This window comes from Manis javanica, chromosome 6 (genome assembly GCF_040802235.1).
Source record: "Manis javanica isolate MJ-LG chromosome 6, MJ_LKY, whole genome shotgun sequence".
Taxonomy (NCBI): domain Eukaryota; kingdom Metazoa; phylum Chordata; class Mammalia; order Pholidota; family Manidae; genus Manis; species Manis javanica.
Genome location: NC_133161.1, coordinates 147,414,258 through 147,484,766, shown reverse-complemented (window position 1 = coordinate 147,484,766; position 70,509 = coordinate 147,414,258). Strand labels below are relative to the sequence as shown.

Genomic DNA, 70,509 nt, shown 5'->3' with positions numbered 1-70,509 from the left:
GCTCTGCCTGAGAAGTGGTGACCTTTCCTGGACTGTCAGCCTCTGGGTGAGGATGGTTCGGTGGGGAGGAACTTCCAGAGCGCTCTAGAAAAAAAGATGATTTCAGCAAGAGCGATTCGCTCTCCCCTCTCTGAGCTTGAGTCTCCCCATCCGCAGGGTTAGGGGGCTGGGTCGGGGTCACCCAGTCCCTTCCTTCCCAGACACTGTGGGGTTCTCGGGACTTCAGGCCCAGCTTCTCTGCCCCCATGTGGCCTGCTGTCAGGAAAGGAGGTCAGGTAAGGAAAAGGGTTCGGGGCCCCCTACACGTCACTCACACAGAGCCTGTCACCTCCATCCAGTCTTGTTCTCCCACTTGGTCTCTTTCTCTTTCCATTAGACAGAGAGAGTCTTGAAGCAGCTCACCGTGTCCTCTGCCTCACAAAGCCCAAGAAAATGATCTCTGGGCTGTTTGGGATCTCTGGCTCATTTTCCGCTTTCTTCCCAGACTGGAGAATTTCTTCTGGCTCCCTACTCCATATCTGACCCCGAGGTGACCTGTCTCAATTTATCGAATATAAATTATGCTCTCAGAGGCAAACGTTTCTTCCTTTCTTTCTCCTTATGATCTTACTGCCCACAGATCAAAGCACAGGACCCTGTCTCTTACTGGAATCTTATATAGCCAAGCCCTCAGCCACCTCAGGTTGTCAGGAAGCATTCACTGGCAAGTTGCTCCTTCTTTTAGGCTGGTTCACCGGCGCCTGTGGAACTTAAGAATTATGTCCTAGGGGAATGCCAAGGATGACTCCAGGCGATTTGGTTTTAAACAACAAACTTGCTATTTACGAATAACCGTCAACTGACATGTGCTGTAGCCTAATGAAGCATGGTCTTCGGGAGAAAACCTGGAACTCTGGACATGACTACGTTGAATTCAAGAGGCCACCATGTTCCCACCATTGTGCTGGGAGATGCCAAGAGGAAGCAGACACAGCCGCTTCCGGAGAAGCTCACCCTGAACACGAGCACAACCTAGCGCGTCGGTCCGTGGGGGTGGGTTGGAAGGCAGTTGTGCCTGCATCATGCTGAGGGGGAAAGCATGGTGGAGTGACCTCCAGAAGTCACAACACTCTGAAATGTAACCCTGCCCTGTGGCTAAGTTAGGTTCCAAGTGTGCGGTGTCTGGTTTGAACTCAGTATGTTGGACTGTATCTCCTTCCCTTCCTTTAAAAATCTTGTTCTGCTACCTCGTACTTCTGCACAGACGGTGGGGGTCTTTCCCATATTTTTATGCGGATGTAGCTGGATACAGGCCTTTGATGGTGATAAAACTCCACGTGTATTTGTTTTTTGAGGATATCGACCTTGTCAAAGGACAAAGATGAGGAGGTTTGTGTTTGGGAGCCAGAGGTTAAGAAATCTGAGTCTGTGCCAGATTCACTGATTCCCTAATTCATTCTCTGATTCAAGTATTAGTTCTTTGATATAGTGGCTGATGGGCTAATGATTCATTCACTTATTTATTCAATAAACACCAATGGATTTCGTGATCTAAGTTCTTATCCAAGAAAATCAAGCTGAATGTTTTTCTTTTAGCTTCTTTTTTCTTGGTTTCCTTCCAAAGCAATTAAGAGGAGGCAGAGAGCAGCAAGGGTGAGAGAGGCTGAACCGGAGTCCTCTGGGGTGCGTCCCCTTCGCAGCGCCGGTCCCTGGAGGAGGAGAGGCCCTTGAACGTGGAGAGAGAGAAGCAGCACCTTCCTGGAATCTGACTCCCTCTCCTTTCCTCTGTCCTCCTCTGCAGGCCCCTGGGCCCCTTGGTCCTTTGTTCCCTGAGATTTCCCGCCTTGGGGTGGGCGTCCTGCTGGGATCAGCTGCTCAGGGGGCCCTGTGGGCTCCCCAGACCTCTGGTCTAACCAGATGCCCGGGGGGCCGGGGCATCTGGTGCTCTTGCCTCCTGAGAGCCTTTTTAATATTATTTCATTTCTTTTAACCTTTATTAAGACAAACATTGAGCAGAGAACAGTCTATACTCTCACTAGAGACACTCTCTATTTCGATATTAAAAAACAAAACAAAACAAAACCTAAACCCATCCAACCTGAGGCCCAGAGGACAGAGAGAGGAGATGGGGGGGAAAAAAAAGAAAAGAAGAGAAAAAGAATATCCTAGAGATATTTTTACCTTCAAAGATCCATCACTCATTACTGCGTATCACAGACACGTCTACAATCTCATTTTCTTACAATTCTCCGTGAAATAAGTGTAAATGGAAAATAATACCCCATTTTGAAAGTTCAACGAAATGTCTTTATCCACCAAATGTAGCCCCAGCTGTCTCATTTTCAGAAACAAAGCCTGATTTTAAATAGCAGCTCCCACCCAAATAAACACCGGCGGCTCTCTCTGGCTCCCCGCGGCAGAGGCTGCCGCACCCTGTGTCATTGCCCACCTCCCAGTCCACATGGGACAGACTTCTGTGGAGGGAGACGTGGCTGGCTCTCACCACCCGGGGAGAGCGTCACCTGGGTTACCCGTCCCCACTTCCTCTGGCCCCTGATTTCCACGTCCATGAACAGCACACCTGCTTCCCCCCCTTGTGAATGGAGAGGCGCCCAGGAGCCCCAAGAAGGGGGAAGCTCCAGTGTGGAGGGCGTGACCCCTGCTCGCTGACCAGCCCTACGACCCTGGGCGAGGACTGGAGACCCGCATGTCCCCCGTTCCCTCCAGCTCTTACCTCTTACCACTGAGATGTCCACTAGGGTGTCCACACGGCATGTCCCAGGCTTCTGCTCTTTCCTCCGTGTCCTCCGCCCCAGCCAAAAGCCACTCCAGCTGTCCCTGTTGCTCAAGTTAAAAAGAAAAAAACAGGAGCATGACTCCCCTCTTTCCCTTCTCCCCTACACCGGATCTGACAGCCAGATCCATGGGCTCCACCTGCAGGTACAGCCAGAGCCGGCCGCCTCCAGCACCACCACTGGGCGCCCAGCCCCAGCCGCCTCCGGGCCTGCCGGCTGCCTCCCCTCGCGCTGAGGCCACGGGGCCTGGAGCCACGTCCTGCTCAGGTAGGTCCACGGCCCTCACTCGCTGTGTGACCCAAGCCAGTCACTCGTGGCCACTGCCTTCGTTTCCTCACCTGCAAGGTGGGAGCCTCACACTCTAGGCACAGGGCTGATGCGAGATGCAGGAAGCAGAGACACAGGAAGCATGCGGACACGGACTGGTGCCTGGCTCTTGATTCCTGCTGAGCAATCGTTAGCTGTTATTATTATTTATATTATTCTCAATCTGGCACCAGGATGATCCTGCGCTGGGAGATTTCCAGTATCCCTCCTCTGTTCAAAGCCTTCCAGTATCCCCTTCAGGACCAGACCCAAAGTCCATCCCACGCGGCCCTCCAGGAGGGGAGGCCCTGGGCCTCTCTCGTCCGTGCTCTGTCTCCAGCCCCATTGCACTTGCGTTTCCTGGGGGTCCCACCTGCCTTGGGCTCTTTCCACTTGTTTCTTCTGCCTGGAACACACTTTCCCCAGAGAGCCTCATGCTTTGCTCCTTTATTTCATTCAAATATCACTTTCTCAGTGGCCAAATATCACCTTTTCCACAGGGTCACCTCTGACCACCCTATTTAAAATTAAACCTGAGTACTTGGCATTCCTTTTCTTCTGCTTTGGTTTCCTCCCTAGCACTTACCACTACCAACACTCTAGATTACACTTATTGGGTCGTTTACTGTCTCTTTCCCCAGGAGGGTAGGATGTTTTGCTATGGTCGCTGGTATTCCCCAATACGAGCATAGCTGCTTGGCACATAACGGACACTCAACAGGCATTTGTTCAAAAGACGAATATAAATACAGTTCAACCCGACAGTCTTGAAGATCTCCCCTTTTATGTTAACTTCCGTGACTGCTGTATGTACCACCTCACCCGTGGAGCAGAGATGTCTGCAGTTTGTCCACCCAAAAGAGGTTAGCTGCTATTTTAAGGGCCACAGGGAAATTGGTGGACAGCCTGCATTGGGACCCAGATTTGTGACACTGACTTCAGGCCTCTTCTGAGCCTCCTGCTACCACTGGATTTGACCTGGACATATTTGCTAAACACCTGGATGGATGGGGAGCAAAAAATCACCCTCTTCCTTGAGAAGTCAGCCATAGATGGCAAAACTAGCCTGGTCCCTGGGAAAGCCTGGAGTTGGCTTTGACAGTGAGGTCGACCTGGAGCCCAGCCAGGTGGGGAGGGACCCCCACCGCTCACGCCTGGCCAGGACTCAGCCCTGGCGATTCAGGACCTGGGGGGCCTGTCAGGGCAAGCTCAGATGGAATCGATGCACCGAGGTGTCACATCTCCAAGTCGTTTCGTAGAAGCAACACAGAGGGAGACTGACAGGTAGTCGCTGGACAAAGAGGCAAACCAGAGGCCTGCAGGGATGCCTGGCTGCCCCTGTGCATGAAAGGCTTGAAGCTTCTGGAGAGGCCGTGGCGAGCTTGGCCAGGAGCCCCGCGGAGATGGCGGCGGGGGCGCCATGAGGGGTGTTGCGGTGGAATAGTGGTGACCCGGCCTGGGGTACTTGGGTCACACAGGGCGTGGGGTGTTATCATTTTTTTTCTTCAGCTTTATTTCCTTTTGCTTTTTTGCCTTCTCAGAGAGCCAGCCAGACCACCCATCAAGCCTCATGAGGTCTCCAAGAAAGGGGCCCACAGGTGTGCGGAGAGTGTGGGCAGGCCAGAGCCTCCCAGGGCCGAGGATGTGGAACCATCACATATTCTCAGACCTGCACCAAGCTGCTCTCCACCTCCTTTCAACACAGGAATGATGGCTGGTGGTCACGGAGCACGTACTTCACGCTAAGCCTCTAACATCTTAGCTTCTTTTACCTTCACAACAGCCAAATGAGGTGGCGATTATAGTCCCTGTACTATAGTTGAAGAAATGAGACTCTCAAAGTTAAATCGCTTGTGGGGGTCCTATGGCTGGACGGTGGCTGGACCAGGATTGCGGTCCAGGTACTTGTGATGCAGGGCCTCATACTCAACCCCTGAGCATCACTCCATGGCCTGTCAGAACCAGGCCCTTGTCCTGCTGCTCAGCTGGGCTGTCAGTGCCCACCACTGTTAGGCACGTCTCTAGTACTTTCCATTCTCCATCACCAATGTTCTGTGTAATGCAGACCTGTAGCCCTTCTAAGTCCATTCTTGGGGGGTTTCTGAAAGGTCTTTTTGTCTTTGTACCTCAGAGCGGAGCGCAGTGCCTGGCGCAGTCGGTGTTAAATAAGTGTTGGTTGAATCAAGGAATGAATTGTTCAGACCCCACCTCTATGCTCTCTACCTGCTTTCCTTGGTTCCAGATTGGGCCCTGTGCCTCTCGCACAGTCCACATTTCTCCCTGCCTCCAGAGCCCAATTTAAAATTTTATATTCTCTTCTTGGTTGTGAGTGTGCCTTGGTGCATAAATTAAGGGGGATTAGACAGAGCATAATAAACACCTTAGGAATATGTTAACCCTTTGACTTAATAATTTTGTTTCTAGAAATTGATCCTAAAGAAACAGTTGCACGTATACATGAAGAGGTAAGTGCCAGGATGTTCAGTGCAGCGTTGTTTAAGACTGCACAAACCTGGAAATCCCTGGGGGGTCCAGTAATAGAGGACTGGCGAAAAAAATTACATGTTATTTTTTATATTCATACAATAGAATACTTAGTAGTCATTAAAAATAATGAAGATATATATATCTATTGACATAGGAAATTAAGTGAAAAAAGTAGGTTATAAAATAGTACACCCAGAATAATTGGATTTTTATTAAAATTGTATGAATATAAATATATGCATCAAAAAATGTCTAGAAGGACATACATCAACCTGTAAGCAGTGTTTATCCTCAGGTAGGGATTATGGGTGATTTTTTTCTTCCTTTTACTTATCTGTTTTCTAATTTTTGGCAAAGCCTGTGTTGAAAAAGAAGGAAAAATGCATGTTCCCTAAGTAGTATTCCTATTACTCTTACCCCCCTTAGGCCTCCTCAACAGTGACGGCCCCCCAGACTGGTACTGGACTGATTGTAAGGGTCTAGCACTGTCCCCGTAGGCGATGATTTTCATTCCCCTTGTAAGGCCCTTGGGCCCTTGTTTATAACTGCAGATTTTAGAACAGGACCTAGTACATGGGCATGCTTACATTTTTTTTTTGTCCCTCCCCATCATTTATTCCTATGAAGGAGAACATGAAGCGTGGCATTGTCCTTGAGGAAGGAAGGGGGGTGAAACCATTTCCCCAGGGCTGGGCAGAGGCCCAAATTAGCCCATGAAGCCAAAGGCGATAAATAATCCAGGGCCCTCTGAGGTCAGGGCCCTGGCCTCCTCTGGCGGCCACCCTGACCTGCATAATGGGCCACAGGCGGTTATGATTCATGCAGACGCCAGTTGGGCTCCTGCCAGCCTGGCCCGAGGAGACTCCACAGCTGGAACTGGATAGGCCTGAAAGTATGGCCCCCCAGGGACAGCCTGCGCCACGCACTGGGGAGCTGGGCAGGCCAGAGGCCTGGAGGGGCTTCTGAGAATGGGGACTGGAGACACATGGCTGCCTCAGCCCTCTGCTGTCTGTGCAGCTAGAGCCCCAGGGAGAAATCTACAGCCATTACCCAGCCAGACAGAGCAGGAAGAAATGAGTTTAAAGCCACCAGAAGGAGGGCTTAGATAATAATAATGTAGCAAGTGGCTTGGACAGCAACTGTTGCAATAATATTCCCTCCCATTTGTATAGGACTTCACTGTGCACAAAATGCATTCACATATATTATCACATTTGACCCTCACAATAACCCTGTGAAACAGACGGTCTTCACCTGGAATTCCAAGAGAGAAAGCTAGCAACTCAGAGCACGATTCATTTGCTGAAAGTCACACAGCTCGTAAGAAGCCAGCCTTCTAACTTGTCTCTGCTGAAGGAGGTCTGCCTGCAGGAACCAGATGACAGTGTAGCTCAGTGCTAGAGGAATGGCATAGGTTTGCTTCAAGAACAGAGGCCTCCTTACTAAGTGTGGATGAAATTCAGGCAGAAGGGAAATGAACTGACCCCTGAAAGCCCCAGGTTGGTGCCAGGGCAGCCAGGGGGGCAGAGTGGCCGTGGCTGTGGACCCAGGAGCCTGGTGTCTGAGCCGTCGTCAGACACCTGCCTGGGATGAATGATGATGGAGACTTTGCTCCTACTTTAGACACCAGTGGAAGAGGATGATGGGCCAGAGTGGGTGGGCATGGGACTCTCTGCCCAGGCTTCAGACGGGCCCCCGTGGGCAGTGTGTGAGGGCGTGAGTGTATGAAGCCAGGGTATTGGAGCTGGGAGAGTCGGTCTGGGGCCTGAGAGGTCTCTGGAAATTAGACAGAAAAACATCTCTGAGTTTGTCCTTGCGAGCTCCACAGAGGGATGGCAGGAGGCTCAGGTGGGGACAGCCGGCCCGGAGAACAGCTGCTGAGCCGTTCTACACACAAACCAGACATGCCCTGGCCTGTGCCCGCCTTCCGGCAGGAAGGGCCCCAAAGCACAGGACTGGGCGGGTTTCCCCCGCCTCACCGCACAGGGCAGCCCCTCCTCAGCCCCTTCCTGGTGGTGCTGAGGGTTCTGACCACAGGCGGCTGAGCCATCCTCAGAAGTATTCTCCACGGGCCTCTCCTCTGCGGTTCTGTGAGCCTCAGGTTGTGGCCCAGCCACGCCCAAGCCCTGGTCTGCATCATCGTTGCCTCGGGCACCAGGGAGAACGCGACCCGGAGTGCTCAGGACACGTGTGTTTCAAGGTGCTTGTGTGGCTGGGGTCCCGTCAGAAACCATGCTAGGCCTTTCTACAGAAATGGTTTTACACCGGGGATTGGTTCAACGGAGGCAAGCAGGTATTGCCTAGGTCTGGGTGAACAAAGAGGAGAGCTGGGGGCTATCAGAACATCAAAGTTCCCAGGGGGAACCCTGCAGAGCTGAGTTGAGGCCTTCAAGGAGGGAGTGCAATTGATGCACCTGCTCCAACGAAGGGCCCAAGGCTCGGAGCGCAGGGTGACCCACTGCTGCCAGTGTCTTAGGAGTTCAGAGAGGGGGCTCAGCAGAGCTGGACGTGGACTTCCAAGGAAGAGCTCCTCCTAGCTGGCACTGGGGCCTCCGAGGGGGTGCAGGGAGGCTGGTGCTGGGAGAGCCAAATGAGGCTGGAGGCTGGAAACAACTCCTGCCGCTGGGCAAAGGGGCCGCGTGCTGGGCTGACACTGGGCCGAAACGAAATAGGAGGCAGCAAATCTTTCCGGTCTCGGTCTAGCTCCCCCTACTGGCAGCCAACAGGAGCCAGCTGTCCAAGGGGACACGCAGTTGGCAGAGTCCCAGCCCGGCATCCCGAAGCCAAATATAGAAAGGTGTGCTTGCAGCTTAATAACCAGCAAGCAGCCCCATTCCCAGAGGATGTATTAGTGGGGGAATATTTTCCAGACAGGCACAGGGAACTTCAGAAAGTAGTTTGGGCGCTTTTATAGCCCAGGCCCATGGCCAAGTCCTTGAGTCACCATGTCTGGTCTCCGAGTTCTTAGCTCTCTCTGATAGGTCCCAGAGCTTTTATGAATTGCATGAAAAAAGATGTGGCATGGGCATGTCTGCATCTCATCCCTTTTGGGACCATCCTGAGCCTCTGCCCCTTGCCCCAGACTGAACAAAGCACCCTTCCAACTCATAGGAAAAAGGGAGATTCAAGTGTCAAACAATAATAGCAAGATTTTATCAATGTAGGCCTGTGATTGTGTCATATAAAAAAGAAAATACACACCAGTTAATCAAAGCACTACAGACACTTTTAAGTAATCCCACTTCGGCTTTGCATAACTCCATATACCGCCGGCAGCGCTCTTGTCTACCACCAGAGACTGTAATATACATAAAAAATTCTCCTTTAAATTTATTTTCAGTAAAGATTGGTCTTTTGAACTGCGGCAGTGGAGGCTTAAGGGTACAAAATCTCTCTCTCACCTCTTTCTTTCTTTTTCTGCCTCCCCTGCCTTTCTCTTCGGTGGGGAGGTGAGTCCGGGCTGGGGGATGAGAGCCGCAGCGGGCTCCGCACATCTTGTCGAACCTTCTGTCCTTTGCATGGATCAGTTCCTCTCATCTGCCACTTGATTAAGACATTAAAGCAGGAAGGTGAAGGAAGGTTGAGCTGCAGCAAGAGGGAGTGAGAAACAATTCCCCCCTTTCCCTTTGGAGGAAGGCCCCCACTGCTGGGCCCAGGGTGGTGTGGGGATAGCCCAGCTGTGATCGTGCAGCCCCCGTGCTTTCTCAGAACCCCAGATTTTGTGGGGTGCACCTAGGGGTACTGATGACAGCCCCGCACCAGTGGTGAACTCGGCCTTGCTGCTGCCACAGTGGGACAGCAAGGAGGGCAGCTTTCCCAGCTCACAGAGGGACGGTGGCAGGTCCCTGGGCTGCAGTACATGTTACTAGGCTTGTTCTTAGACCTAAGTTTGAATCGGATTCATTACTTAATAGTCGTGTAACTCAGTGCCAGTTTTTGTGTGTGCTTTTACTGTGGTGAAGTATATGGAACACAGACTTTTTAAAGTGTCCAGTTGCATGGCACCGAGGATATCCACACTGCTGTTCTCCCCTCACCCCCATCCATCCTCAGAATCTGCTCATGGTCCCAAAGTAAAACTGGACCCACTGAACATTGACTCCCTACACCTCTCACCCCGAGCCCTGGGCACCCAGCGTTCTTTTTTCTGTCCCTATGAAGCTGACTACCCTAGGGACCTCACATCAGTGGAAGCACGCTGTATTTCTCTTTTGTGACCAGTGATTTCACTTAGCACGATGTCCTCAAGGCTCATGCGTGCTGTAGCATGTGTCCCTAATGCCAGTCTTCCTTCTCAGTATACGGACAGTTGCCAGTTCTTATACTCTGCTACCTTGCCCTGCTGCAAACGAAGGGTGGGTCAGGGGAAACCTACAGGGGGACAGATGAGTGTATGTCCATAGACTCTTAGAGCTGGAAGGGACCTCAAATATCATCTCACTCTACCACCCCAGCACCTCTATTCTACCTCTGGTTAGAAAGTTGGGCTAATAAGAGTATTAATGCCCCATATTTTTAAAAGTTATTAACCTCTTTTCCCCCAAGATGTTTGTATTTGTCATCTCACTTGTTCATAACAACAATTCTAAATGTGGAGCTGGGCAGCTCTTACTTTCCCCATTTAAGTGAGGGTGACTTGAAAGCCTAGAGGGTGGAGATGAATTTGCTCCTGCCCCATTGTGTGGAGGCTCTTGTTTCCAGCCTCCTAGCCGGTCTATAATACCCCACTATCGCCACGGTAACCCCACTTCTATTTCGTTCCTTATCCAAGGTCCACTTACCTCTTTCTTATCTTCTTGATGTTGTCACCTAAGACCCCCAGCTCTGCTCTTTGAACCCCTTAGATCATGTCCTAGGGAAGGAGAGGGGCGAGTCAGGCGCTGTCAGATGGAAGCTGAGGCCGTGCAAAGGGCTCCGAGTACAGGGACCAGCGGCAGTGGGGAGGTTCCCCGGCCTCATCAAGGCTACCATCTTGTGAGTCGGGAGATTTTCTAGCATCTGCCCTAAGTCCCTTCCACAAACAGCACTTTTCTTCCCTTTTGTTCTGAGGTCAGTGGGAACAGAAAGGAACTGCTACCATCATTTATGCTGTGAAGATAAATTCCCCACTTCTCTTCCTTGGCCCGCGGCCCGGTCTCCCAATCCTGAGCTCCCAAGGGGAGGGGAGGGCTCCACAGATGGATTTCCCCCCACCTCTGCTGGCAGCCGCTGTCTGTGTGGGGGTCCTCAGGTGCCAGGAGGGCTCCCCCCAGGCCTTCCTCTCCAGGGGTCTCCCAAGGGCTGGGTGAAATGTAAGAAGCACAAGCTGCCTTCTGCCTGCGAGCTCCAGGGGTCAGGGGGCCCCAGATGGTGCAGGGCGGTGGGGGCGAAGGGCATGTCGACTGGAACAGCAGAAGAGTACAAATAAGGACCGCTCTGTTTGCTGCCCAGGCCTTTCTTTTGATCTCGTGGAAGGAACATGACCCTGTGATAAACCCTGCAGCCCTCTGTAAGGAGGAATCAGCCTTCAGCCGTCTCTCTAGCCAGCCCCCTGGGTTCCTAGGAATGGAAACACAGGTACTTTCCCTAAAAAGTTGTCACCACTAAGAAAGATGAAAGACACCCCACAGTGAAGGCCGTGAGATGGGGGGGGAGCCACCAAATAGTGTGGGTGTGGGGTGGGAATTGAGGGGTTTGCTATGGAATCTGCTTCTCTGGGCTCAGGGAAGCTTAGGAGAAATACGGATTTCCGAGCCATTGGGGGAACAGGTGTTAGTTGGGCTTTGGCAGCCCAAGAGCCCTCCCCTCCCCTTGGGAGCCCGGGATTGGGAGATCAGGCCATGGGCCAGGGAAGGGGAGTGGGGAATGTGTCCTTACAGCATAAATGACAGTAGCAGTTCCTTTCTGTTACCCCTGACCTCAGGAAAAAAGGGAAGAAAATCACTGTGGCTGTGAGAGGGTCTCAGGCCAGATGCTAGAAAGTGTTTGGACGCCCAGATCTGAGCCCCCAGAACTTTCTTCTCCGCTACTCCTGAGAAGCCAGGCCTGTGTGCAGCACCTCCCAGCTCAGACATGAGTCACGCCAGCTTTTCAACAGGCCTGACCTCTTCCCGGGAAGGGAATCCGGCATGGAAAGCCACGTGCTGGGAGGTGACCCTGGACTGGGGCCAAGGGAAACGGAGGCCCCCCTGCAGCTCCCTGCAGCCTCCTTCCCAGACGCCAGGCGTGAGCGGAGGCTGGAGCGGCTGTCGGCCCTCACGCCCAGCCCCTCACCAGGCAGGCACGGGGCCCCCACAGAGCTTGTGCCCACTGAGGGCCTGCTGGCCGCTGGAGTAGGCGTAGCAGGGTAGGGCAGGAGGCCCTCTTTCTCCCACTTTCTGGGGCTCTGGCCTTGTTTTTAAGTCCGCACCAAATGGTCCTGAGCGGCACCTGCAGCCTTTTGGGGACAGATGAACAGAGGGAGCGCAAGAGCTCATGCTCACGCGGCCAAACGTGCTTGGGCCTTTTGATAATTCATATCCCCATTTCCATACAAGCCCCACTTAAAGGCAGATCCCAGGGAGACCTAAAAGCTTCTCTGGTTGCGCGGGCTCATCCAGCATCCTCATAAAACGTTCTCAAACGGGCCGCTCAGAATCGACAGCATCCACGCTTATAAAGAAAAACTAATAGTTCCAGCAGGTAGTCATTGAAAAGTCACTTAATATTTCTCAGTGCAGGGAGCCACACTTAATGGGACACAATGTTTTTTCCCTAAGCAGTTGGGAAAAAAACCCCTTGACATCATATTAATAATGTCAAGTCTTATTGGCTCTCTCATTTGACATGATATTAAACTTCTCAGACTCTATCTCGACTGAGGTACAGGGTTGTTAACATGCGGGCAGACTGGAGCGCTCGGGAATGTGGCAGGGACAGGATGCTGCTGGGTTGGGTGGGGAGGCGGGCAACAGAGAACCCGGGGCTCAGCTGGCAAATCCTCCTTTGGGGAAAACCTCTGAGCCCCTCACTGCCTGCCCCACGTGGTGGTCTTCTTTCTAACACAGAAGGATGCTGGCACCTCAGGGCAAGATGGGGGTTTAAAACTATGTGGCATCGGGCCCCCCGTCATGTTCTGCAAGTCTAGTTCTCTGGAGAGAACAGAGTGGAGGCATCCACGCTGATACAGAACGGTCCGCGGAGAAAGCACGGCGTTGCCCCATGGCCCTTCCCTTGGGACAGGACACTGCTGGCCTCCTAGTAATGACAACAGGCCTCCCGGGCTGACCCCATTCTAAGGGCTTTGGCAGGTCACCCTTCTTGACTCTTCATACCAAGCCTGAGCTACATGCTACTGTCCCATTATCCTCACTTGTACCCCTCTGAAGGAATGATCTGCCCCCATCTCATGGTCAGGAGGTGGCAAAGCCGGAATCCTGCCCCAGCAGCCTGTAGCTTGACACTTGATCACCACTCTTCCATAGAACGGCACCCACTTTGGAAGTGCCAGGGGTCACATTTCCAAAGGCCAGGGACCCCGTCTCCCTTCCCCTTTCCCCCCTTTCACTAGGGGTGCCCAACATGAGGCCAAGCAGGAGGGTTCCTGCAGGCAGGCAGCGCTGACGTCACCTGTTAGGCGCAAAACTGTCAACAATGTATGTTAAGCAAAGTCACCCCAGCCCCCCGATAATGCATGTCTAAAGTTATTTTGATGTTGGAGAGAGAGACAGTAATACTTTTATGTTTTGTTTAAGGAGATTGTTGCCAGCATATTTGTAGTGAAATCTCTCCAAAGAGTTTATTGTGGATGATTGATTTGTAGGAATCCAGCTCACACGCCCAGAGGATGACACTTAAATCATATCTTCTTTTCATTTATAATAAGGAACAAAATGATCATATTTTGACAAGTCTGATCATTTTGCGGGTTGAGCAGGTTTCCTCGTTGGGCTCAGTCTCCAAAGAAAACTGAGCTGTTGGTGGCTTGTTCTGGAGAAATCTACCTGCTGATTTTAAGGACAGGACAACTGGAAATCTCTTTAGCTGTGTCTGTCCAAGCCCGTCTTCCTTGGGTGTGAAATTAGAGCTCCCCCTTAGAGCAGAACCCCTGCCTCCCCCACCAAGGGGTGACTTGGGACTCACACGTCTTTCTTGTGTCGCCCCTTCTTCTGCCCCACCCTTAATGCAGCTGCTGGCTCTGACCCTCTGACCCCTGACCCTCTGACCCCACAGAGGCCCAGTGGGACCCTAACTGCCCAGGCGGTGGTGAGGGTGACATTTGCCCTTTCAGTGGCATCCACAGCAAGTTGTTTTATAGGCCTCGTCTTTTTCCAGATTCACAGCTGGGCTGGAAGCCGCCTGCGTGTCAGCACTGCATGCCCGCTGCTGTGGCTGTTTGGGCTCAGCACGCAGCTGGGTCTGGGGACCTGCCCAGCACCCCCTGCCCGCCCACTGTGTTTCCCCTCTCTGACGTGGCAGCTTGGGCAGGCCCCCACCTCTGGTCTCCCCTCTGGGAGGTCCTGGGCCTCCCCCACTCCCACTTCTTAGGGAGAAGAGACTTCAGTCTGTGACAGCCACACAGTGAGCATACCGGAAAGTTCTGCAACTAAGCCTCACCAAGTCCAGGGGCCCCGGCGGTCTGTGGAACAGAAGTCTGTGAAAGATCTTGCTTCTCTCATCTCCCTCTTTCATCTTCCCTAATCCCCTCCCCTCCATTTATCTTTCTTTTTCTCTCTGCCCCCAGCCCCCTCCTTTTTCTATTCTGCATCAAGAACGGCCAATTTAGAGGGCGGCCATACGGCTTTGGCGATGTCCCTGGGACCAGTGGCTGCAGGGAACGGCACAGCCAGAAGGGAAGATCAAAGATGAGGGGCATTTTGGTCTTGGTGAGACCGATGCTCAGCACCCTCCATGTGTGATTCATGTGTGGCACTGTCACCCTTCCCCTCCACTTCCCATGGAGCTGCAACAGAACCCTGAATCCCAGTGGCTTTGAAAAACTTCCCACTATGACACTGATCTATCCCCAAGCCTGCAGACGGCCCAGACAGGGCCAAGTTTTGACTGGCCTCAGGCACAGTGGCCGGCAGGTGGGCATGAACCTTAACCCTGCTCCTCTGACGAGACCCGCCGGGCAGAGGGTAATGATGCTCATTTGGTGCTGAGCGTTTGATGCCTGAACCAAATGGTCAAAGTCCTGTGCAAGCTACTGGCCTCTGTCGGATCGTTCTGAGACATGAATTACTGACCTTGGGCAAGTCAGTAGGTTTCTCTAACTTCAATGTTCCATATTTAAAAGTTGAAGCTCATAATGGCTTCCTTACAGGGATGCAGTGAGAATTGAATTAGTTAATCTATAGAAAAGTACTCTTTCTAAACATAAAATACTGAATTAGTATCAAAGCATTTAAGGAGGGCTGACACGTGTTGGGCCTCCACGGTGTGCTGGCTATTGTAATGAACACTTGCTCATTTGATTCTCACGAATACAAAAATACCCCTTGAGGTTGATACCATTATTATTTCGTTGCTTGCAGATGAGGAAATGGAGGTGACACAGAGAGGCTAGGGAGAGTCCACAGCCCACGCGTGGCCAAGCTGAGTGAGATTCTACCCCAGGCCAGTCTCCAGCTTCCACTCTGATCCCACAATAAGGTATTAATACTTCTGCTGGCATTTCCATCGTCATAAACAGTCTGCTCTTCCCTACCACCCTGCACCCACTGCGGACTGAGGAGCCGTTTACCTTCTTAGCTTTGTGCACAAACACAGGTACGATTTTACCACCCCATCAAGTGCCCCACCCTCCCCAGAACACCCCTGGTGGGAGGCAGCTAATGTCCCAGGCCTCTTTGCTTCCCTGTGCTACCAGTTTTCCATGGACCTGGATGAGTGGGCTGGTGGCTATTTGTAAGGCTGGCCGGGAGGGGTTGATGCCAGCTTGGGATTCCTGGAGCAGAGGCACAGGGATGCCCCCCACCCCTCCATGGACCCTGGCGCCAGTCCTCATTCGTCTCCTCTGGGACCCATCTGTGGGAGCTGCCTGCTTGGGCAGGAGTAAGCTGCCTCCTCCAAGAGCCCGCAGAGGACTCAGGTAGCTGACCATGAATGCGCGCCCCTTCTGATGGAGCCCAGAAGAGGTCTTCCCAGAGGACCTCAGTAACATGACACTTAGAATAATTACCCAGAGCAGACACACTCAGAGGCAGTAAGCTGGTTAAGGCCCTTGGAAGGCCGGCCTGATGACATTGTTCTGTGTCTGTCCCAAGGCTCAGGATGTGGCCGGGTCGGCTGTGGGCTGATTATCTGATTCTGTCAGCAGAGAGCTTTTAGCGCTCCTCCTGAAGAGCCAGCCCCCAGATGTAGTCGGGGAGATGCCAAGCTAAGACACTGCAGAGGGGCCCTGATGAGGACTCCTGCCCCCAGAAAGTGGAAAGTCCTGGGCACTTCCTGGGTTCGTGCAGAGTCACTCTTCCAGCTTTAAAGTCTTTGTCAAAGCTAGGAAGGAACTCTGAAGAGCTCTTTTGTGAGGGCATCTGACGGGTGAACTCTGAGACGGGTGAAACCTGGCAGAAACGGGTTCCTGGAGACTTGGTGTCGGGAATCTGAACTTGGTTCCATCCCTGCTGACCTGGAGCCACAGATTCTCTCTTCCGTGGGAACCCATAAGGTGGCCAGAGCCTGGCCTCAGCTGGCCAGAAAGTTCCCACCCCAGCCTTGCTGGGGCTCTTGAGGATGTTGTTGAACGGTTGGATAGGAGGAGGGAAGGAAGAGCCAGTTCTGTGACAGTTTAAGGTCCCGGGCAGGAAGATGGGGAGGTGGACATGGGGGCCTATTTGCTCCAGGCAGGAGAGGCCCAAATGGCAGCAGGAGGGACTCAGCTCGGATGTGAAGGACTTCCTTGGCTCTGACAGTAAGCCAGGGTGCCTGTAATGATTGTGTTAGGGGCACTACATTTCATTATTTATATATTCACTGTCCTAAGACTTCCTTAGGTTATTTCATCTAATCCCTCCAGAGAGAGGTATGAGCGTTAGATTTCCCTTTTACAGCTGAGAAGCTGAGGTTCAGTAACATAAACAACTCACCCACCGTCAGCGGCTAGAAAGGGGTAGAGCTGGAATTTGGACCTGGGTGGTCTGATGCCACGGCTGCACCCGTCCGCCAGCCTCCCCGGAAGGAGTTAAGACATGCTGAGAGAGCTCCACCCAGCCTGGCTGGCCGCATACCCAGGGGCAAGGTGGTGGGAGAGGCCCGTGGGTTTGCCCGACTCGCACCCACTGAGTTAGGTCCCTGACTTGGGCCCAGGGCTCAGTTCCCTTTTCTATCCATTCTCTGCCCTGATCTGAGTCACCTGGCAGCATCCATGTGGCAGACCCCGCAGCTCTGGCCCTCCGGGTCTCTTCCCTGGCTTAGTGTCTGTTTTATCGGGCCCACTAAGTCTCGTCTGTTTCAAGAGCCCCCTGACCTTTTAATAAACATTTCCTATGTTATCGGAGTATTTCCTAATTCATTCCCTTCTGTGCCTGAAATCTAAATCCTATTTAAGCTAATGCCCTTCATTTTCATTTATAAAGACAGATACAAAATAATTATTTCCTATCTCTCTGGTTTCCTTATCTCCTGTCCTAATAACGCCTTCGGCAGACGAACATTTCCTGTCAGTTGATACAGCTTGAGTGTTTGTTTTCTGTTCTTTAAAGAAGAAAAATAAAAATGCTTTCTTGGGCTCTGTCTCATCTCTCTCCCCTCTTTCGGCCTCTCCTGGCCCATCGGCCTCTCTCCCTGGGCGCCCCTCTCTCCTCTCCCCAGTCCTGCTGCCCCGCCAGGCCGGCTCCTCTCATTTCCCTGTGGACGCTGCCGTCTGTCCACAGCCTCCCATCTGAATTTCATCAGACCCTGAACATGCCTTTGAGCCCAGGTCCCCCCAGCTAATGAAGCTGGTCTGGAGGAGCGGACGCAGCCTCACACAGAAACATTCTTTGGTCTCCTCTGGTGAAGACGAGTGAGAAGAGAATTCACAGTTCCCATCTCCAGGCGTCTCTTTGAAGTACTTGATTGAAAGGAGAAGGGATGAAAAGGGATGGGGCCAGAGGTGGGCGTGAGGCTTCCAGGTTTCAGTAGCAGCTCTGAACCGGGGCCCTGACTTCCCCGGGCCCTCCGGTCCTTGCCATTTGGGGTCAGGGCAACCCTGACTGCTATTTTTGGCTAGTCCGTACCCAATTCCGTCTCTCACCCTCCTCTCTTTTATTTTGGGATGGTACAACTCAACCTGCAGTTTACATCTGAGGATTGAGAGACAGTCATTAATGGAAGCTGGCTGATTTTAAGGGGAGCAGTTCTGTTCCCAGCAGAGTTGTTCAAACCACACAGTTGGAGTCGTTGAGTGCCTCCCATATGCCAGCCATGTAAATGACCTCATTTACTGCTCAGAACAGCCCTGTGACCGAGGCACCCACGAGGAAACTGAGGCTCCGAGAGACCAACATGCTCATGGCCCTGGGCCAGCCATGGCCCAGCTGGGCCTGGAGCTGAGGTCGGCCTGTCTCCTCAGCCGCACTCCCTCCATACACGTCCTTCCTTGGGCCCCTCCATTCCTGATATCCTGGCCTTCCTGGGTATCAGAAACAATTTCTGTCACTCTTCCAGCTTTAAAGTTTTTGTCGAGGCCAGGAAGGAACTCTGAAGAGCTCTTTTGTGAGGGCATCTGACGGGTGAACCGTGAGAGCTTTCATCATTCATAAGGAATGCAGGTTATGAGGCATAGACAGAAACTGCAAGAGAAAAATGTGTGAAAAAGCATGGCCCTCAGGAGAGGTCAAGGGCTGTGTGATGGGCACCTTAGACTGTCTCTAAATCAGGTTCCTTCACTTTACAGACAAGGAAACTGGGCCTGGGAGGGGTGGGTCTGGCCCAGCTTGACTTGGCTTAGCAGCTGAAACCTACTGATCCTGCCCCCGCCCCGGAGAGCGCAGGGAAGGCCCAGGGGGATCAGCCATGGGAGGCCAGGGAAGTGGGCACCTTCCTCCGTGAGATATAGACTTGGGTAAAGAAGGGGCTTTGGGGTGCCAGCCACGGCCAGAGGCTCCCTGTTGAGGAAGGAACAGTCATGAGGTATTGCTAGGCTCCCAAACTCTGAACGGGCAAGATCCCCTGAGGCCCTAACTCCTAGGAGAGGTTTTTGGTGAGTGCATTGGGCTGACCAGCGAGTGCTATCTTTTTTCTGGCTCTCTGGAAGGTCCCGACCTCAGGGACACCAGGGACCTGGTCGCCCATGTTACTGGGATCAGTGAGTGCATAGGAACCTTACAAAATGGCATTGGTATGGCATGCGTGCGGCTCAGGCCAGAGGGCAGGAAGGGTCATGTCAGCAAGGAGGCTTCATTAGTTGGAGATGATTTGCAAGCAATGTTAATCGAACAACCCTTTCATAGAATTCACAGAATGGGGCGCCTGAGCCCCAAACCACATTTCAGCTGTTTGAGGTTGTAGGCGGTTGGAGGCCTCGCTCTCTCCCTGCCCTGTGACCCTTTGATGCCACCGTTAGAGCTGTACTCTCGCTCCGAGGAAGTACTTCGCAAAATCCTATTTGTGACCAGCAAAGAGAAGCCTCTTAAACCATTGGTATAACCGGTTTGCAATGGGGTCGGGACGGAACGGGGCTGCAGGCCAAGCACGGTGCGATGGGCGTGCGAGCGCTAGTGACGGGTAAGACGGGGATTTGGTGACTACCTGAGTCTAGGTTACTTCCTGGGGGATTAGGACCTTGGAGGGGAGAAATCGGAGAAGGCTCGGGAAGGGGGCAGCCCTCCTGGGTATCAGAAACCGACTTCCTCGATGCCATCTCGCTGTCCCTGCCAGCCACTCCGGGGTGACCGGGGATGGTCCAGAGGACGGGAACCAGGGCCTGGGAATGACCAGAGCTGCATTCTGGTCCCCGAGATGCCTCTCTGAGCCTCTGTTACTGGTCCCATCTGATGAGGGTGTGTGGCTCTCAGTCTTTCCCAAACTTCAGTTTATTTCAAGTTCTGTTTTCGTGGGTTCTGTATTTTTCTTGCAGTTGGCTTAACTTTCAACGTCTGTCTTCACTCTGATCAAACCATCCAACATGCGTGGGGTTGGTGGCGAGTCGTATTTCTTTCTACCGCACATCAACATATACTCAGCTATTACTTTCTCTAAGGCACATCTGTGTAGCACCTAAGACTGGCTTTTGAACTGCCCTCTGAGGAGCTCTGTTAGCCCAGAGGCACGGCAGGTGCCCTCGGTCTCTGCAGCGCCAAGACGTGTTCCTCGGGGGAATACATTCCTCTCCCCTCTAAGAGGAGGACAAGACTGGCAGAAGCTCCCAGTCCCTACTGGGAAAGAGAAAAGGATCTGGACGTTTCACGGGCACTGAGGCCAGATTCTGAGAGGAATGACAAGTCATTGCTAATTGCAGCCAATTACCCTATCGGGTGGCCCTGGTATGGAAAGTGGCTTGAGTTGAGAGCATTGTCTAGGAAGGAATTACCATACTGGTAAATAAATTTGACTTGAGTAATTTTTAATGCTAAATTTTGCTGCAAGTACTTAGAGAATAACCCTCCCCCACAATGCCCCCCACCCCAGAGCTTAATAAGTCAGTTTTGTATTTAACAGCCCACCAGTCATACCTGTAATTTGGGGTATGACACAGAAAAAACATTAGCTGTGTCTTTTTCCCTTTTTCTTTTTTGAGGGGCAGAATTACTTTCTCTAAGCCCCCCACCCTGCCCCGGGGAGCCTGCGAGCCCCCATGGGAAGGTGTCCGAGGTGAGTCCAGGGCAACCCGTATGTAAACGAGCAAAGACCCCTCGAGGTGGACTGTGTGCTGTGTATCTCCAGCTGGGCCTCTGCTTCCTTCTGCATCTTTTCCTGCCCAAGAGAGAGTGGCTGGATTCATCTCTCTTCTCTGTGTCTCAGTTTTATCATCTGTAAAATGAATACAAAGTGAAATTGCCTGAGGGCTGTCTTGCTCGAGCACTGGTGTGCATGTGTATATATATTTACAAAAGCTGGAAGCTGCTGATGCATTTTCTAAGCAAATGCTGACACCAAATTGCTTGGAATAATCTTATTAATTTATCATTTTGCTTATTCTCATTCATTAAGTACCTATTAAACACTATCATTCACCATTCAGTCCATCCGTCCATCTAGCCACTGATCTAGATTTTCAACAAATATTTAACAAGCATCACATACGCCGTATCCTGAGGGATATACGGAAGAGGTGTAAGAGGGAGGTCCTGCCCTTCAAGGCCTGGGGATCTTTTACCAAAAAGATACTGACAGATGATAGTCAACTAATGATACAACCTGGCAGGAGCCGGTGAGACCATGAGTGACCCAGAGGGTAAGCAGTCTAAGAAGAGTTCAGAGGAAGGGAGAGAGGTCTTTGCAGGGTGGTGACTTTGAGAAAAGGATTTGTGGACGATGGGAGACTTGGGCAGGGTCATAAAGGATGAATCGCATTTGGGCTGGCAGAGCAGATAGTAAAAGGTCAAGAATCAAGCATTTTAGGGGTCAGCTCTGCCATTTCCTGGCTGTGTGATCTTTGGCAAAGATTTTAAACTCTGGTTCTCAGTGTTTTCCTCTTCAAAATACTCTGCTTGATGCAGCATTTGGAGGAGTTTTTCCATGAAAACAAAAGTTTTTGCTTAATTATTCAGCACACTCATGCGTGAAAAAATACTGTCCACTTTGTAATGAGCTGTCTTTTCAGCAGAGCTTCTTGGCTCTGGAGGAGCCTGTTCCCCATTGTTTAAGGCTCCCTCATGAAGAGCTTGGGGCCAGGCGTAATCCCAGCTGTCCCTGGCTGAGAGGAAGCTCCCCAGGCAGACGGAGGTACCCGAAGTGCCTTGCTGCAGAGATAGGAAGGCACCTCCCCGCTCCCTAGGGGCTGCGGCAGGCCGAGGAAGGATGACACAAGTGACAAGGAGGCAGGGTCATTCGGCCCAAGTGTGGACGGTGAGTTTTAGGGCATCAGAGAAGCCTTTCTTCACACTGTCTCTAGGCCAATTTTATTTTTCCCTCCTTCTGACATCTATTCATCTCAACCTCCATGTACCATACTCACCGACTGCTTTGTACCCCTTCCTGTCCCAGCTCCTGTCACCCCCGTGCATAGAGGAGAGTCAGTGTAGAACAGTTTTCAGAGGGAATTGGGAATTTTTCTAATGGGCTAGAAGAAACCTTGCATTTTTCACCTCTTTCAAATTTATCTCCGATTGTTTTGAAGCTTTCTAATCATAGGCAATTAGGAGGGTTTGGCTCAACCAATGGAGGCCGTCCAGCCTGAGGAGGGGTCAAGCCTCAGCTCCCAGAGGTCAGGAGCATGTCTGCGTCACTCTCTCCACACTCAGTTCAGCTCAGCACTAGATCAGCAGAAGCCCCAGTGACTGAAAGTGTTGCATGATGAAAATGCTACTTATCAGAACAGCAGCCCACTTAGGTGCGGAGTCACAGCATTCAATACAGTCACCAGCCTACGGGGGTGCCCTTAATGTTCTAGCCTGCTTCCCCAGCCTCCTTGCTGAAGCTGCCAATATCAGCAACATCAGAAACAAGAGAGGCGCCCTGACGCTGGGCCTGAGCGTGGCTCTGCCGGGGAGCCAGAGGATCCCGAGGGACTGCTACTTTGCCTGTGACCCTGTCCCCCCCCACCACCCCGGGTCTTCCCACCACCACTCACCTTGCCTGGGGAGCTGCCTTCCTTCCCTGGGGGCAGAGGCCCGGGCTGAACGATGGGGGGAGAGGGAGGGATTGAGGAGTGAGATTTGCAGCTATCTCCAAACTGGAGCCAAGGAAGGTACTTCGAGCTTACCGATCACTCCATGCATAACTGGAATAGAAGACGAGGAGAGGAGAGGGCGTTGATCAGGCACTGAGGTAGACATCTGGAGGGCTTCTTGAAGGTCCCCAAAGAGACCAAAGCGTGATTAAATCAGCCAGGACCTTTTGTAAAGTGGGGGTGAGAGTCCCTATCTCTAAGGCATGTACGAGGGAGGGATTTAAAGAGATACTGTACGTGGAGGCCCCTAGCGCAGTGGCCGGTACACAGCGTGCACGTAACATTTTGCTGCTTGAATCTGAACCTGAACTGGAGAGAGTGGAGGAAGGCCTCTCAAAGAAGGTGGCCCCTAAGCTGGGCGATGTAAACTCCTAAGAATGTTTTGGCCAATAGGATGCTGCCTTTCAGTGGTCCCCCTCATGGACAGTCCATCTTGCAAAGGGCTCTTCTGATATTGACTTTAAAAATGAAATGATTATCCTGAGCCCCTTTTGGAAACATAAAAACATAGTTCAGAGACATCACCGCCTCCCTCAGACTCCATGATTTGCCCATGCCGAAAGTCAGGCAGTCCCATGGGCCGTTGGCGCGGAGCCCTGGACGTGAGCTATGGCTTCTGAGCAGGCGGGAGAAAATAAAACGTCTAGTATTTTGTCAATAAGTATCTCAGCTCTGAATTGCTAAGCCTGTTCTTTTCAATTCCCCATTCCTTTCTTACATCAAAAGGTGAGAAGGTAGGGATTCTGCAGCCCCACTAGGGACAAAATAATAGAGAATAGGCTGACACTACAAAAGTGAGGATATAAAGTAGACATTGGCAAGAACTTTCCAACAGAAAAGGAGGGACTGAAGTTGGAATGGATAGCCAGGGCCACCCCTAGATTCTTTTTCAGGCATCTCCAAGAATGGGGAACTGCTCCAAGAGCTATTGTGTACCTAATGCAGGTGCACCCTAAGCTCACCTTGAAGGGTCTCTTCCTGATTCCCCAGAGGTGAGGCTGGGAAGCAGCTGCCAGGCTTAACATAAGCTGCTGAACATGCCTGGGGGCAGAGGCAACCCTTTCAAAGGGTACATTTCATTTTTGCTGCCATTTGGTAAAGGAAGGCACTGGGCTGGGTGATTCATTTCACAAGAGGGGTCAGGAAAATGGCAACTTGATCCCAGGTGGCCAGAAAACTTCCCAGTGAAGGTAAACGGAAGTCGAAATAGGTCAAAAGGTGCAGGGTCACCTTGTTAGGGAGCTGAGAGGCCAGCTGTCTTCTAGGAATGTCTGGGGTGATGGGTGCACCTGTGATTGGCCTCAGAGTCAGGATGGGGGTTGGGGTGAGAGGCACAGGTCAAGAGCAACTGGCCCGAGGAAGGGGACCCCAGCAGCAGCATGGGGGTGGGGGGCATTTCTAGCCCAGACACTGTTTCTCCTTGAGGCAGGGATACTGCTTGCTTTGGGCGCGTGTGCCTTGTGCCAATTGGAGTTGAGTAGCTGGCTAAAAAAAACCCTCCACGTACTTGTTTGCATGTAGTTTTGCATCTCATTTGCATCCTGTTCACTTAATGTCACATGCACACGACTTCCCAGCTCCTGCTTCTCCTCCCTGACCTCCCACCAAGCTCCTCACCCTCCTTCTTTTCTCAACCCTGCTGCCCCCATATTTTTTCCTTCTCAATTTGGGCTCCTCTTCCTCCCAAGTAGTAAAAAGAACACAGGCTTTGGAGTTGCGCGCACCTGCATTCCCACCTAGCCTTCTCTTCTTACCTACCTGCTGAGCTTTTGCAAATCCGTAATCTCTCTTATTCTCACCTGTAAAGTGGAAACAATAATGCCTCTCTTTCAGGGTTGATGCAAACAATAAATTAAATACATTCAGCAAAGTTGCACGGGGCCCGGGGGCGGAGCGGGGTGTCCCGCCCTGGGCCCCACTCGCCCCTGACGCCTTCCTCTCGTCAGGAAGACGGCCCCTGGAGGACCTCCTCGCTGTTTTTCTCTCATGGATCACCGGCTGCTGCTTCAAATTCTCCTCTTTCTTGGTCATGTGTCCAGGGCCACGGGGGACAAACACTGTGGGTACAGTGTTCGCTGCTGGTATATTCCAGTGTCCTCAATTGAGGGCTATCTGTGTCATGCTCCCCAGAGCCCACAGCCTGGGGATGCCCTGGTCTCCAGTCCCTGGGCGGGCCTGCTTCCTCTGCAGCTTCCTTCAAAGGCGTCATGTCAGCCTGACCTCGGAGGCCTGGGGCACCTCCCCCAATCCCTGACTCCCCCAGGGTCCCTGCTCAGGCCACCTGTCCTGCCGACCCAGGGGCAGCCGGCGCAGCTGCTGAGAAGCCCTTGCCTTTTTGCTCAGACAGCATCCTGGTTTCCCTGCAGGCATCAGCTTCAGAGTTTATGTTTTGAGAGACGCATGGCGAGAAGAAAACTGTTCCATTTCTGCTCTCCTTCCTCTGCGTCCTCGCCCGCGGACTCTCCTCCGTCTCATCTTCTGCCAGCCATTTGGGTTTCTTCTTTTTCCCTAACGTAAGGGCAAGAGGCTGTATCATAAAATAGTAAGTACTTCTAACACTTGAGCAGCATTTACTGTGTGCTAAGCACCCTGCGCATATTGTCCTATTTAATCCTTGTGACAACCCTGTGGAGCAGCGGTTATTACGTGCACTTTACAGATGAGAGGGAAGTTAAACAGCTTGTCCGAGTCTCACGGCCAAGATTCTGGTCTGGGCAGCCTGTCCCAAAGGCCGCTCTCTGGACCCCTTGTCATGGTGGGTCAACACTGAGGCCCCGCGTGTAGGAGCATCAGCGACTCTTGTCGGCGTTTCCCAGGCATCAGGAAGAACAGACATTTGCTGTGGTAAGTGGGGTAACGGGAGTTGCCAGGAAGAACTACCTGTTTCAGAGGATTAACAGCAGGGCCACACTATTGTCTGTACGGGGGCACTCAGGTTCCAAATGGCTCCCTTGGGGGTCACAAAAACCATGTGTCTCTCAGCTTGGAGGCATCTATTAAAGTCGGGGCTAGGGAGAGAATTAAGGACTGCTGAATGGTGACCAGAGAATCAGTCAGCCAATCAGTCAGTGGATTGATCGGTAATTGTTGTGCATTCTGTAGGAGGTACTTTAATAAGAATTTGCAGAGAGGGTCTTTTGTGCAAGGCCCTGTAGTCACAGAGGGAGAAGAGGCCGGGTCACCTCCTTGGGTGCTGCCCAGGTTCAGAGACCACAGAGCCTCTCCGTCTGGGCAGATAGAGGGCAGACCCCACAGCCTCTCCTGCCACCACGTGGTCCAGATCTCTGTCCACACCTGCTTGATCCAAATCCCCTGCCACTGGGTTGGAGCAGCCCACAAGCTCTGGACTCACTCCAGATCTACTCTCAGAAATCCTCCCCAAAGGGTTTGCCCAGAACCACATCCCGGATCAGCAGGCCTGTGGAGACTCCCTCCACCAGGTTCCCTCCAAAGGTTCCTCTGAACCTGGCCTAGTCTGTCCCCAGGAGGGCTGAGTGCCCATTCATTCTGACCCTATCATCTGTCATTAGCTCACAGGGGAGCTGTGCATTCACTTGGCCATTGGTTCACGTTTTCTACAAACAGTTATTAATAGTGACAAACCCAGTGCTGGAGCCCAGGGACACAGGGATCAGAGCTCTGCATGCTCCTGGTCCCCTGGGGCTCCCTGTTAGAGGGAGGGAGACAGCTTCAGAACAGGTGGCACCAAATCCCCAGGTCCACCCCGGCTTACAGGGGCAAGCTACAAAATCTGTCCCTTGATCAGGGTCCCTTACCCATCCTGTGTTTTTAGTATGGCTGCACTTGCCATCCATCATACCAATTAATTAATTAATTGCATTTTATTTTATATTCTGGGAGTTTGGGTGTTTTGAAGGCAAAAATGCAAATAAATGCAAATTAGAACACAAATTTATGCAAAGTCAACATGGAAATGTGTCCCCAGATTTCCTGGGAAAAAGTTGGGAAGCCTCAGCCAGTCCCTCAGCAGGTTGCCTGTCCCCAGGCCTGTCCTATCTTCCCTTTTGTTTGGATTCTTAATCTGTGCTGGGCTCCCCGCCTGGCCACTCTGAGGTCAGTAATGCAGGTGGGCAGACGGCAGCCTGGCCATTCATTACCCCGAAACCTCTCAGCTTCCCAAGCCACCAAAAAACTCCCTGACTTCCTGTAATCGGCTTTCATTTGGAACAATCAGGAGATCTCCTACCACACTCCCTCATGACCGGGTCTCATAAAACACTCAGAAACCGCGTTGTGGGGCTGGAGCTTGGCTTGACTAAGGGTCTTAATGGAGGAGGTTGGCCATGTCTGCTTGTTGTTATTGAAAAATAAATCCGAACCATTTTCCCGACCATCGTCTGTGAGCCTAGCCTTGGCTGCCCTGGGAGCTGGGAGACATCACCTGGGGCTGGGAAGGTCGCAGAGGCTTCGTGGCTTTGCTAGGTAAGCTGCCCAGCAGGTGTCACAGGATAAACAGGACGCCTCACGGAAGCCGTGTGGCGGGATAGGGGAGTGAGGGCAGAGGCTGACGCGGACGGCCCAAGCGGAGGAGAAGCCTCCTTAGCCTGCAAGCGCCACGGGCTAGTCTGATTTTTCAGGGCCAGAGAGCAATGCAGGACTGAAAAAGGGGGCTCAGAGCAGCCGGGGCTGGAAAGGACAGCAGGAGAGAGGGCCAGCCTACGGGGTGAGCTGGCTACTGGCTCACGTACCAGGACAGCAAGGACAAGACACTGTGGCCAGGCCTTTGCTTAGCTTGCACAGGCTCACATACCAGCTTCCCAAGTGCGGCCAGAGCCACATGAGAGGTGTAAGCTGATGCCTGCCTGAAGGATTTGATCTAGGCTGTATGTGAAGGACTTCCGGAGGGTGGGCGTTGTAAGACACTATAATAGGTGACTAAAAAAGGGTGTGAAGTCTCCTTCGTTTGGAGAGCCTTTGAAACAAATTCAAACCCATTTGTTGTGTGGGAGGGGAGGCACAGTTCTGCCTGGAGGCAGGGGGATGGCCAGAGGACTTCTAGAAGTCCAAGGAGCCTACCGATCCGTCTGCCCAAGGCGATCTGTGTACAGCGCCAGCTTGCCCGCCCATGTGTGGCCGAGTCCCCCACCCCTACCCCCCCACAGCACATCGTCCATCTCACCCTCTCCCTCCTCCTCCTGCTGAGAGTCTCACCAGGTCTGTGGGTCAAACCAGCCCCTCCCGGCTGAACTAGAGCTCTGCTTTCTGTGGTCACTCTGGCCCTCTCCCTTCTCTGAGCAGATGCAAGTGCCTCCCTCTCTGGGGCAGCTCTCCTCCAGGCCAGCCATGCAGGGCAGCTTCACTGCCGTCCAGCCAGGGCCTGGAGCTCAGCCCTCGGAGGGGCACAGGGCAGCGTTCTGGCAAGTAAGCATGTCAGAGCGGCTCTGGCGTTTCCCTAGAACAATTCAAATTGCTTTTTTTACACCTCACTGCACTATGCCAACCCTGATTCACATTATTTGTGCACTTGCTAAGTGTACATTATCTGATCCGTCACCCTGTAAAACGCTGCAAGAGGAATCCGTGGCTCCTGTCTGCTGCTGACTGTGGGTCAGACACAGAAGTCTCTGTGCAAATATTTTTGCAAAATGGGAAGGAAGGAATAACCCCAGTGCCACCACCAGCAATGGCCGCCGTGGCCATGGGCTGGGAGAGAAAGTGCATGCCTTCTGGTCCAGCCACTAACTTGGACTGTCCTGGAAAAGACAGCTCACCCAGAAAGCCCCAGCACCTTTCCTTCCCATGGCCTCCTTTCTGTGTCACATCATTTAACAGGAAGAGACAAGCAGGAGGGAAATGCGTCTTTGAACTCAACTATGCAGATTTCCTCTGACTGGTCTGGAGAGAGCCTGAGGCAGCGGGCAGAGTGGGGTGGGCATGGGAGAGAGATCGGGAGGGACAACACTCTGTCTTGTGGGTATCTTGGCTCCCTGTCCTGCTCGGCCCCGGGTACTCTGAAAAACTCATCAAAGACCCTAGAGTCCTTCCATTTCAGGTCAGCTGGGAGCTTTGCTAGCTGGCCACCTCATTCCCCTACCAGTTCCTTGGGAGAGCTTATTTCTAGAGTTACTAGGAAACGGATGGGGTCCTGCTTTTGACCAGATACTATCCCACCCTTCTCTCTCTTATGATGGAGGTGGATGGACACTTCTTTAGCCCTTGGACATCTTGCGCTGTCCCAAACGGTCACCGGAACCTTGACAATCCATCCCACGGAAGAGCAGGGTCTAAAGAAGAACAGCTAGGATCTTCTGCAGGTTGGATGAGAGCCCCTGTCCAAATTTGAAATTGGATCCGTCTCTGTAGGGAGAGCTTCAGATTCATCTTTGTAAGGCAGCTGATTCTCTCCAAGAGTCCAGGCTTCCTGCAGCATCTCAGCTGAGCTGAATTCACGGCATGTGCATGGCGAGTCCACAGGGTGCATGAGCCTATCCCAGGGCCTCTGGGATGGATGAGCCAGAAGGAGGAGAAGACCTGCCCTGGGGTTGCTTGTGATCTGGTTGGATTGACAAATAGCTGTCTTTCCCAGCTGCTCCTGCTTGGCTCCAGCCCCGGGGGCTCCTGAAGGGCATTCTGCAGCAGTGAAGCCCAGGGGTCACCAGCTGAGAACCACATTTCCTTTCTGTTGGCAGGAGCCAGCAGCTTCCACACGGGAGCCCACATCTCAGGGAAAACAAGAAATCTGATGCCTCACTGACAACTCATTTTCTCAACCTTCATCCCAGGGAAAGGCAACTTTGCGTTTCAGCTGCCATATTGTAGCTGCAACCCCGATGCACCATCAATTAAAAACAGCAATAATTATGCATGGGAAAAAGCCACAGATAATAGGCTTCCATTAGATTAAGTAGTTATATGAATAAAAAAAAATAAAACCTATACTTCGGCTAATTAAACCCACTCACCATCTGATTAAGATGTGTTGTGAGACCGTGGAAAAGTACCGACCACTAACTGTAAGTAATCCGGCACAGATGGGAATTAATAGTAAATTCCCTGGCACAGAGATAATGGATCTCCACAGAGGTTAATCAGAATCTCTAATAAGCATTGACAGGATGGACAGTGCAAACAGCTGGTGCCTAATGCTGGGGTCAGGGCAGGTCATGCTCCTAATAAAAATGGCTTCTCCATTCCTTCCTCTCCACCTACTGAGATCTGTTACCAAGGAGGGACACATGTGCTGACCTCCTGAGATGCCGTCAGGTCTGAGGTTCTGCTCCAGGTCCGGGACGCACTGTCTGGGCTCAAGGAAGCAGAAGAGGAATTGTGACCCCATCGAGCATGGGGGAGTGAGGTCCCAGCTGCCCCGCCTCGCAGGGGTCCCTGCCAGCCCACGGTGCCTCAGGGGTAACCAGGAACCAGGGCGGTGGGGGCCCGGAGAGGCAGCAGGCCCAGTACTGGGAGCTTGGCTCTCCTTGGTAGGGGGGGGTGCCTGGGTTACCCTGGGCATAGGGCCTCAGGCCAGGCACAGGCCGGACTGGGCCCAGTGGGCACAGCCCAAGGCTGCTCCTCTGGGGGCTGAGAGTCAAGGGCAGATCCCAGAAATGGTGCGCGGGAGGAGCAGCTGCCAGGAGAGACCCGCGCACTTCTGCGGGTTGGGGTGTGAGGCGGGGATGCGAGGAGCCGGCTGGGCCCCCTTCTCGCAGACGGTGCGCCCTGCACCCATTCAGTGGCCCCTCCGCAGCGGCTCTGCCCTTCCCAGCAGCTGTGAGGGCACGCGGCCTCGCCTTCTAATTACCACTAATTGGGTAAACGCTGAGATGATCCCTCTCCCCCCCTCTCCGCCCTCTCCTCCCAGAGGCAACTGGGAGCTACAGAGAGGTCAGAGAGACTCCAAGGCAGCCTGGCCGAAGTGGGGACACCAGGGAGGTGCCCGTGGGGCAGAGGGAAGCCGGGACCAGGCGTGGGCACACATGGCCTCCAGCCCCACTCCCTCCCTCCTCGCCTGGGGGTGCCGCCCGGGTGGGATACAGAGTGAAGGGCCTCTCGAAGGCTCCTTGGCGTCTCCAGTCCGGATTTCCGGGGCCAGCCTGGCGGGCAGGGAGGCAGGGAGGCAGGGGAGGGCCTCCTGGGATCAGGAGCAGTAGGAGAGACCATGGCCGAGCCACCTGTCTGCCCTTCTGTCCCCTCAGGCCGTGGGTGGGAGCTCTGCCCGCCTGGGAAGGCCTAGAAGCTCCGGGATTTTAGGCTTGAGGTAGGTAGTTTCAAAACAGGTTTTGTGTTTGTGTTCATTGTTATTTTTGATAGGAGTCGCTTCTTTATCTTTCCTCTTGGTTTGTAAAGCTGGGAGGTGAAGAGGGAATGGCCACCCCATTTTACAGAAGGAAAAACAGAGGCTGTGAGTAAAGTGGCTGGGAACCTGTGCATCTCTCCTTCCGAGCCAGGACAGGAACTCGCTGCCTGCAGTCCTGGGCAATCTACTAATAATCCATCATGTTCAGAAAATTACTGCTTTGGTTTTAAATCATGAGAGGAAAACTTGCTTGTTTTAAAAATCATTTTTCAAATAGTACAGAGGCGTTGAAAATAAGGAAAAATCCCCAAGCCCACTCTTTCATCTCCCAGGTCCCATTATTTATTCTCTGAGCAATTTCCCTGCTGTATAAGCGTGCATGTTTATCTCTGTGCATTTTTCTCTCTTCCACAAATTATAAAAATACTTTGTACTACAACTTCATTTCTTCGTTATCTATTACAATTTTCTTTTTCTTTACAGTTTACAAAGTGTTTTCTCTCTCACATGAGCCTGTCAGGGTAGGTGGATAGGCATTATTATGCCTGGTGTTCACATAAGGTAACAGACTCCGAGAGGTTAGGTCATCTGTCCACCGTCAGGTAGCCTTTTATTGTTGGAGCCAGAACTCAGACCTGAGTTTCTGGATTCAAGTCCAGTGTTCTTGCTGCAAAATCCACAGTACCAGAGTCTCACGCAGGACTTCACAGTAGTGACAGTGAACTCCTGCAGCCCTATGAGGGCCAGGGACTTCTCTGCCTGCCCCGTGTCTTTTATCTCCTTGAATCCCCACGACTCCATGAGATGAGCATCGGTCTAACCATTTTCAGTTCACGGAGGAGGGCGCCAAGTCAGGGAGAGCTCACATCACTTGCTCAGGGGCACACTGCTAGGACCTAGAGGTGCTGGAGTTCAAACCCAGGCTCTGGAGCTTGTCTCCAGGGCCTGTGTTCTTCACTTTGTACACCACGCTGGCATTTACCCTGTGTCCGGCACTGCAAAGTGCGCTTTACATAGGGTAGCTCATATAATCCTTATGACAACCCTGTGTCAAGTACTAATAACAACATTGGACCATAGGACATCTTCATCGATGGCCCAAGCTCAGAAATAAGGCATCTCCCAATAGCCCTGGGAAACTTCTAAGCTACATGACCTACCTGGATACTGAATAAATCAATCAGTGGCCCCAAAGGATCGTCCAAGCAAATCTTAGCCAGGGATACTATTAGTGATACAGGCTATGAGTGTTTGCACCACTCCAGGTCTGTGCTGAAGGCTCTCCGTACACCTTTGTGTTTCACCTTTACAACAACTTTGTGATGGAAGGATTGTTATCCTTATACTGTAGATGGAGAACTTAAAGCTCAGAGAGGTTAAATAACTCCCTCAAAGCCACACAGCAAGTGGAAGAGCTAAACTTGCACCCAGGCCTAGCTGAGCCTGAGGCCTTTGTTTCTGCCCAGCCTGTATCTTGTTTTCCAGAGTCATTGAGGGCATCAGTGTCTTGTTTCCTTCCCGCTCCATGGCTTGGGGCAGCCCCGGCTGCCTGCCTGGGGAGAAGTAATCAGCCTCTGGCCATAGCCTCTGATTCGGTCGGCTCCCAGCACTGCTGGAAAAGCAGCCCCAGACCATGTGTGTTTGGAGGCTGTTTTGGCTGGATACATTCCCAGGGGTTCAGCAGCTTACTCACCCTCTGGGCCCTGACAGCACTGGCTGCATCTGTTGATGTGCATCTGCCCTCTATTACAGTGAGTTGGGTCCTTGGCACCTGCCCTCCTAGACTGCAGGCATGGCGGCACACCTCAGAGAGAGCAGTCAGGGGAGTGCAAATAACAGGTGCACAGTCAGCACGCCCTCCGGTACCACGACTTGACTTTTCAGGGGTGGACTGTTCTGGCAGGAGCCCCCTGTGTGGGACAGTCTTCATGAGCAGCTTGCATTGAGGTTCCATCCCTAGATATCCTTTGTCCTCATGGCCTGTGCTGGAGATGAGAGATTCCATGCCAGCTCTCCACCTGGTGCTTCTGGATCGGGGGCTCACCTGGTTCCCCCAAGTGGACTGCCAGTACCTTGGCCTACACTGCAGAGGACTGCAGAGGCCAATCTGTGCTCACAGGTTCATGCCAACGAGGCTGCTGCTAGTTTGGTTTCCCAGCATTCTTGAGGGCCAAGGGTATGAGGCGTGCAAAGCAAGACAGCCTGGAAATGCAAAGCCTGCAAGTCGATGCACAGCTGTACTTCTGTGCACAGCAAGGAATAAAATGCCTGTGTAAATGTACCTCTCTCAAACACTGTTCTTCGAGGCAGAGATCAGACCCAATTTCTCACTGGCTGTACTGGGGATGGGAAGGTCCAGGATGGGGCTTAAATCTACTTGGCATGCTTGGTGTTTTGGGATGGCTTGAGACCTTGTGTTCTGTGGTCATGGGGGAGGGGCAGATGGGTGCACTCCCAGGGAGGGTTCTTAGGGGTGCCTGAGGACTCCCCTCTGCTGTTCTCCCTCTTAGGGAGCCTTCCTGATCACCACCCCCAACCAACCCCATCCCCTGGCACCCACCATTCTCCTTCCTGTGTCTGAGTGTGGCTATTCTAGGGACCGCGTGTAAGTGGAATCACACAGTATTCGTCCTTATCTCACCTAGCGTATTATCTTCCAGGCTCACCCGTGTTGTAATGTGTCAGAATCCGCATCCACTTACGGCTGAGTAACAGTCCACCGTGTGCGTACACCATCTTTTGTTCTTCAGGCATCTGTCATCCACTGGACAAGGCACCCTTGGCACCTTAAGCCCTGTGAGGGTGTAGTTTCCTCCTCTTTCCACCTGCACACAGCTGGCCGCTCACCTTTCACCTGTTCACGTGTCAGGAAGTGTATGCAGCATATCTACAGGGTCTCGGGATCACTGGTAAGCCCTGTAGACTATGAGAGAAGCCAAATAGTGTCCCTGCTCTCCAAATGCTCACAGACATAGAAGGGAGCTAGTTCTTTATGTTGGGCACAGGTAGGACTGCCTAGGGGGGGAATATTGGTGTCTCTGTGGGGAGAGACCAGGCATGTATCAGGAAAGGCTTCATAGGGGAGGCAGCATTTAACCTGTGTCTTGACGAATGAGTAGGTGGTCGGCAGGCAAGCAAGCCTGGGAGGTGGTACAGGTCGAGGCAGAGCACAGGTGTGAGGACGCAGCCTGGGGTGGAGGGCTGAGACAGCGCTGGGCCTCTGAGAGGTGCAGGCAGTGCCAGGCACTGGGACATAGGGAGATGTGCTGGGGAAGAACACGGACAGAGGGCTTCTGGGCCAGCAGGGGGCCAGATTAGGACGGGTCTTGTTCACCATACAATCGCTTTAGGGTGTTGTAAAGGGGCTGAAGCTTCTAGGGGAAGAGGGGTTGAAAGCAGGCTAGAAGTCCTCCCACATGGGACAGCAGGCTCTTCCAGGAGGCAGGTGTCAGACAAAATGATTTTCACGGTTATTATACCTTTGAACTTGGTGATTCAAAGTCACAGGATCCTGGCCTAAGGGGAATCAACTGGGTCCCTAGCATGGGTCCACACGAGATGTTAGCGGTGGTATGGGGGCTGGTGTCAGCGTCTGGTAACTAAGGAATACCACCCTCTACATGCTGGGAAGAGCCCAGTCGCTTTGGGCCAAAGTAGTTAAGAAAGGCAGCTCCGGCTTTCAAGTAGGAAGGAAGCAGGAAGCCCACTGAGTCTGAAATATTGCCAGCCTGAACATGTAGGAGTGACGTGGGACCACCTGAGACTTCCTTAGAGAAGGAAAGAGGACCTGGACTTGAATCAGGTCACCTGATTCAGATCCTGCTTCCATCAGTCACCAGCTGTGTGACATGTGAGAAATCACTTGATTTTTCTGAACCTGTTTCCTCATCTGTAAAAGAAGCATGACAAGACCCATTTCACTCATGTTTTCATTAGGAATGAGCCAAGTAACATAGGCAATTATGTCTGTGAGGCATTGCTCGTACTCCGAGAGCCCTTGTCGGGTGCTAACATGAGCTATGCCCTGGAAATGACAGGGTGGATGGCTTGCGGAGTAGACGTGGGAGGAGTATGAAGGGACATGAAGGAGCTGAGCTGGGGCTCCAGGGGCCCAGACATGGGTGATAAATCCTCAACCCTTGGGTGTTGGCAGCAGAGATGTCCTGGGAGGCTGCCCTGGGAGGCTGCCCTGGGATACATCTGGGCAATGGAGCTGGGACAGAAACCTCATGGGGTGTGACCCTGCCTGGGACCTGTCTCTGAAGGTAGTGGCAGAGGTCACTGAGAGTTAATGCCATCCCAGGCCATCCCAGGAACAAAGCATCATATCTGAACTCAGGTGGGACAGCTGGAGTCTGGGTCCTGACTCTGCCACCGTTGGGTCTACACAACCTCTCTGGGCAGGCTGTGAATCTGAAATAATACTCACTTCACTTGGTGGAAATCAAATGTCAAAGTGCCCTTGAGGCTGTCTGTAGAGATGTGAAGAAATGCCGCCTTCTCGCTCTGTCCTTCCCGTTCAGGCAGCTACATGATGGTGGGATTTTCACAAAAAAGTTGCAGCTATTCTCACCGATTCATGGTCCACCCACTGCCCCAGACACTTCACTGCTCACTAGCCTTGGCTGCCCAGTACATCTGTAAAAGCCAGGAATGGGTTATAAAACTGCTGTAAGGTTTTATGAACCCTCTTTCTTTCCCAGGGACTGATCCTGAGGCTGTGAGTCACACCAGCATCTGTATGAGGGGCTCATAGTGTGGGGCCAGGAGGTGGAGAGCAGATGGGATAGTGAGAGGTGGCTTCATGGGGGCATTTGGAGCCCTCAAATGGGTTCCCGCTCTGGGGGACCTTGGCTGACTCTCCTGCCACCTTGGTTGGACCATTTAATATGGCCTGAGAGGCAGGAAGGAAACAGGGACAGATGGGAAAAAGATGTAGAGGTGCCCACAGAAGTTTGGAGTTAGACCTTTGTGCCTGCCTCGCCCACTCCATTTTCTAGTTGTGTGACTGCACAGGCCACTTAACCTCTCTGAGCCATAATTTTATCACCTGTAATATGGGGATAGTAATAGCAATAAGCTTATAGAGTTGTTCAGATGAGATAAATGGAGCAAAGTGATCCATATGTGTCAAATAATATTTTTTGCATGGTGTTTACTGAGTGGGTGAGTCTACAAAAACTCTTTTCTGAATGAGTAAGTAAATGAATGAATTAACAAATGCACAAGGCGAAATAGTCGAGGAAGAGGAAAAAGAGAATGGGAAAGAAGGTTTAACTTGAGTGTCACCCCCTCCCTGGAGCCTTGTCTTGCCCCCCTTTCTTCACCCACGCATTGAGGGGTTGCTATCAGGTCCCCCAGTTCTCCCAGCTGAAGATCCATGGTTGATTACTGAATCCATTCCTTTACCCGTTCTTACTGTGTATCTACCGTGTGCTAAGTAGTGTTCTAGTTGCTGTGGACAAAACACACAGAACCGTCGTCCTCTTGACACTTGCAGTGTAGTGGTGGCAGAGTGCAAACTCACATAACATCCTGCGTAAGGAAGTCGTACGCTAAGCTAGGAGTTACTAGGTGCTGGAGAATCAGAAGGCCAGGGGGATGGCAGCTGGTGGGAGGCAGGTAATGCAGTTTTAAGCACGGAGGTCAGGGTAGGTGCCCTCTGACACAGCCCTTAAAGGAGGTGAAGGAGTAAGTCATGGGGGTGCCACAAGGCAGGAGATTGCCGGGCATGGTACAAGAACAATCAGGAGAACCCCAGCCCATCCTCTTTTTCAAGAGTAGATGCGAAATGCATCCCCTTCAGTGAACCAGGGAAGGACTCTGGCTGCGGCCAGCGTCCCTCTTTCCGCCCTGCGTCTCCCTTTCCACCTGTCCCCTGTCTCCCCACGTCCCGCCCTGGCCAAGCCTCTCCTGCCTGAGAATAGATGGTACGGAGGAATTTCTTTTTAAACTGAGTAGCGCAAATGTTATCAGTTCCTCCACTGGGTAGAAATGGAACACGCATCCTGTGCCGGGCAGGAAGGACTGAGGAGCAGGCGCTCATCGCGCATCTTAGGCTGGAAGAAAGAAGCAGGGGAGGAAACGGCCAGGGCGAGGCAAGGAGGCCCACTGCTCTGGCCGGGGCCGAGTGACGGGGCCGGCCCTACTTCATTCTGCCTTGTGATGGGAAGAGCACTGGACCGGGAGTCAGGACATCTGGGTCTAGGGTGCCCCAGCCACCAGCATGCTGTCCAGCCCTGTCACCTTAATCTCCACCTCCTTTCCCTCCTCTCTATAATTTGAATTTAGAGATAGCTGATATTCTCCAAGTCTGGAGGCTGTGTGTCTTTGCAGCAGGACCATAAAGTCCTAGGAGGGTAGGTCTGATTCATCTTTAATCCTCAGCATCTGTATAACAGGGACCATGTTGGAGGGCTTGGCCTTCGGGGAAAGGGGCTTCTCCACGGCCTGGGGCCTCCGTCAGGAGACAGCCCTAAGCTCGAGTCCTTTGCCTGCTCGGGCCTCAGATGGCCTGGGTGACTGCCGACTGACCCCTTCAGCCTGCGGGATCTTCTCCCATGAGGTAGTTGGTGGGAAAAGTCAGTTTGTTTACTTTTCATTAACTTCTCTTGAGCAGGCTGTGTGGAGAGGGAGAGGATGCTGGTTGCTGGTCAGACGGGGGTGGACAGGCTGGGGTCGGCCCTCCCCCCGAGGCCTCTTCTCTTCCTCACGCGTCTGAGTTCAAAGCTGTGCCTCTGCCCGTGCCTCCCAGCCCCCAGCCCAGGGAGCCTCCAGCCTTGCTCCGGTCTCCCTTAGAGGCCAGCTGCCCTGATGAAGGGCACCTATTCCTGCATGTGTCCCACGCTCCTCCAGAGCAAGGCTGTGCTGGCTGCACGCCAGGCTCAGAAGCTGCCCCGGGATCCACCTGTGGATGGGGGTGCTGAAGCAGCTGTCGGGTCCTCTGTGGGGGGAGGGTGGTGGCTGTGTGGTGGTGAGTGGTGATGGGGGGAGCGGCCCCGACTGCCCAGGAGTCTCCACGAGCTGTGGTGGCCCTCAGCTCTGCCCGGCCTCGCCAGGTTCTTGAGGAGGGAGCCTCTGAGCCTCCCCAGCTGTGGCAGCAGCTGGGATGGGCGACAGGCTGGGGGTCTCCCTTCCTTATCCTGATCGGCTGAAGGCGCGGGAGGGGCCGAGAACAGGAAGTGGACTCTTCCACCCACGACCTGCCACTGCCGTTTCCCATCACTGAGCTGGGGCGGCATCACGGGTGACCTGAGGCTGACACCCCAGGCTGGTGCACCAAGGAAGTCCCTTCCCGTGGGAAAGTAGCTCGGATGACTGGGCCACTTCCAAGAGGTGAGAGTGCCTGAGCTGCTGACTTAAACAAGTAATGAGTGTCAAGAAGATAATGAAACCCAGCTTCCGCACCTTATGTACACATCCTAGTGCCATGCAGAGAAATCCCTCAAGTTTCCCAAGAAAAGCTGGAGGTACCCTCGGCCTGGAGTCTCAGCTGTCCCAATAACAACTTTTGGGGGCCCTCTGGGGGGCTGCTCACCTTGTCTGAGTCTTGTTTAGCTTGTCCAAAAATGGGGATGCTGAGGGGGCAGGGCAGGTGAGAGAATTATTGAGAAAGCAGATGGGAAATGCCTTCTAAGCCATCAAGTGCTAACAAAAGTTAGCTGTTGTGTTGTGTTGTGCTCACTGCGAACAGCTTCTGGTACGTAGCATTGCAAATCAAGATTTATTAACACAAGTAAGTTTTCCCAGCTCCGTCACAGACGCCCACTGCAACCTGTCCCCCAAAGGGAAAGAGGGCTGGAAGCGCTGAGCAGCTCGCCCCACGCATCCCCACACCTGTCAGCTCCCAGGACCCGGGACAAGCGACCCTTGCTCAGGCGGTAAGGGCGGACATAACTCTCTGGAAGATGCATTGCTATCTTCTGCCGCCTCTGTCCCCCCCTTCATTTCTGCGCCATCCCATCCCCAACTTTTTCTTCTCCTTCCTGGAGGTCTGCATTTGCCTCCCTGCATCTTCTGTCTGCCTCCCTCCGTTCTTCGGTCTTGCAGATTTTGGCCAGAGAGGTAGGTCTGTGCCCTTGGACGGGAGAGGCCCCTGAGAACTCTTCAAGGGGCTGGCAGGGGAGGAGGCGCGGCTCATGCTTTTCTGGTACCAGAGATAATCAGATACTCGTGCAATTAGCAGTAATTTTATCGCTCCCGTAATTTCCTTTTAACAAGAGCCCCCTTTAAAAAAAAATAGGAGGGATTCCGTCTTTCCCCTTGCTGCTGTTTCGTCCGGAGCGCCTGCACGCCCACGTGCTCCGCGCGGAAGCCGGCGACGGGGTGCGGCGTCCGGGGAGCAGGCGACTCGGGCCCGCAGCGCCTCCCTGCCTGCGCCGCCGCCGGACACGCGGGGAAGGCGCCCGGGGCTGGGGCGGGCCTCGGGGAGCGGGAGGCGGTCTCCGGGGCTCCAGGCCGCACCGGGGCGCAGGGGCCCCGCGCTCGCCGCCCAGCCCCAGAGGGGCCGCACATCCCAAGGCGCCGTGCCAGGTAGTTACCGAGCAAATGCCCGGCGATCGCCGCTCCTCGCCAGGCAGTGCCCGCTGCGCGCTTCCCGAGCCGCCCGCGCAGGTAGCCCGCGGACCGTAATTGCTCGCGTTGCCTGGGACGAGGCCAGGTAGGCGCGGCGCTCCGCCCCGGCGCGGTTCAGGGGGGCCTGGGGCAGGGGCTGCGCCGAGCAGGGCGGGCTGAGCGCCGGTTCCGCCAGGCCGAGGCTGCAGCTTTGCGCTGATGGGGCCGGGGTCGCGGAAGCCGGTGGGGACAGCAGCGGCCTGTGGCGGGAGGGAGGCCACCTCGCCGTTCCCCGGGGAAGAGGGTCTTGGGAGACATAGGGTCCTCCTGTCCGTTCCTCCGCTGGAGAGGCGCCGCACTGATGAGCCCTGTCATCATCCTTCAAGCACAATTTTTTTAAATTGCAAAAATCTGACGGAGCTATTAACCTCAAAAGAGTTTAACATATGGCAGACCGGGTCTCCCTCTTACCCTAATTATAAGGCTCGCGGTAATGGGGCTGTCTTTTAAGTTACAGCTGCTCTGCTTTTGGCTTTCGCTAACATTACATTCTATTAAAGAGCTACATTAAATGCATGCAAATTGCCGGAGCGACCGCGCTCCCCCGACCAGTGAGGGGCCGGATTGCAGCCGAGCTGGCGATCTCGAGGGTCAGACTCACCCTGCTGCGAGCCCCATATGATCTATCAATCAAACTCCTCTCATTAATTAACTAATTCATTAAATATCTTTATATATGATGGCCCGGCCAGGCGGAACATTGTGTTGACAGGGACGTCCCATCAGCACTTAGCCAGGCGCGCTCCCCTCCCCGCCTGCACAAATCACCCGATGACTAAGAGAGGTCAACTTCCCTGTGTCTGCAGGGGCCGGAAGCAACCTCCGTGCGGGTGCGCAGCCCTGAGGGCACCCACCGAGGACTGTGCTCAGTCCTGCCGCCTCCTGGTGAGCGGGTCCTGCACTGACCATGTATGATGCGAGCAGCTGCTTGTGAATCTGGTGCCCATGTAGGACTCTGGCATCCCTGGAGGGCCAGGACTAGGCCGGACTGGGCCGGACCATGCTTGTCCTGTACCCTGGCACCCAGCGCAGGCCCACCACGTGGTGGATACTCTACAGGAAGTGGAATGATGCAAGACCTGCTATCCTGGAGTGCTTTCTTGTCTGCAGCACCTGTGAGGCCTTGCTTTGCTGTGCCGCCTGGTAGACTGGCTAAGCCAGGGAGGACAGGAGGACAGCCATGTGAGCAGAGGGCATCCCTGGAGAGGGAGGGGCGAGGAGGGACGGCTTAATGATGGTGCTGGAGGAGATACAGGAGTGGGGAGAAGGAACTTTTGAAGTTCAGAGCTGGCAAACCGCATAGCCACAAGACTGAGGCTGAAGCAAGCGCTTGCAAGAACAATGAAGCTATGTCTCTGTATGAACACCAAAGAGACATCCTGAATGGACGATGGGCTTGCTTAGTTGTTTATATGCACCCCCCCCCCCACATATATATAACTGTTCGGTGTACATACACACTTATGCATAGTTGTCGAGCAACTACTCTAATCACTCCTTTCCTGTATTGTCTTATTGAACTCTGACAGCTTTGCCAGGTGGTTAGTTGTGCTTCCAGGCTGTAGGAGAAGGGCCAGACTCAGATATTGTTAAGTAACTTATGCAGGGTCAGAACTCAGACTCTGCTTGCTGGCGGCAGGACCCATGCCTACTGCTGTCATCAGCATGTAAGACACGCACTGGAGAGAGAGGTGGACACCCTGCTCTGCTCAGCTACCTGCTGCTCCCCCCTGTTCACACAGGTGCCTTTCTCCTTGCTTTGCAGCATTCGCTTCCACCACTGCCTTCTCCACTGGGCTGGTGGGTCTTGGTGCTGTGTTTGGGAAGATGGAGCTCACAGCACACCCCATGGGCAAGGCTGCTGGCTCTTGACTAATCTTAGAATGGCTTGTAGTGGTTTTCTGTACAGAGCACCTCTGGCAGACAAATCAGCTGTCTTACAGTTGTGTCTGCAAAGACCTGGGCCCTGAGCAGCTGGGTGCAGGGAATGGGGACGGAGGGTGCCTCCAAGCCAGCTCCTGGGAAATACTCCTCTGCCAGGCTCTGCCTCCTGTTAGAGACGGGGGCAGGTGAGGGCTGCAGGCCCAAACAAAGAGAATTTATTCAGGTGTTAGCCTTGGTTCCTGCTATTCAGCTCATGCAAGTCCCCAATCCACCTAAATGAAGTGAGGCACCCAGGCAGACTTCAAGCGCCTAGGGATTCCTGGGAAAACACATGCCCAGATCCTATTATGTTCTCTCTCCACCAGCCTCTCTCCATCTCATTCTTTTGCCCTTCTAAGACATGGGGCTAATGGACTTGGGCTGTTAGCACCTGTGATGTTGGGCACCAACCTCACCATGGGCCTCTATAGCTTCCTCCGGTCCCCTCAGTTCCCAAGAATAGTTTTGGAATGGAGCATGCTGTGCTAATGGGGGTTAATGGTAACCTCAGAATCAATTTTCCCTCCCAGAAGAAAATTCTCCCGGCTTAGGCTGCACCGACTGTAATAGTGAAAATGGCTCAGATTTGAAAAATTGGCACGTTGTAGTCCAACAAGGCAATTTTTCAATTGTTCCATGCAGCTGCGCACCTCTGGACACTATGCTGCTTTGCGTTGTAACGCTGCAGGATGGAGAGTACTTTTCCCCCAAAAGCAGCTCTGAGGTGGTTTTCTCCTCTCCCAGCCCAGCCTAGATTTGTTGTTTTGCCCACCTGCTTGGAGCTTTGGCTTCTGTCTTAGTGGCTGCCAGAGCTACTGGCCAGAAGAGTGTGTGGTGGCTCTCTGCAGAACCTCACACCTGAGGGCAAAGGGCCTGGGAAAGAGGGTTTCCTGAAGACCATGGGTCTGTGCACAGGCTGCAAGGGAAGGCTGGCCCAGCCCAGGAACCCAGCTCCCAACCGGCTTCCCCTGGCCGGTGTCAAAGCTGCGCCTTTCTTGGACACAGTGACGGGAACCCAGAAGAGGAAATGTCCATGATCATTGGGCAGGGCACTTGATTTTGATGAGCTGTGTTTCCTCTATTGTCAAATGGAAATCATTTTATCTTGTTTTCATGCCAGGCACCTCAGGATACAAATGTATGGTATGTATTTTGAGTAACAGAACCACAGGGTGGGAGAACTGCAGGGCACTTCATACCAGGTGTTTAGTGTGCACCCTAATTGTACAGATGGGGGGTATGGAGGTTGCCAGGTCACACATTTGGTTGGCGGGCAAGAAGTCGCTCTCAATATATGGTCCTCTTTGTGGCTAGTGACCCGGGAAGGCCATTGTTCAATTTCTCTGACCCTGTGGCCACAGCTCTCTTCTCTCAGCTTATTTCTCCTTCCAAGAGGCCTCTGCTCGCAGGCCTTATTTGGCGACTCGAGATTAGAGCCATGTAATGTGTGGAAATGGAACATGGAGCAAAGCTAAACTGGGGCTCGCCCTGCCAGCTGGTCTCCCTGCCGCCCACCTTGCCCCCTGCCATCCATTTCTCACAGTCCATGCTGTGAGCCCGTCCAGGCCCGTGGAGCCTACATCCGTCTCTCACCCCTCTGGACGCTGTCCAGGCTCCCTTCTGCGGCTTCCCATGTATCTGATGAGTGCCTGTTTGTCCAGCCTCAAGTCCCACCCATTTGCCTCCTTGCTTCAGCACCCCGTCCTCACCCCTCATGCCCAGGAAATTGCTTTCCCTTCCTGAAATGCATCTCGCCCTCACCCACCTTTGCGCTCCTCATTCGCCCTTGCGGATCCAATCATTCATCCTCCCAGAAGTCTCTCTGCTCCAGCCTGTCCCCTCATTCTCACCTCCTTCCACCTGGCCCCACCTAGCTGCAGCTCCTCCTTCAGTCCCAGCCGAGACACGGTCCCCCTCGCCCAGCCCCACACCTAGTCCCTACTGGGCGCTCTTCCTCTGGATGCATCTACTGCTCTTTTCTGGAATCGCCTGCGGACCGGTTTGAATCCCCCCGTAGAATACAAGCTCCGGGAGGCCAGGGCTGTATCGTGGTCACTGTTTTATGCCTGAAGCACCCAGAAGGCTGCCTGGCTCATGACAGGCACTCCACGAGCAGTCAAGTGACTTCTGGAAGAAGGATGCTACGATGGCCATAACCGGTAACGACAGCTGATTTTTTGGGTGCTTTTAGGTGCCAGAAACTAAGCTATGTGCTTCCCGTGCACCATCTCACTTATGTCAGTCCTTGTATGAACTGAATGGGGCAAGAGACAAGGGTTCTGACTCTGCCTCTGCCACCAGGACTCTGTGACTCCCAGCAGTTACTCTGGTTTCCTCGTCTTCAGCATAAAAGAGAGAGAGAAGGCCCAGGGCAGGCTTAATTTCTGGGTTCTTTTTCCCAGGCAAAGAGGGAGTCCGAGTCCATCTGCACAGGCCTAGGGGAATCAAGAGATTCCGAGATTCAGGATGCAGAGAACCAGCAGATGCGGAGGGTCAACCTTCTAGCGTGGGAGCGGGAGGGGAGGGATAGGCCCGGAGGCTGGGGAGGGCACGGGTCGCTCTCCCACGCTGTTCCAGAGCTTCAAAACAGAGGAGCCCACTGCTAGCTGAGTCATTAGCACCGGGCTCCTCGCTGCCACCTCAGGCATTGTCTGATTTAAGTGCAGTGGCTTGTTTGGTGGGTTTGCCTTCTATAGAAATCCCCCAAGAGTGAAGTGCTTCATTCAGCCCGGAGAGTACAGGCCTTTGTGCGCTGATGGCCCGGCCTAGGCTGAACGTGTTTGGAGTTGGTTATCAAAGGAGAGGATAAATTAGAGCGCAGGGCTGAAAGGAGGGGAAGAGGGGGCCCTTTCATGAGTGCAGCTGAGCACTTAACGCAGCTGACGTGGGGCTGGGAGGCCCCAAGCCCAGCCCTCTTGCCTTTTGGTGATGGTAGGGCTGCAGGCAGGCCCGGCTGTACCCTGGTGGAGCCCAAACCCGGATCCAGCCAGGCCCTGGGGCAGCAGGAGGGCTGGCAAGTGGTGTTCATAAGGCAACGGTCTCCAGTGCCCGTGAGGGTGGCTGGGGGGCTGGCGAGCACAGCACCTTCCCTCCTGGTCCCACTCTTCCTTCAGCCCAGCTTAGACGGTTACGTAAGCCTTAAGCACCCCCCATATAAATTGCAATCATGTTCTACTGGTGCTGAAGGTTCCCAGGAGCCTCTTTCAGTCTTGTGGATGCTATTCAGGGGCTTGGCCCCTTCTCTTTATTGACCCCACCCCCACCTGCTTCCCTTTACCCCCACCAGCACATGCTTACAAGCTGGGTCTCAGGACAGTTTTATAGAGCCCTGACCAGTTGGGAATGCAGAGCTCCCCAAATCAGAGACCCTGGACATTCACCCCTCTCCATGGACTTGGCTCCTGATGTCCTGATTCAGAGGCCACACAGGGCACAGCTGTGAGCTGAGCCGCAGGTAGGGCTGCCTAGTAAGACACTGTGCCGAGTACCCAGTTTTTTCCGGCAAGGATGCTGCCTTTGCTTCTCAGTGGGTCTTACCCCCATAGTGTCTGGGGGTCTCTCATTGACAGCTTCTTAGCATTTGGCATTGAGATCAACAAGGTCATTCCTCAAGGAGCTGTTTGCCATTAGCAACTAAGCCTTAACAACAACATCTTAGATGCATATCCTCTTCCAGATGGAAGGAGCCTGAGACACCAAACCATAGACCAACTGGTAAAAACCTGTTTGGAGTCATAGATATTTTAAAGAATTGTGTGAAAGTTATGACCTCCTCACTGCAGCGAAGCACACATATTCTCATGCATACAAAAGTTTTTCTGCATTTCAGGGGGGTTACATCCTCCAAATCTATACACTTCCCACTCTGGCTGCACATTTGAGTCATCTGGGAGCTTCTATAAAATCCTGAGGTCTGGGTCTTTCACACAGAGACTGATTTAATTGGTCCAGGGTGGAGTCTGGGCATTAGTATTATTTTCTAAAACACACTAGGAGATTCGAAGGCAGCCAGGATTGAGAACCATTTCTCCAGGGCCTCTTAGACGTCGCCCATGGCCCACCTAGCCCAGCTGTGGACAGCCAGGGCGTGTGCAAAGAGGTGCCCAGGAAGGCACTCCCTGGGAGCCATGCTCAGATTTCTCGTTTTGCCCATGCATTTAACATCTCTCCTTTCCTCCTGCCTTGAGGGGTGCTTCCTTGGCGTTCATGTAAAGTAACTCCGGATCCCCGCAGTGGGAAGGGAGCCTCGGAGACTCCTGTCCTTTCCAGGAGCTTGATAAAAATTTAGTTTCGGTGTTCGCTCAATGCAACTTGCGCAGGGAGATCTTACATTGCAAACCAGATTTCTCTTTTCATCTGCTCACCCCCAGGGAAATGGTGTGTTTGAAATTCAAGCAATATTTGGGCAAAAAGCATTTCTCATTACATGTGGTGGGGAAGGCCAATGAGAGGAAAGCGCTGGGAAATGATTGACTGACATTTCTATTTGCTGGGGTGACTTTCCACCAGTGGCAGTCGTACTTTGGGGCTGCCAGAACACCAGCCTCCTGGTGTGGACGGGAAATGCCAGACCCCTGGAAAAAAAACATTTGGAGGAGAAAAATGTGAGTGGGCTTGAAATGGACTTGAAGGGTCAGCGTGACCTCACGCTGATGCCATTGATGACAGTAAGTGCAAAAATTCTGTGTTTTGCACAGGTTCTCTCTGGGGAGGAGGCTGAGGTCCTGACTTGCAAAGCTGAAAGGGACTCAGAAACCATCCGGATCTGCCGCCTTTGGCAGCCGCATCCCCTCCATGACAGCCTGACGCTGGTCAAACATTTAAAGTGATTGATACAAGAAACGTTTATGGAGCACCCACAATGTCTGGCACTTGGCAAGGTGTGCGGGGGACTTCAGAGACTGACAGGTAATACCTGCCCTTAAGTAACTTACAGTTTCCTGAGGCCCCGGACGACTAAGATGTCAAGGAGGCTGGATAAATGCTCTCATGGCAGGAAGCTGGGAGCAGCTGTGACCTTGACGGAGTCCATTAGGAGTCCCATGCTTTTCCCAGTTGACTTCTTTAAATCCCTGCAACAAGTCTTGAAAATAAGTACTTTTATCATCACCCCCTGTTTACAGACAAGGAAACTGATGCTCAGAGAAGTGACAGAACCAATATCCAGAGGAGCATTTTAACCCTGCGCGTCCCAGGCTGGTGCTCTTGCCATTAGAACGATCTGCTTTCCTAAGAGGAGTTCCAAAAGGGTGAAAAGACCAGCTGTCGGCTGGGGTGGGGGCTGAGAAGGGAGGGGTGTGGGCCGGGGAAATGGGGTGGGAGCAGGTGCCCCGAAGTGAAGATCCCTAAGCTGCACACTGTGTGGGGGAGAAAGAGCAGCCCCTGGGCCTGCAGGGTCAGAAGAGGAGGCAGAGGGGGTCAGACGGTGGGTCAGAACAGATATTTTGGAAGGCATGTAAGCTAAGGAGTTCGGACCTGCGGTGGGCCAGGTAGTGAGAAGCCCCTGAAAGGCTTCGAGGGGAGAGGCAGCATAGTGTGACTGTTGCTGCCCTTGTCTGAGGAGGACGAAGGGGGATGTTGAACCCCGGCTCTGTCATTTCCTAGCCCTGTGATGGTGGGCAGATTACTTAATCTATTCCTCAGTTCCCTCATCTGTAAAATGGGAATGATGAATAGTCCTTAGCTCATGGAGTCGTTGTGAGGATCAAGTAAGTAATACATGGGAAGTGCTTAGAATGATATCTGGCACGTAGTAAACTTTGTAAATGTTGGATATGATTTTTATCCACTGTGAATTTAATTCTGATAATGGTGTATCTAGCAGGGGTTGAAGAGGGGAGAGGTAGAAAGCCCAGATATTACACAGGTTATTAGGATTGTCTGGGCAAGAGTCTAAGGGCTTCACCATTGGAGCGGTAGAGGGGTGAGACCCCCTGCCCTTCTGTTGATAGCATGCATGGGGCATTGTGAGGGATGCTGAGGCAGGCTGGGGGTCCCCGGTGAGTGGGGCTGGGGGCCTCAGGCTGGAGCCCCCAGCCTTTCATCCTCCATTCAGTCCCATCGGGCCCATTGTCCACACTGCACTGTTGCCATCACTGCTGTAGATTCAAACGGTTCCCTAAGTCATGCATCAGGGACTCAGACAAAAGGAGCCTGCAATGGAAATGGGGGTCCTGACAGCAAAGTCGCCGGCCTGCTGTCCACCGGGCACCCTACCCCTGCAGAACTGACTCCAGACAGGCTGTGTGCGTCAGGCCCGGTCCTTCCTGGGCTTGGCAGGGGGTCCTTGGGCAGATAGTCAATTACCCAGAAAGGCTCCACTTAACTTCCCCGCTGTTTACAGACCCTGCCCTGGCCTCCGTGGCAGCTCCGGCCTCAGCCAAAGGCTCCTGCCAACCCCATCCTCAGATGCGCTCATGCTGTGCACTGGTCCCGGGTGCAACACCTGCGCTCGCCAGCTCCAGGGCTCCCTGCACGGGCCCTTGTCCATTTCCATTTCTCCCCCTGCAGACCGCACAGGATCCTCAGGTGGAAGGGACACCAAGAGGCTGCCTCGTCTCCCAGGTCTGCTCGGCAGGTGGCCTCCCAGCCTCTTGTGAGCCATAAGCGTCCCGCAGGTCCTCGCCTTCCTTGGTCCCCTACCCTACGACGGTGGCTGGTCACGATCTGAGCTCTGGAGTCAGACAGCCCTGGGTGGGAAGCCTGGATCAGCCACATGCTGCTGTGTGGCAGTTAATTCAACTTCTTTAAACCTCAGTGTCCCCATCTGTGACATGAAAATAACAATAATATGTATCTCGTAGGGTCACTGTGAGGGTCAAAGAAGGAGTGGGCGTAAAGTACCTGAAATGCCTGGCCCTAGGTAAATGCCCAAGTGACGTTCTTCCCCTTCCCCACACCCCCGTCCTCCTACTTTTTCATTTAAGATCTTATTTAGCAGGAAGTTTGTTGTTAGGGTTCAGCTTCTGCTGTGGAAACCTGAATTGGGATGAAACCTCACTTCTAGTCCAGCCTTACCTACCAATTCTCTTCACACAGAATTGAGTCTATGACTCTAAAATGTATCATGAAATTAGGGCACGTTAGTGCCCAGGCCGAGGGCCCTAGATTATTTTAAGTCCACTTCCGGTACCTGCTTTACACTGAAATTTTGTATTTCCCACCTGTCCTCCCTGTACACCCCTCTGCCAGCCCAGTCGTCTCCCCAGGGTTTGCCGTTGGTCAGAAACATCCAAGAGCTGCAGTTTAGAGCTCCGCGAGTGGAATGCTGTAAGGGGGTTTCAGCTTCAAACGTGGGCCTGATGGGGGGGAGGCAGAACCCTCGGTGGCTAGGTCGTTAGGTCATCTAAGAAACACCGAGAGCCTGCCACATGCCTGGGAGCTGAGGGCCTGAGGGCAAATAAGATGCAGGCCAACCCCTCAACAGGAGGGCAGGCTGGTGGGAGGCGGGAAGGGAACCGGATAGTCACGTGAGGATGTTCTGCGTGCTCTGACCGAAGGAGGATGATGCCACTGAAGAAGAGGGGTTGCACAGGTTTCTGGGCCTAAATGGGGAGCCACATTCTGCAGGTCAAGTAAGATTTTACTGTGAGAAGCTGGAAACATGGAAACCTAACCTGTCCCTCTGACTTTTTAGGAGGAGTGGCCCCTAAGGATGGAGCAGCTGACTGCCCAGTGGGCTCCCATCCTCCACAGCCACCTTCTCCAGTTCGGACTCCTTTCCCGCACTCTGTTCACTAGGCCCTCTGTTCCTCAGGCCCCAGCCCCGATGGCCAGGCCACAGCCAGAGCAGAAGGTCTGTCTGCATGCAGCGGGTTGGCGCAGGGCCCCATCCATCTTCCTCGCCGTGGAGGTGGGCCTGGGACTGACGGAGTCTGTGAGCGGTGACTGCACCCTAGCACTGTACTAATTGTGCCAGACAGAGCTGTTTAAATACCACCAGACAGAATATTACTCAAATTAAAATGAGGCCTTAAATGTCATTATTTGTGTCATTATTAATAGCCCCTAATTGTGTTCTCTAATCATCATGAAATTATGTTAGTATTAATATTCACGTCAAAGCTGCCTAGGGAACTTGGAAGGTTTAAAAAAAAATTATACCATATGTCAGTTTCCCCGAATGTGAAGCGACTGTTGGTTTTAGAGCTTGAGTTCAGGCTGGAGATGGGACAGTGGCCTCAGCGGCCGCACAGGTCTCCTTGATTCCTGCTCCCTGGGTGACCGGCTCCTGGACGCCTCCACCGGGCAGGACCCTCTGGGCATCAGCCGGACCCGTTCTCGTGACTCCTCGCAGGTCTCATGCCGCCTGCTCTCCATGGGGAGAGTGAGGAGTCTGCTCGGACTGGGGTGCCTGGGGCCCTGGCACACAGCACCTCTCCTGGCGCTCTGAGAACTGCCTGTGTTGAGACGCCGTAACACAAAGCATGCGGCCACCACACTGTCCTGCCCTCCGTCCACTCAGGCTCCACCTCCTTACATTTGGGGTTCTGCCCCAACTGCCCTTCGTGGCTCAGGGCGAGTGGTGCAAAGAGACCGAGTAAGTCTGAGTTACGCAGAGGAGGGTGCTGTACAACCTGACAGAAAGAACTTCCAGAACAATGGATGGCAAGACTCAGGGTCAGAAAGTGTGCACAGAGTATCTGTAACATCTGGGCGCAGGTGAGTGGGTGTCCTCAGGGATGCCTTTATGTTGTAAAGAATAAAATAGTATTGATCCAGGTTCCACGTTTTGTGGACAAGCCATCCTCTGCTCCTCGCCTGATCGGGAAAAAGCAAAATGCATTCAGAAACCAGCAGATATAAGGCTCCCCCAGGCTAGTGTAGCCACTCACCAGCCCAGAAGGCACCAAGCCCCTGCCTGTTTCTGCGACTCTCTGCCTGAGTGGCCACAGGGTCTGTGGTGGCCACAGGGTCCCTGCCGGCCTCGCCAGGGCTTCCTGTGGGGGGACACCGACTCTCCGGATCAGGATGGGGCTCCCGGGATGCTCTCTGTTCAGGAGTCAGGAGTGAGAGCCCAGCCGGGGCTGAGCTGAGCCGAGCCGAGCGGGGCCTCTCCTCCCGTCACACGGGGCTTCAGTTCTGCCTGCCCCTCAGCCTGACATAGAGGCGGGGTGGTGACAAGACAGGCGGTATCGCCAATTAGCTTCCCTCCCGGTGGGGGTGTGCGGGGGGAGTGCCTGGGGAACCCCGGAGGCACCAGCCCTCTGCGGACATCACTCACTGGCTCTTCATCATTTCTGCAGAGCTCCTTCAGGCTGCCTGCTCCAGGCCCCAGCCATCCGCTAATGGAGCCCACGTGATGCGATGTGGCAGACAAATCTGGGGCAAACGCCTCACTCTCTTCCCAGAGCCCTTGGAATTCTCTGGAACTGAGAATATTTAAATGCTTTTCTTGGTGAAACAGCAGGCTTCCAACCCCCCAAATATTATGACTCGGGTTAAATATAACCGAGAGCATGAAAATAGCTGCACAACACGAGGATCGGAGAAGCCACGGAGTGAGCAGCTTGCACGCCGTCACACTATCTGACACCCTGGGTGTGGCAGGGCACCACAGACCCTGTGGCCACTCAGGCAGAGAGTCACAGAAACAGGCAGGGGCTTGGTGCCTTCTGGGCTGGTGAGTGGCTACATTAGCCTGGGGGAGCCTTATATCTGCTGGTTTCTGAATGCATTTTGCTTTTTTCCTGATCAGATGTGGCATGACTTGAAGAGTGGGAGAGGCACTGCCTTAACTGTGGTGTGGGGAAGGGGGATGGCTTCTCAGGCCTGAAGGGCAGACTGGGGTGGGCTCAGGCAGCATCAGCCCGGGCTTGGCTTGCTGATGCTTAGTTCCCTGGCAGATGCACCCCGCAGTCCTGCAGCTCCTTTTAAGGTCATCCAGAAGTGGGGAGGGCAGGCAGATGTCTGTCTGGGGCCGTGAGCAGCGTTTTCCAGTCTTTTCCGGTTTCTCTTGTCACTGCATGCCTACATGTGTGGTAAAAACTCAGTGGGCGATACATAAGCAAGAGGTCTGCTGAAAGTCAGAGTCTCTGAATTCCAAACCCAGTGATTACAGTAATTGTTGGCCTGGGGCTGGATTTGAACCAGTAAACCCAGAATAGAATGGTTGAATAGGCCCCTCTCAGAGCCACGCCACCACGAGATACCTGGCAACACAGCCACGTGGCTGTTCCTCTCTCTGCTTCTGGACAGACAGCAAACAGCTGCGGCCAGGCCAGAGGCGCAGAGGCACTGGTGTCTTCCCTGTCTTACAAACACCCTGTGCCTGCAGGAGGATTTACGGTGCTTGTAACACGCATCTTCTTGAACTGCTTTCTTTGATGCCTAGAAGGTAAGTAGGCAGATAGGATTGCTCCCAGCTTTACAGATGAGAAAACAGAGTCTTGGCACAGGTATCCGCCAAAGGCCACATGGCTTCCAGGCGGCGGAAGGCCTCTGCTTACCCAGCTCCTGGTGGGAGGGAGCCACCCGCCGCCCCGCCACCCCCGACAGACATGCAGTGTGCGGATTCTGAAGTCAAGGCTCTGGTAGACACGGATTCTATAAAACAAAAACAGCAGCCAAGTTATTAACCTCTCTCCAGTCCTCACACCTTTTCTGTATCCCAGGTGTATCTCAGGTGTGCTTGAGGGGAAGTCCGGGATGCATGGGAAGGTGAGACAGGAGGGTGGAGAGGAAGGTCTTGGCCTCTCAGGGTAAAAAGCATCTCACGGGTACCCTTCTCTGTGACCCCATCCTCAGAGCTGAGGGTCGCCTTCCCCTGAATCTGAAGACAAAACCCCAAAGTCACCTCCCTTCATCTCCAAATCCTGAGGCCTTTGAGAGGGGGCTTGTGTTGAGGTGGGGGGTTCTGGCCTCCCTGGGTGGCTGCTGGCATGAGGGTCTCAGGAAGAGACAAGAGCTGGATGGACTGAGGATGCCAACCTGGACACACACCTGGAGCTGCCTACCTGCCTCCTGCCTGAGGAAAAGATGTGGAGCTGTTCCGGGGGGCTCACAGAACACCCGGTCTCCCCCCTTTTCCTCCTGAGACACACTGTCCAGCTTTCACTTCCGGGCCCTCCTACCCCCCATCCTCTGCTCTACAAGCCCCGCTACAGGCTGACAAAGCAGACTGGGTGCTTAATGAGCTACAGGTGCCGTTGCTAGGCAACCGCCCCACTCCCCTCAGCCTCTGTCAGCGCCGTCAACCCCTGGCAGCACTTAACCCCGTAACCGCTCCACGTGGACGTTAATCACCCAGGCCCGCCAACAGCACATTTACCCTCCGTAATCCAGGACCAGGAGGGTGGGCTCTCAGCACCTGCCGTCCTCCAGCCTGCACCCCTGGGCCCTGGGCAGGCCACGCTCCTGCCACACCTTCCCATGCATCCGGGACTCCGCGCCCAGCGGCAGGTGGAGGCCTTGTGCGTGTAGCCTCTGCCCCTCTTTCCCGGGTACAGGATGGAGGGTTGTCGGTGTCACTCCAGCGGATTCTCCCCTAGTCAGCCAGGTGCCTCGGTGCTCTCCCGTCTCCAGGAAGGAGGCCGCAGGGCTCGCCCCTGCATTTTAAACTCTTTTTAGGTTAACACTCTTGACCGAACAGCTCACAGGTCTGAATGGGGTTTGTTGCTGTGAGGCTTATGCTCAGTTGAGCTGGGGATGATTAGCAATTTTTGATAATTCTAACACCTGGGTGTTTTTGGTGCACTCCTGTGCTCGGTCTCCCATCCCCAGATGGAGTCAGTCAGTCCTTTAGCCTGACCAGGAACCACAGGAAGCTGTAAGCATATGTAGGCAGACACAGGTCAGACTCCAGTAGAACTGGCCTGTGCTTGAGCTGGGCCCTGTCTAGAGTGGGATCACAGCGCCCAAGTCGTGTCTGGTCCTCAGCGGACATGGTGTGTGCACGAGCCCAGGCCTGCTTTCATTTCTCTTTTCTAAACCACAGAGCATGGTCGACAGCAACGTGGAAGGCCATTAGGTACCAGAGCAGGTGCCCCCAGCCTTTTTTCCTACCTGTTTGTTAGGACCCTGAGCTGTGGGAGAGTCCATGCAGCCCTGAAGTTCCACTTTAGCCTTGATTGAGAGAGGCAGGTCCAGGCCTGCTGGGCCAGCAGAGTGGAGAGTTCCACCCATTCCCGAGGGGCAGCTTCTCCCAGGCAGACCAGGACCACAAAAAGTTTCAAGAGGTCACAACTACCACCCTTTCTAGCTGAAAAATAATCAGTTAAGCTTCCCTTCCTGGTAGTCGTCTATTTATTCAGAGGTGGAGGGGCACAGAAGATTTCCTCCCATGGAGCATCCGTGTTCATTTATTTAGGAACAAATATTTCAACGTCTGCCCCACTGCAAGGCAGGGGGTCATGCTCCCTGTGAATGGCGTAATGCCAGGCACTGTCCTGGTGCTCCGCACATATTCTCATTAAACCTTGACCACAGCTCTAGCATTTGGAGATAACGATCTCTGTCCTACATGTGAAAAAGTGAGGTTCAGAGAGGTGAACGGACTCGCTCAAGTTTGCACAGCCACGTTTACGCCACTGCCTCCCGAGAGGCTCCAAACCACCGCAGGGAGAGGTTAAGCGACTTGCCCGAGACCCCTCAGCCAGGGAGTAGTGGGGCAGGTATCTGGATTCTCACTGGTTGGAGTCTGAAGTCCTTTTCGTGTTCCGTCCTGTATGTCACACCATTTTTTAGTGATTCCTCCTGTTTCTGTGCTGAATGTTGCCTCCTCGGAGGTGAAAAATCCGTGTGTCCAGCATGGAGGAAGAGTGGGTGCCAGGGAGGTCTGTGCGGTTCACAGACTGCATCCTGAACAGGCTGTATCGTGAAGGGAGGTCTCCTGTCCAAAAGGTTCCTTTTCCATTGCCTCGAAAGGATCCCCTTGGAAAGAGAGGGAAGGAGCAGAAGGGAAGGAAGAGGCAGGCAGAGGGGGGGAGGGAGGCCGAGAGATGACGATGCGCATCCACGCAGCGTGAGAAAGACCTTCTGGTATAAAGATGGCACACGTGTATTTAAAATTATTTTGCACATAGGACTCAAAGGATTACACGTAAGAAATAATGCTCAGAAAAAGGCTACCTAAACTTGTTCTAGTTACAAAGTGTAGATAAAATGAGAGTCCTGTGGCCAGGACTCTCACCTGGCCCTGGTTGACTAGCTCACTGCACACCTGTGGGCAATACTTGGCTGTTGACTCTATAAAAGAGCTCTGCCCCGTGCTCTGGGTGCGACACGGTGGCAGGGCTGCAAGGCTGCAGGAGAGCAGAGCAGAGGCTGGAGTGGTGGCAGCACCCTGGACAGAAGGCCCAGAGGACGGCTGTGCTGGACGGCTGTGCAGGAAGGCTGTGCAGGCAGAGAGGCCCAGAGGACGGCTGTGCGGACAGAGGGCCCAGAGGCAGAGACTGGCTTGCTGCATGCAGACTTGCTCTGAATGAATGGGATTCTAGTGACTGACTTGCCATCTGGAAATAAAGCTGGGTGTAACCCTTTCACCCCAAGAATGTTTTGCTGTCAATTTCTTTGGTCACATTGAATCCATAGCAAACTTGTCTGGGGCTGAAACCCAATGGCAAAACAAAGCTATGAATTTTATAGGTTAGTTGCTTGTATTAATCACCTCGGATTTACTTTACTAATTGGCTTAGTAGATTAGAAGAAGGAGGAAGAGGGAAAGAAAGACAGACTGGATGGAAAGAGAAAGATGCACATTCCTGAAGCCTCCCCCCGCCGCCAGCCCTTCACTCCTGCATCCTGAGCCGGTGATACCTTGGCTTTGGGCTAAGCCACTGTTGCCAGCTGGTGGCATTAAGAGTTGGGAGTGCCAGCTCCGCCACAGGTGACGGGATCGGGAACATCTTCACGGACCTGGCTCCTTCCCAGTAGGCCCAATGGTCGTGGAAAGCTCCAGATGGGGGGTTAAATGGGAGCAAAGAGAGATGGCTTGTTATGGGTCCAAGCGGGGAAAGGGGGGTGAAGGGCTCGCCCCAGGAGTTTAACACTCCCATGCAAGTGGTTTCTCCATAAAGTATTAATAATGTTCCTATAATTGATACTTCAGGGCAATAACCTCTGACAAAACGGTCCTGATTAGCAGATAATTGAGTGTGTTGGATTGTGTCCTGAGAGAGCTGAACGCCAGGCAAGGCCCATTAGCCCGTCATAATGACCCCTTTTGTCAGGTATTCGTGTCATTAAGAGCCTGCTCTCCGAAATCAGTCCCTTTATTTAACTCTTTTCCCTAATTATATGGATCATTTTACAAATCAAAGCAAATGTTTGCATACAGCCCCAGTCGTGCAATGGAGCGAGGTGTGGAAGGAGCAGGCTGGAGATTCTGAGTAGAGAGGCCTTGGTGAGGGGGAGACTGTGCTCGCTGGGAATTTTCCAGAGATGGAGCCTCTGGCAGAGCATTCCATGTGGGCATGGCATGCCCTGCTGGCTCAGGTACCTGTGTGGGAGACATCTGGGTAGGTGATGTGGTGCCAAGAGAGCTTGCAGGCCACACAGAGGTCCCCACCTGTGCACCTGAATCCATCTTGGCAAAACACCTGCCTCCTGGCCTCAGAAGAGCTGGATCCTTGATACAGATGGGGCTGGGGTGAAACAGGTTAGCACCTGAGACCAGCCACAGGGCAGCCAGAAGACACCGAACACCTGGGCTGATCATCTGGGCTCTGCCCAGAGCTGGCTCATTCTCTTTTGGAAAGCAGGAGCCTTTGGGAGGGGCTGGAGAAGGTAAGTAGGGTCTGAACCCTCCCAGATCTGGGGAAATGTGGCTGTGTGTCTGTACTTAGACTGGTGGCTAGTAAGGGCTAGTCCTTGGACTCCAGTGGCCTGGGGCATGATCAGCCCCCAGGCCACACATGCAGAGGCTGACACAGCAGGATGCTCTAGGGATGGAAAGCCACTTCTGACTTGGTCTGCCTAGCACCATCTCACTCGTTAAAAAGTATAGACAGCTTCCCATCTCTTTGAATCCAGTCCCTGCCTGACACTTTTCCCACCCTCCCAGCTCTGTGCAAAGCTTTTTATCCCAGGGCAGGTTCAGTGTGGGTGAATCTGAAAGTGGTCTCAGTCTCAGGCATGAACTCCTTGGAGACAAGGGACTGAACCCGTTGGCAGCTGAGACGGTATATTTTTATATATATACCAAAGATGAAGCTGAGAGGTATCATTTCTTACAGGAAAGGCACTGAGGTCACTGAGCTGGGGAAAGTTTATTTATTTGGCAAAGCGATGGGTGACTTTCCTGGGCAGAGTTCAGTCCTGTCGAGCGTCCTGGGGTGGGACGTGGGGCTGTATCTCCCATGCTGGCCCCTTTCCGCACAGGGAATGCCCCCGAGGCTGCACCCCCTTGTTGGAGTCACAGAGGAGCTGGTGCCGCCAAGATCTGCGTGGGGCCTGGTGAATTTCCCAGTATTGGCCTTGGGAGGAGAACTACCAGCCGTGCAGAGGAACTGCCAGGGTTTCTGCTGAGGAAGCAGAATTTTGGTGGTAGAGTGTGACATTCTCCTCTCAAAAATAATACCTTTCATTTAAGGTAGAAGAGGAGGTTTGACATCCGTGAAAATATGATTTTCAGCTCTGTTCGGCTTGGGGCAGACTTTTCCTGCAGGGCCTCCTTGCTGAAGCAGGCAGCAGAGGCCACCAGGCTGCAGGCGGGGAGCGGTGGTCCCAGGGACACAAAGCGGGGGCTGGACGTGGAGGGGTCCTGCTTTCTGGCTGCAGCTCTTCCAGGGGTCCAGTTCTGCTCACACCCCAGGGAACGCTGCTCCCAGAGAACAACGTGTGCATCTTACCCATCCAGATGCTGAGAATAGAGGGACATTATATATGCTTAGACAAGTCAGTGAACAAGCACTCTACATGACAGCAGTTTCTAAGCGGTGACTTAGACCTCTATGTTTGTTCAATCACCAGACATCTCCTCAACATTGCAGGGCCAAGGCCCTGAGGTGCGTGCCAATGAATGGGACCTGGGACCTGCCCTCACACAGCTCACAGTCTCCTGCGTGTATGGGCGGTGGAGGTGAGAGGTAGGTACACAGACACTTAATGCGATCCATTGTAGTAGAGATATGGGCCGGGTACCCTAGGAGTGGCGGGGGAAATAACTATCTCTGGCTGGTGAAGAGGGGGGAGGCTGGAGATGTAATATAAAGCTGAGATTTGAGAGTTTGTCAGATAAAGGGAAGAGATAAAATACCATAACAACAAAGACCAGCTACACTTTATTAGGGATTCTAGTATAATAACCATAATACCTAATCTTACACAGCAATGTCTGTATGCCAAAATATTTTGCATAACTTGTCTCATTTGATCCTCCCGGCAACCCCGTGTGGTAGATGTTATTGATAGCTCCACTTTGTAGCTGGGGAAGTGGAGATTCTGAGGGATCAGAGATCAGAGACTCTTCTGGGGCCACAGAAGTCTTAAGTGTTGGGAACCTAGGTTCGAACCTAGGCCGCTGAAGCCAGAGCACAAGCTCTTTTTCACACATTCCCCTAACTTCCTGAGTGCAGCGCAAATGTTAACGCATGAAATTCACAATGACCCAGAGAACTGGGCATCCTTCGCATTTTCAGGGGAGAGGATTGGGCGTGGGAGATGGTATTCTCTGGTGTGAAGAGGTGAAAGGGGCAGAGTGTGCTGGGAGCCCTTTGGAGGTCGCCTGTCTGGTTTCCTGTGGGGCCTTATTCCTGCCACCTGGCTCGTCACAACAGTGGCTCTAAATCTCAAGTTCTTCGTGGTTAAAACATGAAGTTTGGGGTGAGAGGTAGAAGGAAATGAGGTAGGTATTTGTCAGATGATGCTTCTCCAAGGATTTCCACATTCCAATCCCTGGAACCTGTGGGTGTGCTAAGTTACATGGCAAAGGGGTTGCAGACAGAATTACAGTTGCTGATTGGCTGACCTGTAGAGGAGAGATTGCCCTGGGTGTCTAGATGGGCCCCATGAAATCAAAGGGTCCTTACACATGGAAAAGGGGGGCAGAAGAGAAAGAACCAGAGAGAAGGCAGTGTGAAAGGCTTCAATCTGGGGTTGCTGGCCAAAGAACACGAGTGGTCTCTGTTGAGTCCATGTAATCGACCTCCAAATAACCGGGAGACGCGTGGATGCAAAATCAAGAGCATTTATTGGGTAGCCAGCATGCTGGGGTCTCTCATGCACAGGTGGAGACCCCAAAGTACAAGTTTATTCTTCTTTTATACTAGAGCGGGCTGTGCACAGAGCGGGCCGTGCACAAAATGAGCCGTGTGCAAAGCGGGCTGTGCACAGACATGGGCCATGCGCAGAGCAGGCGTGTCCTGTTTGTCACAAAACGAAGTCGTTAAAAAAATGGAGTAGCTTATGCCAAGACTCTTAAGTCAGGACTCTTCATTCCCCCCTTGAGTTTTGCTCTATTTCAAATCTTTGAAGTAACGGAATAGGGTCTTCCTTATTCAAGGGCCTGTACTGAGATCTAAGGACCATGAGATGGACGGTGGAGATCCGTTTCTGTACAGATTTGAGGAGGGCATTGATAAGGCAGGGGCCACATGTAAGAGCCAGTATCAGAAGTAAGAGGGGGCCTGCTACTGCTGATAAGAAAGTTGTTAGCCAAGGGGACCAACTGAAAAGGCTTTCATGCCAGTTTTGGGTGGCTGCTCTATTTCTCTGCTGGTTTTGAATTCTAGTTTTTAGTTTAGTCAAAGAATTTTGAGTAACACCTGAGTGGTTGGTATAGAAGCAACACTGTCCGCCTAAGGCCACACACAGTCCTCCTTGTTGCAAGAGCAGTAAGTCAAGTCCTCTTCTATTCTGTAGTACAACCTCTGCCAGGGAGGACAAAGACTCTTCTAGCCGGGCCATAGTAAGTTCTACTGTTTGGAAATCATGGTCAATAGCATCACTGAAGACTTTGTAATTTTTATCTTGGAGGACTAGAGATGCTATGCCTGTAACAGCACCGGCCAGCCCAGCCCCCAAAATGGCAGAGGTGGAAATAATTTCTCGTTTTTGCCTGCTTAGACTCCTTTGACTTAGGGAATAGCTATCAATTATTTCTTCTTCACCGTGCACTACTATCCGGGGGATGAGTTGCACGAGAATGCAGACATCATCATGACTTCTAAGGGTGTCAGCATGGATACAAGCAGTTATTCCTGTTTTACAGGCCCACTCCCACTAAGTGTTGGGAGGGGCTACTACGCATGATTGGATCTCGGAATTAACATTTAGGGTCCGGCTACATTAAGTGAGGGTGAGGAGGCAGTCGGTTGGTGGCAACACAAAGTCCTTGCCCTGTGAGGGCCTGTAGGGTAACTCTAGGAGCACGCTCAGAATTCCCTTGGGACCACCGGCATTTGGAGGAGTCAGTCTCAGTAGAGAAACTGGCTACTAGAGCACTGCCATCATAGAAAGGGGGTCTAGAGTCCGGGCAAAGCCAGCAGGATCGGGTTACTTCTGGTTTGGAGATATTTAATACCTGACAAGTGGCCTTTACTAGGCGGAAGAGACGGGGTCCGGTTAGGGACGGGGAGAACGTTAAGTGGCGTAGCTTTGAATCTGACCTTGGATCTGTCCTAGATGAAGGGTAGGTAGGTCCTGCAGTAGATTTCTGAAGTTCCTCCAGGAGTGGAGGAGGAGGCACTGGGTTCAGTCCCCAAATGACTGGTGGTTTATTCAAGAGTGGGGCCTCCCGGAGCATAATTGTAAAAGGGGCTCCGGGTCTGCTCCCTCTGCATGAAAGCGAAGGCCCCACATCCTCCCTGATTTCCACTCTTCCCACTTAGTTTTTCCTACGGAGGTGAAGTGAATGCGGATCGGGTTGCAGTCTGGGTCACTCCAGCAGGCAGGCCCCTTAGATTGGCTAACTTGTATCCAATCACCTTGTACAGAGGGTTTCTGATCTATCTTTCCCATAGTCTCACAGCCCCAGACGGCACAGAAGAGGTGTTCTGGGCCCCCACATTTAGCCTGCTGAGACTGACCGGCTATGTCCGGGACAGACATAGAAATTGTGTTGACGTGTCAGGTCTCGGTACCCTGGGGTCCTACACCCTATTCCTTGGGTTGGGCGTGGATACTTGGGGTCCCCTCTTAAGCCCCAGTTTGTCCCAAACAACTTACAAACATCGAAGTACAGATCGGGGAACCATGACTTCGGGTGTCCTTCTTGTTCTCTGGAGTTGACAATGTCTCCAGTCTCGGACTTGATGATGATCCACTCAAGTCTCCTTGGGAAGTGGGGACTTCCGGCCACTGCTGCCACCATTAGTTCCAGGGTTAAAGCCTGGAGAACTAGAAGCAGCCACATGTCGGGTAATTTTTACTCTCAGAGGGTCAGTCGGATGGGCTCAAATTGTCCATGTAGACTCTTGATCTCTAGGAGCGGCCTTGACCTGAGTGTGATGGATCCGCGCTGCTATCCCGTCAACTTTGATCGCCGTGGGAGTTGCTAGGATGACTGTGTGAGATCCTTTCCAGTGCGGCTCTGAGGTTTCTTTTTGACGCCTTTTGATCAGCACCAAGTCTCCAGGTTGGAGATTGTGGGGCTCCGGGGGAGGCTTGGAGTACACCGCCTGTAAGTTCTGACGTAAGGCTTCTTGGACCTGAAACAAAGCTTGTAGGGAGGAAAAAGTTTTTATCTTTTTGCTCAGCTAACAGATCAGCTCGCAAGTTGGAAAGAATCGGGGGAGGCCTGCCAAGTAGAATTTCAAATGGGGTCATGCCTAGTCTATACGGAGTGTTCCTGACTTTGAACAGAATGAAGGGGAGGAGAGTCACCCAGTCACTGCCAGTTTCTAGGGTTAATTTGGTTAAAGTCTCCTTAATGGTCCGATTCATCCTTTCTACTTGACCTGAGCTTTGGGGATGATATGCACAGTGTAGCTTCCAATTAGTCCCCAATATATGACTCAGCCCTTGTGTTACCTGAGAGACGAAAGCTGGTCCGTTGTCTGACCCAATAAAAGCAGGAAGGCCATACCTTGGAATGTCTTCCAGGAATTTCTTGGCAACTACTACGGCAGTTTCTCTTTTGGTTGGAATGGCTTCTACTCATCCGGAAAAGGTGTCTACAAATACTAGCAAATACTTGTAACCATATTTTCCTGGTTTGACCTCAGTAAAGTCTACTTCCCAGTAGGCTCCAGGTCTTGTACCTCTTTCTCGGACCCCCTTTTCGGTTGTTCCTCCCTTTGCGTTGACCAACTGGCAAACTTTACACCGAGAGACTACCTGATTGACTAATAATCGGAGGCCACGGACCCGGAGATGGGAGCTCCGGAGCAGTTCTGTCATTTTACGCTCTCCCAGGTGTGTGACCTGATGAATGTGTGAGACTAGTTGGGCAGCTAGAAGGGAGGGTAGAATGTAGTCCCCTCTTGGGTCCCAATACCATTGTCCATCTTTATGAGCATAATGTGGTCCCCGCTTCTGGGTCTCAGACAGGTCTTTCTGCGTGTGCTCTGGTACTTCCGGTAAGGTGGGAGCAATAGCAGCTGGCGGGGGGGGGGTGTTGGCTGCTACCAGGGCCTTGGGTGCCTCTGCTAGGCAGCTTCCTTGGCTGCCAAGTCTGCTTTATTATTTCCTCAGGCCACTTGCCCTTCACCTTTTTGGTGCCCGGGACAATGTATGGTAGCAATCGCCTGGGGAAGCCAAATGGCCTGTAGCAAGTCTAGGATCTCTTGCTTGTTTTTGATAGTTTTCCCCTCAGCTGTTAGCAGTCCTCTTTCTTTGCAAATGGCCCCGTGTACGTGGGCTGTGGCAGAGGCATACCTGCCGTCAGTATATATGTTTAGCCGCTTACCTTTTGCCAATTGCAGAGCTTTGGTGAGGGCTATCCGTTCTGCTTCCCGAGCTGATGTTCCTGAGGGTAGGGGGGATGCCCGTACGACTTCCGTCTCTGTAGTCACTGCTGCCCCTGCATATCTTACCCCATCTTTGATGAAGCTGCCTCCGTCCGTGAACCAAGTAGTATCGGGATCCAACAAGGGAACATCTCCCAGATCGGGGCGTGTTCCCTGTAGGTGGCTGAGGATCTCCTCGCACTCGTGTGAGGGCGAATCTAGATTCGGATCTGGTAGCAGGGTGGCTGGATTCAGTGCTTTGTTAGCAGCAAAGCGGAGATGAGGCGGATTAAGGAGCAGAACTTGATAGTGGGTGACACACGAATTTGACAGCCATCGGTCGGGAGGGCACTTTAAAACTCCCTCCATGGCCTGGGGTGTCATGACCACAAGAGTCTGGCCCAGCGTCAAGTTGTCTGCATCTTTAACGAGGAGTGCAGTGGCGGCTATGACGCGGAGACATGGTGGCCATCCGCTGGCCACTGGGTCTAATTTCTTTGATAGATAAGCCACTGGTCTCCCCCAGGGGCCCAGCTTCTGGGTGAGAACTCCTTTTGCCACTCCCCTCCGTTCGTCTACATACAGGAGGAAGGGCTTGGAGACGTCTGGGAGGGCTGGGGCTGCGGCCCGCAGGAGAGCCGCTCTGATGTCGACAAAAGCTTCTTCCAGCTCAGGCGTCCATGCAAAGGAGGGTTCCTGTCCTCGGGGGGCTTCATATAAGGGCTTAGCTAGTTCAGCAAAGCCAGGAATCCAGAGGCGGCAGAACCCTGCTGTCCCCAAGAACTCCCTGGCAGCCCATCTACAGTCTGGCCTTGGTAGCTGGAAAATAGTCTCTTTCCTGGCCTGGGATAGCCATCGGCGTCCCCCCTTGAGTTTATATCCCAAGTAGGTAACTTCTTCTAAACAGAGTTGAGCTTTTTTAGCAGATGCTAGGTGCCCTGGTTTTCCCAGTGTCATAAGTAAATCTTCAGTGGCTGCCTGACATTCTATTTCTGTCTGGGCAGCTATGAGTAAATCATCTACATATTGAAGCAGGCTCACCTCTGGGCAGAAACGCCAGTACTCACTCAGATCTTCATGGAGGGCCTCGTCAAAGATGGTCGGTGGGTTCTTGAATCCCTGAGGCCACCTGGTCCAGGTCAGTTGACCATTCAATCTGTCCTCCGGGTCTCTCCATTCAAAAGCAAACAGCAGTTGACTCGAGGCGGCTAGTGGTAAGCTGAAGAAAGCATCCTTTAGGTCTAGGACGGTGTATACTACCCTGTCAGGTGGCAGAGAGCTCAAAAGGGTGTAAGGGTTGGGGACTGTGGGGTGAATGTCCTCCACCCATTTATTAATTTCTCGTAAGTCCTGTACTGGATGGAAGTCATTTGTCCCTGGTTTTTTAACAGGCAGTAGAGGGGTGTTCTAAGGTGACTGGCATGGGACTAGAATTCCTGCCTGTCGCAGGCATCGGATATGAAGGGCAATGCCCATCTTTGCTCCTTGGGGGATTGGGTACTGCCGCACACGGACAGGAGTGGCAGTGGCTTTTAGTTGGACCACTGTTGGTGCCCGATGCTTTGCCCATCCAATGCCTCCTGTCTCAGCCCATACTTCCGGGATCTCTTTTAGCCACTTATGGAGGAGCTCATAGTTGTCTTTTTCTCTTCTCAGGTTAGGGTAAAGTCTATGTTCATCATTAAGAGATAAGGTAAGAATGCTGACAGGGGCTCCATTCTGGTCATTTATGGAAACTGAGTCACCCTCAAAGTGGATGTGGGCTCCCACCTTGGACAGCAAATCTCTCCCCAGAAGTGGGTAGGGGCACTCAGGGATAACCATGAATGAGTGGGATACCCATCCCAATTTTAGGTCTACGGATCTTTGGGTAGTCCATGAATATCAGTTAGATCCTGTGGCTCCTTGTACCCAGGACTGTTTGGGAGAAAGGGGCCCCATGGGGTTCTTAAGAATTGAATGTTCTGCTCCAGTGTCGACCATAAAAGTCACTGACTTCCCCTCCACATTCAGGGTTACCCAAGGCTCGGGGAGGGGGGCCGAACCCCATCCCCTTCAGTCGTCTAAGCCTTCCATCTGGAGGACCTTGGGTTGTTCCCTGGCTTCTCTCTTGGGGCATTCATTTTTCCCGTGGCGCATTTTCCCCTTTGCAGTAGGCACACTGGTCTTTTTGCAGCGGGTTCTGGCCCTTGGGGGAGGTTTTGGAATCTTGAGGGCCCCGTTGTTCAGTCAGCCTTTTTAATTCTCGGTTCCGGGCAAGACCTTCTAACGAATTAGCCAACAAAATCTTAGCCAACCCGTGGGTCTGTCACTCTTCTGGGGTGTCTTGGTTATTGAACGCTTTCTCAGCCACTACCAAAAGTTTGGCTAGCCTTTTTCCCTCAAAGCCTTCTAATCTTTGTGACTTTCGTCTGATGTCTGGGGCCGATTGATAGACAAAGGCCAAACTTACCGCAGACCGGTTTTCAGCAGCTTCTGGGTCCAGGGGAGTGTAGGTCCTGTGGGCTTCCAGCAGTCTCTCAAGGAAAGCTACAGGAGGTTCTGTGGGCTCCTGTTTCACCTGACTTACTTTAGACAAATTGGTGGGAGGGCGTGCCGCCACCCGGAGACCCCCCATCAGAATCTGGCGGTAGAGCGCGAGCCTCTCCTTACCTTCGTCTGTATTGAAGTCCCAGTCAGGCCTACTCGAGGGGAACCTGATGTTTATAATATCTAAATCTGTGGTTGGTCTCCCATCAACCCCTGGGACTAGTTTCCGGGCTTCAGTCAGGACTCTCTCTCTTTCTGCCGTGGTGAAGAAAACCTGTAAAAGCTGATGGCAGTCATCCCAGGTGGGCTGGTGGATAAAAAGGACTGAATCTAACAAGTTTATAAGTTTACTGGGTTTCTCAGAGAAGGGGGGGTTCTGCATTTTCCAAGTCACTGGTGGAGAAAGGCCAATGAACTAAGAACTGTTGGCCATCGGGGCCTGGTGGGCCCGCCGCCTGCAAAGGTCGGACCACGGTGCCTGGGGTGTTCTTGGGAGCTCGTCGGTCTCTAGAGCGAGTATGGGGAGGACTCATGGGTGGGTCCTCCGGGTCAGGTTCCTCTTCCATAGCTGAAGGTTCAGGAGTATTGGGAGGAGGAGCGGATTCATATGACGGCGGATGGGGAAAGGGTGGATCTTCCAAAAGGGGGTCTGACGGGGGGAGGACAGGATAAAAGATGGGGCTGAAGGAACCGAGGGATTGGGATTCAACTTGCGGGGTGCCTTAGAGGAGCGTGGAGCTTTAGAGGAGGCAGGGCCACGAGGGTCGCCTTTAAAGGCGGACGAAGGGGAGCCGGCCATTCAGGTCGACTTTCCACTAGAGTCTGCCAAGTGGTGATGTAAGGAACCTGGTCGGGGTGCCCAGGACGTCCATATACAAGGTCCTTGACCCTGAAAATGGTGGGAAGGTCAAACATGCCCTCCTCAGGCCACCCGACCCCGAACTTAGGCCATTCATTCCTGCAAAAGATAGAAAGTTTACCCTTTTTGATAGCAAAACCAAGATTTTTAGCCTGGGTTCGAAAGTCACTGAAGCGAGATATGAAGATAGACAGGGGAGCAGAGTGTGACTGGCCCGTGCCGAGGAGAAACGAGAAGACAAGACAGACAAATATGAGTACACAGAGAACACAACGTAAGGGGGCCTCTTTCCAAAAAGAAACCAGATGAAAAGGGACGGCCTCTCCTGTAAAAGGGCTCCGTCAGGGAGCGACCTCCCTTCTCCCACCAGATTGAAAAATAAAGTCCAAGAAGTGAGCAAGGGACGTCTCCGTGCTCACCAAGGTGCGGGAAAAAATAGTGCATCCACCTAGTCCCCGGACTGCTAGATCAGGTTTCCATAGACAAACGGCACAAATACAAGGACACACGGCACATAAACAGGCAGTCAAACACTGCAGTCACACTCACACTTACCCACACGCTCCACACGGTCACTGGTTATGGGAGCGCGATCCTGGACGAGCCCCCAAATGTTGGGTCCATGTAATCGACCTCCAAATAACCGGGAGACGTGTGGATGCAAAATCAAGAGTGTTTATTGGGTAGCCAGCATGCTGGGGTCTCTGCACGCGCAGGTGGAGACCCCAAAGTACAAGTTTATTCCTCTTTTATACTAGAGTGGGCCGTGTGCAGAGCGGGCTGTGCCCAAAGCAGGCCGTGCGCAGACATGGGCCGTGCGCAGAGCAGGCTGTGTGCAAAATGGGCCATGTGCAAAGCGGGCCGTGCACAGACATGGGCCGTGCGCAGAGCGGGCGTGACCTGTTTCTCACAAAATGAAGTCATTAAAAAAATGGAGTAGCTTATGCCCAGACTCATTAGTCAGGACTCTTCAGTCTCTAGATGCTGGAAAAGACGAGGAAATAGATTCTTCCCTGGAGTCTCCAGAAAGAAAGGCAACTGTCATCGTCCTGACTGTAGCCCAGTGAGACCCATTTTGGACTTCCAAATGCCCAAAGCATAAGACAACATGTTTGTGTCATTTTAAGCTGCTGCTTTTGTGGCAACTGGTTATAATAGCAATAGAATCGGAAAGGATAATGGATCCACTTGAGAAAAACCTTGCACCCTGGACTAATGGATGCAGTTATTAATTAATCAATTTTAAGAAATTAATAAAGAGGCCTCAACCTTGCTCAGTCTGTCTGTGACCCAGAGGGGTTCAGCCTTGGGGGATGCTACCCAAATGCCCTCGGGAGCTGGCTCAGACCCCCATTCCAGGCCATCAGGAGCTGCACGTTCTTTGGAGAACCGGGGAACAAAAGATCGTATTACTTGGTCAGAAGCATGTCAACAGGCAGTGAAGACATAGGGAGGTGGGCGGCTGACTCTTTTGAAGGCTGAATCTGCTGATCGTTGAAGGCATATTCTGGGGCAAGAGGTTGTTTTTCCATTGGATTATTCATTTAACAATTATTGACTGATGACTGTTATATTCCAGACACTGTGTTCAGGAAATACGGTGGCGAACAAACTTGTATTTCACCAGAGCTGTCATGGAGCTTATGGTTCTGTGGGAGTCAGACAGTAAACAAAAAGTCAAAACAGATATGTAATTGCAAATTGTAGTAAGTGCAGTAAGGCAAAATGTGGGGTGTGATGAGATAATGTACAAGAGGGCCTCATTTATCTCCGGAAGATCTCTTGGGAGGTGACATTCAGGCTGAGACCCATGCCTAAGAAGACTGTTGGGTAAAGGGTATGAAAAGAGCATTTCAAGGAATGGGAATGACGGTTCTGAAGGCCTGCATCTGACTGGAGTGTAGCCCATTTAAGGACCTCCGAGGACTGGGCTGGCAAGTGTGCATGAGCAATGCTGCTGCAGGGGTAGGCAGGTGCCAGTTTGTGGTGGGCATTGGAGGTCCCTCTAAGGATTTTGGACACAAGACTGAGCAATATGGACAACCACTGAGGGGGAAAGGAGTGGCATGTTCTGATTTGCACTTTGTAAAGATCATGCTGGTTGTAGTGTGTAGAATGTTCTAGAAGGAGATAGGAGAGGGCATTGGGGCAACAGGGAGGAGGTGATGGCAGTCTTCTAGGCAAGAGATGATGGGGGCTTAGACCTGAGTGACAGTGCTGGTGATGACTGCGTAGATTCAACATTATTCTGGAGATAGACTCATCCAGACTTGGTGACAGGTTGGATATGAGAAGTAAAGGTAGGGCGCAGGAATAATTCCCAGATTTCTGATAGAAATGCTGAACAACAGAGGTATAATTTGTTGAAATGAGACAGGTTGGGGGAGGAGAGAAATGTATTTCAAAGGTTTTGTTTTGAATATATTACATTTAAGAAGCTTTTGAGATACCCTTGTAAAGATACCAAGTAAGCGGTTAGACAGAAACTTGGAAGGTTTCAATATATAGATACAAAAGCCATGAGAATGGATGAGTAGAGGGTGAAAAGAATGAGGGCCTAAGACCGAGGCTGGAGAAACTCCAGCATTTAACGTTCACTATTGCACATACCCTTTGCTTCCCCAATATGCCATTTGATCCTCAGTATTTCCCATCCACCTGGAAGTTGAGTGGGACCAAATAACCAGTTCTAGTAAAAGAAATATGAGTGGAAATGACCAGGAAAAAATGAGTGGAAATATGAATGGATATGGCCCATATATGATTTTCCAGTCTTTCTCTTTCCTTCCTGCAGCTATACGATGGGATCTTTGTGGCCTGGGTCTCTGAGTGACTGTGTGGAGCAGATTCCCTGCAAAGATGTTTTGGATATACAGCATGAGGTGGAAATACGCTCTTGTTATGTTAAGCTCCCGAGATCTTGAGGTTGTTTATTTATTGTAGCCAATTCTATCATATCTTATTAATACAGTTAAAGAGATAACATAATGTAGTGATTAATAGCTTCAATAAGGACCCAAACTATTGTTCACATCTTATCTTTTGCAATTTCTAGCTAAGTAATCTAGGAGAAAGCTTCTCTCTGTGCCTTAGTTTTCTCGTCTAGAAAATGAGGAAAATAACTTCTATGTCATAGGATTGTTTTGAGGATTTCAAAGTAGTTAAAAGTATCAAGTGCTTAGAACGGTGCAAACATGAAGAGTCAATTACATTTGCTCAAGAAATAGGAGGGTGCGAAAAGCATAGATGTTCAGAGGAAAACCAGAAGAATGTGATATTCCAGAAACTGAAAATGAATGCTTCCAGAAGGATTGAGGAGTTAACTGGTCAGATGCTATTGAACAGTCAAGGGGACGGAGACACTGAAGAGTGCGGGTGAGATTTAGTAACCTCGAGGTCACCGGTGGTCTCGGCAGAAGCAGCCCCTGTGGCATGTGTGGTGCGTGGCGCGGGCGTGGAGGACACAGTGGAGTGGGTTGAAGTAATAACGTGGAGAAAGCATCTGTACACAAGCCTTTTGGGGCAGTGTGGATGGGGAGAGTTATGATAGAGATGGGGTTGTAGCTGGAGGTGGGTGTGGGGCTCCCAAAGGTTTTGATTTTCAGATGGGGGATTCCAGAGCATATCTGAATAATGATGAGAACGTTCAAGCAGAAAGGGAAAGTCAAATATTTGAGAGTGAGAGAGGATACTCACTGCAACAAGTCCCTGAGGTGTTTTGGGCTGGTGGGTTCTGGAACATGGGGAGAGGATGGGCCTCTCACTCCACTGGGAGGCAGGCAGAGAGGATGGGCGATGGTGCAGGGATGGGTGGGTTTGGAGGCCGGCTCTTCTGTAACGTGTGGAAGTGACGCAGGTGGGAAGACCACCACCTGCAGTCGTTAGATGGCGCGGTCCTCCTGACGCAGTCCTCAGGAGGGAATGGCCCATGTAGGCTGGGCGTTCACTCGGGGGCGCCTGCCAGAAATCCAGATCTGTGCCTTAGGCACCAACTCAAACCTGAGATCCTCTTCTCATCACTGGGAAGATCTAGGACATGGTTCCCCAACAGGGCAGAGTTCAGCTTGGAGCTCTTCAGTGGTGTTTGGGCCTCAGTTTACATTTTCAAACAGGGTTCCCATCTCTGCTCCATATAAGCTCTCCTTTCCAGCCAAACCATTCTGTTTGATGTCTCTTGAACTCTTTCTGGGCCTTTCTGACCAGACCTCCTGCCTCACGAGATTTTATTCACTAGGAATGTCTTCTGCACCCAGTTCCCATCAGCTAAACCCAAATCGTTCTAAACCAAACTCAAACCCATGACTCTGGGGAAGCCTTTCCATTCCTTCCTTCTACAATGACATCCCGCCCCCATTCCTACAGGGCTTGGCGTGCACCTCCTCCAGTTGTGAGTCCATGGGCGTGGCCACTGTGTTGTCCTCCACACAAATAGACTCCCTGGAGCTGCGCAGTGCACACCCGAGTAGCCTTCCACATGCTCTGGATATATCGCCTCAAAAAAGTGTAAGTTTCTTCAAGTGAGGACAGAGATCTTGTCTAAACATCCGGGAGTCTTCCCTGGTGTCTCATTCTAACAGGTGTATGTCAAATACCGGTCGCTGTGTGTGGTGCCGTCAGCAGGGGTGAGGAACACCCAAAGACGGGGATGTCGAGGCTCCACCTGCATTTCCTCTCCGGCCAGCAGCATTCCCCTTAAGCTCTGAGCCGAGGTTGCAACATCCGCAATCTGAAAGAGGAGCCTGTCCATCCACACCTCCCCTACTCCGGAGGAGTGGGCCAGAAGAGGATTCTTGCCCATAGGATTCCCGGTGATCTTGGGCAGAAAGACCCAGGGTGATGGGAGATGTTATCAGTGCTAATACAGTTCTCGCATGTTGGTCAGGGCTTGCTAACTGCCATAAAGAATGACAACGGGCAGGCGGTCCAAGGCAGGAGGTGAAACATGTTTGTGCACAGTTAGGGGCGGGATGTGAGCCCCCTTGGCTGTCAGACGGAAATCGTTGCCTCTCTGCGGGTTTTCCATCCTAGTGGCTCCTAGGAGGGCTGTGTGGGTGTGCAGTTTAAAATAACACACAGAGTCCCGCTTTGTTTGGCTTTGAATGCAGTGCCCTGGGGATAAGTAAGCAAGCAAGACCTCCCAGGGCTTATCTGGGGCGGAGTCATCGCTG

The 70,509-nt window shown here is 52.6% G+C and overlaps 1 long non-coding RNA gene across 5 annotated transcripts; it reads left to right on the top strand.

Moving 5' to 3' along the window:
- The first annotated feature begins 38,913 nt into the window (after positions 1 to 38,913).
- On the top strand, positions 38,914 to 49,094 carry LOC140850031 (uncharacterized). Of its 5 annotated transcripts, none has more exons than XR_012132752.1 (4): positions 38,914 to 39,251; positions 43,146 to 43,287; positions 45,826 to 46,036; positions 48,765 to 49,094. It is a non-coding gene; the product is annotated as an uncharacterized lncRNA (long non-coding RNA). The 5 variants fall into 5 exon arrangements; XR_012132751.1 differs by lacking the exon at positions 48,765 to 49,094 and adding an exon at positions 40,012 to 40,387 and having other exon boundaries at positions 45,826 to 46,397; XR_012132754.1 differs by having other exon boundaries at positions 38,915 to 39,251; positions 48,885 to 49,094.
- Positions 49,095 to 70,509: the final 21,415 nt, after the last annotated feature.